This window comes from Diadema antillarum, unplaced genomic scaffold (assembly GCF_040938485.1).
Source record: "Diadema antillarum isolate AM-2024a unplaced genomic scaffold, OU_Dant_1.0 seq00000009_RagTag, whole genome shotgun sequence".
NCBI lineage: Eukaryota > Metazoa > Echinodermata > Echinoidea > Diadematoida > Diadematidae > Diadema > Diadema antillarum.
Window position 1 is genome coordinate 621412 of NW_027271131.1, and position 72089 is coordinate 693500.

General features: G+C 39.0%; 4 protein-coding genes across 4 annotated transcripts; 3 read left to right on the forward strand and 1 right to left on the reverse strand.

Annotated features, from left to right (window-relative positions):
• Nucleotides 1–3723: 3723 nt before the first annotated feature.
• On the forward strand, nucleotides 3724–12209 carry LOC139725001 (uncharacterized). The gene is made up of 7 exons (XM_071636092.1): nucleotides 3724–3747; nucleotides 4988–5221; nucleotides 5635–5819; nucleotides 7823–8049; nucleotides 9567–9662; nucleotides 11155–11211; nucleotides 12093–12209. Exons 1-7 carry the CDS (start codon nucleotides 3724–3726, stop codon nucleotides 12140–12142), a joined length of 873 nt encoding a protein of 290 aa, XP_071492193.1. The 3' UTR covers nucleotides 12143–12209.
• Nucleotides 12210–38881: 26672 nt separating this feature from the next.
• On the forward strand, nucleotides 38882–40093 carry LOC139725002 (neuromedin-U receptor 2-like). Its single transcript, XM_071636093.1, has one exon. The coding sequence runs from the start codon at nucleotides 38882–38884 to the stop codon at nucleotides 40091–40093; it is 1212 nt and encodes a 403-aa protein (XP_071492194.1).
• Nucleotides 40094–48159: 8066 nt separating this feature from the next.
• On the forward strand, nucleotides 48160–59710 carry LOC139725003 (acid-sensing ion channel 1C-like). The gene is made up of 9 exons (XM_071636094.1): nucleotides 48160–48542; nucleotides 49741–49908; nucleotides 50386–50547; nucleotides 51282–51406; nucleotides 54415–54594; nucleotides 55117–55173; nucleotides 55847–56009; nucleotides 56659–56753; nucleotides 59589–59710. The coding sequence occupies exons 1-9, from the start codon at nucleotides 48160–48162 to the stop codon at nucleotides 59708–59710; spliced, it is 1455 nt and encodes a 484-aa protein (XP_071492195.1).
• Nucleotides 59711–63411: 3701 nt separating this feature from the next.
• LOC139725004 (uncharacterized) lies at nucleotides 63412–69079 on the reverse strand. Its single transcript, XM_071636095.1, has 5 exons — nucleotides 68944–69079; nucleotides 67734–67844; nucleotides 65441–66978; nucleotides 64382–64565; nucleotides 63412–63818 (listed from the first exon to the last, which is right to left on the reverse strand). Exons 1-5 carry the CDS (start codon nucleotides 69068–69070, stop codon nucleotides 63412–63414), a joined length of 2367 nt encoding a protein of 788 aa, XP_071492196.1. The 5' UTR covers nucleotides 69071–69079.
• Between the last annotated feature and the right edge of the window lie 3010 nt (nucleotides 69080–72089).

A 72089-nucleotide genomic window follows, 5' to 3' on the forward strand; every position in this document is an offset into this window, starting at 1 on the left:
CTCATAAGTCAAATTTTCTCTTTAAGTCGAACCTATTTCTTCAGTCCAAATAGATTCCACTCAGGCAAGGTTGACTGTACAATACTCTAGACACGTGTGTAGGCTTATACTTGTAATTTCCTATTTCGCTACGCATGTACAGTATATGCACATGATCATGTCATTTGTTAGGTAGAAATTCGACTTCATTTTGTACCATGTAAAATTTCTGATTTTTTTTTTCTTGTTTTGATTCCTACCTCTTGAACTAAGACAATTTGACAGGTAAAGCAACTCTCCAAAACAAAATGGAAACCCTCACACAACAGCTAGAAAGAGTATGAACACTTAGCATACCTGCAGGCAGACTGTTTTTGTTTTGCAGTAGTAATGAATTTGATCTTTTTTTAATTCTTTTTTTTTTTTGGTAGGAAGTTTTTTTCTTTTATCAATGTATTCCTATTTCTCAGAACTCATCATATCAAACAAGTAAAAGAAGAAAAAGAAGAAGATCGAAGAAGAGAGAGAGAGAGAGAGAAAAAAAAAGAGGCCTTCACGTTTTCCTGCCAATTCTCTCACCATGTTAGCTGACAACAACAACAAATTCTTTTAACAATTATGGCTGTCAGGTCTCTCCCCAAATCGAACTGACAAGCTAAGACCAAACAAAACAAAACAAACCAAAACTTTTAACAAAAGGAAAACTTTCGGAGTATCTTGGTGACACTCGGAAAGCCATATTATGTCTACGCTGCGAGCTGACGCGTCAAAAAAATATGCCAAAAACTCATAGCAATGTTCCAACACCAGACTATTTCATCGAGTTTCTAGTACACTACTGTTTGTAAATTGTACAGATAACATATTAGAGGTGGGGGAATACCCTAGACACTAATGTCGATGATGACGTCATATACTGCCGTAGTGGTCTCGTGACAAATCAAGGAGTCGAGTGACGTGTTCAATATTAAATCACCGTGGCAGCAATCGAAAGCGTCGCTCCTGTGACCCGTCTAGCTTTTGGTTTCATTCGGTGAGGTTCCTCTTACCTAATACTACTCTGGATTTCGTTTACAACAACACGTAGATTACGTGTACATTTTCATTACATCTCCTGTTTCTTGTCAGTTTCTTGCCATAGAAAAGGAGTGATTTTGCTGGATGAACTAGCGCTAGCACGTACGTGTCACAACTAATGTTGCACCACAGCGTGTGTCATTGCGCAATGACAATGTTATTATACAGCGTATACACACGGGCAGCTTTACTTGCACTTGCAGTCATAGTAAATATACCGTATTTTAAACACGTTTTTTTAACCTTTAAATAATGGCGTGTGAAGATTATGTTCTGGCTTAATATATAGACGTACACAACAATGTCAATGAATCAATGACAAAGTAATTTTGCTTCAAGAAAGGTTACGTTTACTTCAACTTGTCTCCATAGTTTATGATCTAGATTTAGGTCTAGAAACCAGACAAGTATTGTAAAGTTTAGTAGAAATAGAATTAGCTAGAACTTGCTAGCTACACATTCTGACATTAACTAGACAGAAAAATCTGTATACATAGTTATGGTCAGGGGATTCTTATGAAGTCTCCGCAGAACATATCCCCAATGTCAAGATACTGACTGATCTTTCGGTCAAGATACTGACTGATCTTTCGGTCAAGATATACTGACTGATCTTTCGGTCAAGAGACTATTAAACAAGGCAAGGTTATTGAATGAATACATCTCACCAAAGTAAATTGTTAGCCATCTTCGATCTGATCGTTTACAAATCCATCAAGTCAACAACAACAACAACAAAATGTTTGTGGTTAATTGATGGTGAATCTTCATGGAATATGATATTTATGAATTATTGCTACTATGAATCTGGGGTAGAATAAAAAGAATAGTGTGATAAGGTGTGTCTTTATTAGAGTCCCCTTTTCATTTCTTAATAGCCTTGTACACACTCCTCACTCTCAACTCTAATAACCTTTGAAAGGATGATGCTACTGCTTTGGAAGTTGGCATTAATTATGGGCAGAATGTGTTGATAAAGGCATGCTTAATTTCTGTTTAGTCTGATAATCCCTTCATTGCTGTTACTCCGGTGATTTACATCCTGTTTTTGTCCCATTCATCACACAGCCAGCACGGTTTGGTAAAGATTTAGCGCTTGAATAGACACTGTACTTCAGAGCCTCTTTTCTCAGTTCACACTTTTCCTGAGTGCAGGGATGCCAAGTTCAAAAAAATTTTATGAGTGAGATTTTCATGACTCGGCATCTCGGCATGCGAATGTGCGCACGAGCGAGGGTGTGGGAGGGGTTTTTCCCCCCTGTGGCCTCCCACGGTAGGGAGCTTTTTCAATTATTTTTAGCACTTAATGGTGCGATCAGGTGCATACTTAAGTGACTATTTTTTACTTATTTTGAAAGACAAAGGGGAAATATACCTTCATCTGCAACTATCACTTTAATCTTTTGAGCTATACTCATTATTATAGGCCCAAGTTGCAGACTTGGCCCGATGCGTGAGAAAAATGGGTGTCATGCGTGAGATCGTGAGATATCCATGCCCCTAAATGCTTGAGTCTCACGCAGAATGCGTGAGACTTGGTAGCTCTGCGAGTGTGTGCTTTCTTTCCTATATTTAGATAGGTTAGAAGAGTCCATTTGATTTGAGTTATACACCATTTTAAAGCTTAAAATCTGCTCTTTCAGAATATGCTCTTAACTAAAATTTGATGTGTGGCGACTTTCTGTTCGTTTTGTGATGCAGGGTCACGTATACAGAAAGCTCAAAATTAGTACCAATTGATAGATCACTCCTCATATGTGCATTGTATGAGTGCATGTAATCGGAGATGCCAATTAGTTTCCCAACTGGCTGAGAGTGAGTAGGTATGGCTTATCTTTCACTGAAAGTATAGCTGTCTGAATTTATGTATACAGTGTAGTGGCTTTGTGATAATGATATTGAGTGATGGATGAATGTAATAGTTTTGCCATACATTTTCCTTTTTTTTTTTGGGGGGGGGGGGCTATACTTTACTCAGATGGAGAAATGTGGGAACAATCCAGTTCTATTTCTCTTCTTGATTAGATCCGAAATGTTGAAAACAGGGGGAAAATGCAAACTCCTGCATTTATCGGAAATAAGGAGGATAGTGTTAAACCGGCTTTCCATGAGGGTAAAATTTCAAACACTGTCACAAAATACAGCTCAGATTTACACTTTTGCACATATTTTCGAACGGAATTGACTTTTGTTTTTTATGCTTTGTCATTAGGTGAAATTTCAGTGCATTTGATATATAAACGAGTATATACCCGATATTATGTTAGCGTTAAAAATGAATCTTCAGATTGCTCAGAAAGATGGCGGCTTCAAGCATCGAACATCAAAGGCACAAATGCACCTGTGGTATTCTTTTGTCCATCCATAGAAAACTGACAGCTGATTGAATAATCATAGTCAGTTGTAACTCCATCTCTCGAACCTCCTTGGTCAAACCATCCTCAACGGGTATATCTGCGGTAATGTGCACATCATATCCATTGGTATGGCTTTGGGCATTCGGTTCCTCCACAATTAACATGACAGCTAGTGCATCGATCAATCATAGTTTTTCATGTCGTATCACCAACTTATCCTGATTCATATATCGACAAACATATTTAATATTTCTCTCTTTTTTTTTTTCAAAACATTCAGCAGTCTGATGACAGCCATTTCATGACCAAGATGACTCGCCTCTTCGGCCTCATGGTTTGCATAGTGATGTCAGTTTTTGGAAGTGAAAATCAGCCAGCAAATCACTTAGTAAATGTGAGTTAACTTCCACTTTTGTGCAATGAAATCCATTCCAATTTATCAAACCAGTGGTAGAATATTATTATTGATTTTGCCTAGTGCATGTTTTTTTGAATTGTTAATCGATCATTTTGAGAATATCTTCAACATTGCACTGACTGTTCATATTGTTTGTAAGCTGCATACACTAATAATTTTCATAACTCTAGATACATATGGCAGCTCATGCTTTGGCACAGACTGCTCCCCTTACGACTAAGAATGATTTGTGCTTGCAAATTAATTGATTATCTCACAGAGATGCCAAGGCTAGAGAAGAGATATAACATAGGAGTTAGGTTTTTGCAGTGCCTCTAAGGGATAGTGCTCAAAGAGAGCAGGTGGGGAGGGTGTGTCTCTATCTCCCCCTACCCCCCCCCCCCCACACACACACACACTTCGCATCCCTACAAATAACTTCAATGAATGTATCAGTGTATTTGAGCATCATTCGTGGGGAGTGTTTCATAAAGCTGTTCGTTAAGTTACGAACAACTTACGAGCAACTGGTGATCAGTTCTTGTGCTGAATTATGGACATTCTGATAAGTATAGCACATCAGAACTGATCACCAGTCGCTCGTAAGTTGTTCGTAACTTTACGAACAGCTTTATGAAACAGGGCCCTGCGTACACTTCTTTTTGCACACAGATATTTCTGCGAATGACGAGGTCAATGGTCATAGACATTTTTGTGAGATGTTGTTTTCGCGAATCGACACCAACGCTTACATTAATGCTCTAGTAAGAAAACACAAGGAGGCATTTTCGCGTGTTGTTAAATTCGTGATCCAACTGTGATTCATGAAATTGGCGAAAATTAAACCCTCGCCAAAATCAGCTTATACAGTATATCATGCAACTCATTATATTTAAGCAAAGTTGGACATTGAAATTTTCTAAATTGACTCACAGTAGTGTCTAACAATTTTTTTTAGCAATGTCTGCCATCATTTATATAATTCTATACTCTGCAAGTGCTAGCTAGTGGAAAGAGGAACACAGAACTTCAAGAGAGCTCAACATTTCTATTTTCAACTGCCCCATGCATGTAGTCGACATTAGGTCTCCTTTTTCACCAGTTCAACTGACCCATGCATGTATAGACATTAGGTCTAATTTTTCACCGGTCTGTACAATCTTTTTAATGCCAACAGACCAACGATTTTCCAGTAGCGTTGGTTCTGCAAGAGCCTCTTCTGGAATCAGAGAATGTGCTTGAGGTTGATGACAACCATGTTGTGAAGCGTGATGCTCTGAGGGAGCCAAGAGCAGGGCCCACTCCCCGCTGCCTTGCAGATGAATTCTTTGACTGGAACAGACACACATGCCATTACTGCACCCGCTGCATGAAAGGATTTCAACATCGGGTCTCGGATCCCGAAAGAGAGGTAAACAAAAACAAAAACACTATAATTGTTGTTGTGCAGGTGTCTCTTTTCATCAATGATGAGTCGACCGCTGCTCATCATCGAGAAGCATAACTATGTAGAATGAGCGCATTTCATTCGAGATTAATTATTGCAAAGGCGTTCTGTTTTAAAATGCTGCATTTTGATTATAGAGTGTCCCAACAAAATGGAAGGCTGTGAATGTACATGGGAAGTGTCCCCTGGGGACCATTTCATGAAGGAACTTGTCGGATAAAAAATCTGACAAGTCTCTTTTATCCGACAAGTTTTGAGAAATTCTGTAGTCTGATTGGCTGATTTCTCTGAACTTGTCGGATATACTTGACTTGTCGGACATTTTATCCGACAAGTTCCTTCATGAAATGCCCCCCTGGTGCTATGTTTCCATACAGGCCTGTGGCTTTGGTCATGGCACCAGTCTCCACTGTGATCCGTGCCCCGATGGCTTCTACCAGGACCGGGCTGACTACCACATCCTTCGGTGCAAGCCGTGTTCTTCATGCGCCCCCGGTGCTGAAGTTGTGCAAGGTTGCACGAAGCAGAGGAACACCATATGTGGCCAAAGCTGCCCGCCAGGGTATGATCTCTACTTTAATTCAATTCAATTCAGTTTTATGTAGCCATTCAGTAAAAACATACGTATTCACATGCAAGCAAAAATATATGCATGTAATTATATCGGAAAGTGTACATATGTAGAAGACATTGAAAGGTCATGGATCCCTGTGAAGCAGGGCTTGTATCGATGGGGCCCCAGTAACAAAATCTGACACAAATCAAACTTTATGTTATACAAATATTTTAAAAGTTTTTACACAGACATACCTACCTACTCACACGCAAGCACTTTTTGACAGTTTACAACTAGCCAAAAATCATACATAAACAGATTATATTTGAAAATGTAGTAAAACTTTGTCTTATATTTCTTTTTCTTTTTCTTTTCAGATTTTGCACTATAGTTGCTTAAGTATTATTCTAAAACAGGCAAAAATGTCTTCATTATTTTCGATACACATTCTAAACAGGTTGAATCATTAGTTTTCAAATGCTTACTACTGGTATGGGTGTGTGTATGCTTTTAACATTCTATATAGTGGATGGTTTCAGTGTACTCTGCTATCAAATGTGTGTAGGGACCTACTAGTATAATTAAAGGATGATGTGTGTACATCATTATGCATGTTATGCAGTTAAGTATTAAATGCCTATCAACTTTCATGTGTGGGAATGTCAAAACAATTTTTTTTTTCTGTAAATGGAAAAGACTCCAGACTCGTAGTCAGGATATCTTGATATATAAACTTGCTCATGAAGTGTGAACAGCCCTTGGACCATAAGTGATTAAAGGACAAGTCCACCTTCATACACATTAGGATTGAGAGAATGCAGCAATATTAGTAGAACACATCAGTGAAAGTTTGAAGAAAATTGGACAATCCATTCAAAAGTTACGAATATTTTAAGTATCTGCGCAGTCACTGCTGGAAGAGAAGACTACTACAGTGTATGATGTCACATGCGTACAACTATATAAGGAAAATAAAAAGAGAATTTCACAAAACTTTACTTTTTGAATAAAGTGCACATTTCTTCGACTTGCTACTGACGTATGTTAAGGGTAATATTATTTCCCATGCCTTCTGAAAGAGAGAAGTCGAGTGTTCTTTTGTTATGCGAGAAAAAATGGAAATATGTTGAATTTTCTTTATTCCTTCTTTATATCGTTGTACTCATGTGACATCACAAGCTATGGTAGTCTTTTCATCCAGCCGTGACTGAGCAGAAACTTCAAAAATTCGTAACTTTTTAACGGATTGTCCGATTTTGCTCAAACTCTCACTGATGTGTCCTACTAATATTGCTGCATTCACTCAACCCTCATGTCTATGAAGGTGAACTTGTCCTTTAATCGTCAATTTCCATCTCAATTCAGAGGGGTGGAGGGATGACAACAAGTCGGCAGTTGATTTCCTCCTCCAATGAGGTTATATTTTTTGTTGGTGTTCTTTTTTTGTCTGTCCGTTTGTCTATTTGTTTGTCTGTTTGAAAAAAAAAAAGTATTGAATGGATTCGGATGAAAATTTGATGAAAAATATTGAAAAGAGTGTGTATATACTATGTACGTATTAATGTGATGATTTTTTTTTTTATTTACTTGATTTCACACAGAACCAGTTGTAATATATGTTGCTATTGCAAAGTTGTATTTTCATGTGTAGGCAACCTAACACAAGCACAAGATGCTTTCAAGGCTGCCTGGCTCTCATTGTAAACGCCATTATTAGATGTTATTGTGTTTTATTTTGCCGAATAAATGACCTAAATTGGCCTTAATCAAAATGGCCCGGGGAATAGATTATTAAATTTTGGTGGTGATCCGGATTACTGTTTTTCTTTTTCTTTTTTTTGTCAGGATTCTTTATCAATGGGATATAGGGCCATTTTTAGCATAATATTGCTCTATTATGCACTTGTACTTTGTTCTGCTCAAATAAGAGGGTTTTTTTCAGTAATGTTACTGCCAACAAGTATGCTGATCATGGTTAAACCCATGCGATGATGCATTGAACTTTACAGGTGGTTTCCCCATGACATCGGCTGCATCAAGTGCACGCATAGGACTGACCACCAGAACTGCCGTCAGGTGACACTTACACCGGGAGGAACTGTCGTCATGAAAACAACCCTACCTCCTATTGTCAGGACAACTACCCAGTCTCCATCTCAGGGCCTGCAGCATTTTTCTCCCTCTCCAACTCAGGAAGCACCCTCAGAAGTGCCTGCAACAGGCAAGAGTAAACTTGGTAGGTTTTTGTTTTCAATGCATACAGACCTGTCCTTTGTACAAAACTCTTCGAGTGCAAATGAATCAATTCTAATTCATCAAATTGATATATAACAAGTGTCACCTCCTGAATGATGAGTTACATGTGAGATGTGTAAGGGCTGTGACTTTAAGGTATTGCACCCATTGAGTTATCACATTTTATCAGTGCTATTTCATTATGAACTAAATTGTTGAAAACACTAATTATCATCAAATTTCTGTGAATGAGATGTTTACTCTTGGACATTTTTAGTAATTTTTTACCACTTTCTTTCCTTCCTGTCTCTGTTATTACATTCACTCCATGTCAAACAGTATTTTCACTCGCCATACTTTACAATTTTACATCCTAAGTAAGTTTCCTTTTATGTAGTTTCTGTGTTGTTTACCTTGCATTGGCACGCTTCATTTCCATGTGATATTCATTCGGTGTTCAGGGTTGTGTGATTATTGTTATGTGTTTACTCTCTCGTTTGCATGTATTGTCATAATTCTATGCTTGTATTGTGTTAATACCTCTAAGAAAAATGAGAATCATTTGGTAGAAATGGAAATTGATATGTCATTTACGTGCATGAACCAGACTGTTCGTGCTTGTTGATCAATTTCAGAGCTTACCATAACCCCCCCCCCCCCCCTCTGCATTATACATTGTATGCCATTAATACACTGATATCAAGCTACTGCATATGCTGGATATTTTGTGAGATTTTTATATTTGCAAAGTTCTTGAATCAGGTGCATGCAAAAATATTGATTCTGATCCTGTCATGAATGTGACATGCATGCGTAAAATTCTCCATTCAGTACAGTACACCACGATCGCGAATTTGACCACTTGCAAAGTCGTTGGGAAGTCCCGATTCATGAAAAATTATACTTGCTAAATGTATGGCGTATACAGTAGCTATTATCATCAGTCGGTCATTTTATAGATCACAACATTTAAGTCTATTCTCTACCATCAGAAAAGAATGGGAAACATAGTCACATGTCTTTCTTTTATCTCGGTGTCATTAACATGCGTTTAGTTTTAGCAGGTGTTTGTTCATTTGTTTGAAAAATAACTCAAAAAGTTGTGGACAGATTCAGATAAAACTTACAGGAAAAGTTGATAATGACTCAAGGAACAGATGATTGAATTTGATTAGTAATCTAGGAATTTTTATGAATTTTTTGAAAGATTTTGTGTGTGTGTGTGTGTGTCTTTTGGCAAATAGGGTCAATAAACTTGGGAGTTCAAGCTGCGGGTATTTGAGGTTTGCATATGCATACTAAAGTGCAAGCTCTGCTTGGGCGAGATGCCACACTGATGGAAACTGAAGACATAAATAAACAAAAGGCTTCTATTTTGGGATACTTGGTGATATTCAGCATGCATGTAGGCCTACACTGTGAGTGGAAATGAACTGCTTGGCAGAGGTCTGCACTCTCCACATGCTTTTCTAGCTTTGTCTTAATTCTTCTTTTTCTTTTCTTTTTTCTTCTCTCTAGCATGGAGCAATCTTGGGACAATTCTTCTTATTGTGGGTGGCATAATAGCTGTGATTGTTTTCCTCTGCATATGGTATTATCGCAGAAATCACACTAGTAAGTATCATGGTTCAAGCTGTTACTCCATTTTACTATCATTATAACTACATCGAATTATAATGTTTAATTTGTCTGTGATTAAGTAAGGTATGGTGGAACAAACAGAATGAAAAATGATATTGAGGTATAGATGTGCAAGACATGATTTTTGTGTTTGTCGGACAATGCGTTGCCATGATAACCATAATTTTATCTAAACCTTGTGGATTGAATAACTTCCATAGTATTTTAGCAATCAATTTCAAAATTGGTATCTATGATGATCTAAAAGTTTAGTTATGCAATACACTCTTTGTGTACTTGACAAAGTGTTGCCATGGTAACTGCTTGTTAATCTTGTGCAGTGAACAACTTCCACAGATTTGAAGCAATTGAAATCAAATTTTGTAGGCATTATGGCCTTGAGGCATAGATGTGGAACACATAATTTTTGTGTTTGTCGGACCAAGCGTTACCATGGTAACCATAATTTTACCAAAACCGTGTCGATTGAATAGCTTCCACATTATTCAAGCAATTAAGGTCAAATTTAGTATGATGATCGGGAGGTGTAGTTATGCAAGGCACCAATGTGTTAATATAAGAAAAATATGTTGTCATGGTAACCACCCATTTTTGTATCAAATTGAACCATTTAATATATGAAGGTGAAATTTGGTGTGTATGATGCTCTTTAAGTGTAGTTTTTGCAAAATGTCCTTTGTATTTGTATCGGACAATGCGTTGCAATGGTAACCACATGTTTTTTTTTTAAATCCTGTGGAGTGAACTTCTTCCACAGTTTTCAAGCAATTGAAATCAAATTTGGTAGGCATTATAGCCCTGAGGTATAGATGTGGAACACATAATTTTTGTGTTTGTCACACAAACCATGCATTGCCATGGTAACCACAATTTTACCAAAATTTTGCAGATCGAATATCTTTTCCATCATTCAAGCAATTAAAGTCAAATTTAGTATGTATCATGATCTAGAAGTGTAGTTTTGCAAGACACCAATGTGTTTATTTAAGGAAAATGCGTTGCCATGGTAACCACTCATTTTTGTATCAAAATAAACCATTCAAGATATGAAGGTCAAATTTGGTGTGTATGATGGTCTTTAAGTGTAGTTATGCAAAATGTCCCTTGTGTTTGTATCAGACAATGCATTGCCATGGTAACCACAGTTTTTACCCAAACTTTGTGGAACTCAGTCTCAACTCTGTAATTGTACAGTAAACTAAAATTATTCTGTTTCCAATTTGACAAGTGCACAAACTTGGTATTAACGTCATTGCCCTCACGACATCACGTACTATAAAGCAACACTAAGGGCGGGGGTATTAATCGCCTTCACTGATAATACTAGTTATTATAAAACATATGGCACATATTTAGATACTCTAATTGTCTCAAAAATTGTGATCAGGGTATTTTGAATCAATACGAGTCAACATGCATTTGCATTGCTTAATTCCTTTAACTGTACATTACCTATTTCTTTTAGATCGATGTCGCAGGATCTCTGCTCAAGACAAGTCTGTAGATGGCCACATCAGTACCGGTGAGTTGGGTTAGTCATCAGCATTTTTCATTTCTGCCCAATATGCCATGCAGGTTCTCCCTGCTATTATGTCTGATCTCTATTATGTTTTACTACTGTAAAACATGATATTTTCGCAGCATGATATTTTCGCAGCATTAAATTTTCACAAATTGGAGCTAACTGCCTTTTTCATGGCATGAAATTTTCACAAGTTGCTTCTAACACTCAATGTAAATAGTGTAGACACAACTTTCGTGTGCATTTTAATTTCGTGAATCTTGGTTCTCGCAAAATTAAGCCATTAAGAAAATTGCTGGGCCACCAACTCTTCCAAATATGTTATCTTTTGGTGTCCCAGGGCCAGTAGAAATGATGTTGGGCCATCAAATTTCCCCCCCCCCCCCAAAAAAAAAAGTTATCTTTTCAAGGCCCATTCAGGCAACTATATGTTTCATAGATTGTTATGTTTCAAAAATTCATCCGTTTTACAAAACTTCTTTCCATATAAATAAATTACAAGGAAGCCTAAAATATGTTAAAAGGAGATATATCAGTATTTTTTTCAATAAACCATAACTGTAGACGATTTTAGTCTAGAAACATGTTTATTATAACTATTGTTCACATTATGTATATTTAATCATACTTAACATTGATTACACGTATTCAAATTCTTACATTGGATTTTTCTATCCCTAACTCACATTTTGGAACTATTTTGAACCACTAATGCTGTGTTTTTATTTCACCTGCAAATAGTAAATTTTGCCTTTACCTATACTCTTGTAAATTTGTGAGAGGAGGAATACTCTTTGCATGCAGACACTGCATCTTTATTTTCGAAGTATTGCAAAACTTTTTTCATACTTCTGTGACTTCTATGTCCCTTTCTCTACCAGGTGATGTCTGGACTGGAGTTCCTACAAGCCCTTCTGAGACATCCAGGTGAGAGCCACTTATTACCTCTGCCAAGGGAGGAGGTTATGTTTTCTTTACCGTTGGTTTGTTTGTCAGTGTGCAAAATAACTCAAAAATAAGTTAACAGATGTGGATGAAACTTACAGGAAAGGTTGAGAATGACACAAGTAACAAATGATTAAATTTTGGTAGTGATGTGAGAATTTTTGGGAATTTATGAAGGATTTTTGATATTTTGACAGGTAGGGTCAATGAACTTGGGAGTTCAAGCTGTGCATTTTCAAGGTTTTTAAACGCGCACTAAAGTGCATGCTCTAGTTTCTGCTAGGGCGAGGCACGCCACACAGCTTAGGGTTTATGATGTAACAAAGGCTTCTATATTGGGAAATCTGGCAATTTTTCAGCCTGTATACCTATGGGTGGAAATCACTGATCTCTATGGAAGAGGCCAAAGAACTTTTCCCCTGTGGTGAAGAGGAGAAAAATCTCTTTGGGAAGAGCAAGATCATCGGTGGAAAGTAGCTGCTTGGCGGAGGTCTACACTCTCAGAGTGCTTTTCTAGTTACCTCCGCCAAGGGAGGAGGTTATGTTTTCATTTACGTTGGTTTGTTCATTCTTTCGTTCGTTTGTTTGTTCGTTCATTCGTTTGTTTGTCCGTGTTCAAAATAACTCAAAAAGTAGTGAATGGATTGGGATGAAACTTGCAGGAAAAGTTGAGAATGACACAAATAACAAACGATTAACTTTTGGTGGTGATCCGAAAATTTTTGGGGAATTTATGAAGGATTTTTGATATTTGGCAGGTAGGGTCAATGAACCTGGGAGTTCAGGCTGAGCGTATTTAAGGTTTGCATGCGCGCACTAAAGTGCGTGCTCTAGTTTCTGCTAGGGCGAGGCGCGCCGTGCAGCTGAGGGTCTATGACGTAACAAAGGCTTCTATATTGGGAAATCGGGTGACTTTCAGCACACTATAAACACTTCAGCATGCTAAAAGTATGTATGGGTGGAAATCAGATATCTCTATGGAAGAACAAGATCAGTGATGGAAATGAGCTGCATGCTTGGCAGAGGTCTGCGCTCTCAGAGTGCTTCTCTAGTTAGCATTAAGTTCTGGCAAGAAAATATTGATTGCAACTGACTGACAAATTACCCTACATCTATGTAAATAATCGCTGAATTGATCAGTGTCTATCAACAACACTGATCAATTCAGTGCTTATTTACATTGATGTAGGGCAATTTGTCAATCAGTTGCAGTGAAAACATCTTGACAGAAGAATTTCATGAATTAGAATAAGAAATTATTGGTACACCAATTGTACAATAGGAGCATCATCTCTTGTAGAATCAGTGCTGTAATGCTCTGAGCCACACTAGTGTGCATCTGAAAACAAAGCAGTCAACATTTTGTATGAATACAAGACTGAGTCACACTGCCCATACTTTATGTTTTGTAATATCTCGGAGGTAGTTTTCTGATATGCAGTATATTACAGTTTTATTGATAATGGGAAATGTGATTGACACATCATAGTCATTAGAGGTGATGAAAACAGAGCAAACATATATACATTCAGAGTCAGGAGGGAATAGTAAGATTTAGTATTACCTATAGGATGACATAAAACTTGTTGCACATCTCAATTACCATGGTAGATTAATCATAAAGTGTATTGATCACATGATATGTTGATCTACATCTTTCTACTTACAGTGGTATGGTAGTCTTCAGTGGTGATAGCAGTGCTCGCTATGTTGCTATTCCAATTAACGAGGATGACACCGGTCCATCAGCTGTAACACCACCCCACATCCCCGCCGATCCACCAGGGAGTATCACCCACTCACCACCAGGCATCAATGAGCCTCGTGTACCCGAGCATGGAACCCCACCTTGCAGCCGTGGCAGCAGCTGTAGTAACGTCCAACCTAGCACACACAGCAGCACAGCCACACCGACTGACGGATCTGGGACCCCGACAGAGGCTAATGGAAACACCCTGGAGCCTTCGTCGTTGTGTTCTGCCCCGGGGATGCTGATGTCTGGTCCAGAGGGTGGGTATGTCGGACGAACCCCATCGATGGCCACCCAGGAGGATCAGGAAGACTGTGATTGTGATCCTTCTGACCATCAGTCAGGAGTGGACGAGATCCGCCCCCTCAGAAGTTTTCCAGAGTGATTAATTTATATGGAGGGCTTTCGGCTCTGCTAGCAATAGTGGTGAGGTTTCCTGATAATTTTCTTTTTTATTCATAGAATGCCAAGGTTTTTTTTTGTTGCTTGTTTGTTTGTTTGGGGGTTGTTGTTTTTTGATATGATGCTTTTATTGGTACCATGGGGTAGCAGCTAATATTTTGTCATTTTGTTGAATTATTAATCTGTCTTTTGCTCTGTTTGCTGAATTACCAAATATGGGCGAAGAATGTTTTTAGCTCTTCATAAAAAAAAAAAAAAAATTTAGTTGCATTAGTAATCTTATCTATGCAATAAATAGGTGCTGTATGATACATCAAATTAATACCATAATTTAATTATTTCTTATTTCTCTTTTTGATTACAGTACCAAACAGAATGACACAAATGTCATGCTGTGCTAGAGAGGTGGTATAGGCAATGCATGTATATGCAGCTCAGCAACAGAAACGCAAGAACAACTACATTATGCGTTAGGAGTAATAGGATTATAAGTAAAATAATAATAAATAATTATAAGTAATAAGGATTATAGGTAATTAGGAGTAAAAAAGTAATTATAGGCTGCGTATGTGGATTTTTATGAAGAGTTATCTATATTTCATTGATATCATTGCATTGTGACAGGGATGACTGGGCATTAATATTATTATCACCGACTGCTAAAGGTTTGCTGCCATGGTGGCTGTGTCTGAATATACGTTTTAAGGAAGTCATGACCCAGGGTATGACAGTACACCAGGTCCTGGTCCGTGGACTCATTTAGAAATTAGAGGATATATAGTGAATTCTGAAAAGATTGGCGAGGAAAATGATGCTGATGAGAATAATGTTGATTTTAAGAATAGTCATAATCCAGAATAATGATAAATACTATTACAATTGGGGGAAAATCATAAGCATGATTATTTAATAGTGATTTTGATAATAATTTAAATTGTGATGAAGGTACTGATTCTTTTGATTATTATTACTGTCAGCATCATTAATGACAACAACAACAACATTCCTTACCAATTCTTATGGCCTTATGGCAATTATGTTGATGGAAATGTATTTAAACTCGTTTTTCAAAGGATTCTCCCTCTTGCTAAAACAGTATTTATTTTTCTAACGTATTCTAATTATCATTTGGGTATTATGTATTCCAAGGTCATTTGTATTTTTCTACATATTTGTGTAGTAATGGACCCTAGCATTCAGCTTCAAACCAAATTATGCAATGGTCTTTCAACTTTGGGTAACATTAGCTTATATTTCAGGAATACATTCTTATGGGACCATTTAGCTACTGCCTAGATGTCAACATGTTAATGTATTGTAGCATTGTTAGCATATTTCATTTGTTCAGGCAGGCCCACTTATGAAAATGGCAGCTAGTTAAGTGAGAATAAAGCTAGGTGGTGTAGGGAGGCATATGCATGTTTAAGATGGTCCAATTCCACCAGAAATGCAGAGAGATAAAATGCAAGAGGACCTACTGTGCAGGAACACAACTGCTCTGAGTTTTTCTGATATGATAGCCCCAGAGGATTATAATTAACATAATTTACATAAACTGAATATTCATTATACCAAGTGTAGACAGAGTATCATGCCTATGTAGAACTGAACAAGGTATGATTATAGTTTTTAAGTTGGTGTGTTCAAGAGACTTTGCGGACATATAAGGAGTAATGAATGCAGCATGCAGACGGAAAGTAATGCATATTAGGCTGACTACAGTAACAAGGCAATATACAAGCATGTTCAAAATATATCCCTATAGGGGGAGAGGATATGTTACTGTGTGCCAAAGCAAGAGTTGTGAATGACCATCAGTATAGGGTCAAATATGGGTTCTATAATAGCCACTTCGATTGTCATGAGTATGTTATGCAAAGGGAAATGGGTGACAATCATAGTGATAATTCAGACAGCATGCAAAATCTGAATAATGCTTCACAGGAGCCTTTTATATAGCAGAGGCAAAATATATAGCAGTATTCAGTCGGCTAATGTATGTACTTTCTATAGAAGTACTAGTAAGTCCCGTGGACTGACGGATGATGTGTGTTCCACTAGATCTTTTAACAGTAGTGTGAATGTGTGGACTGCATCGCACGTCATTATTGTGTGGGGTTGCTTCCAATGTAAGGACAACATCTCACACTAAACCAGTACTTCTCAATCAGTTGCCAACCCAACCTTCCTTGGCCATGTGTAAGTGGCTTCCGTTCTAATTAGCCATTGCCAACTTAGCTTTTCATGCTGGGGAAGGCATCGTCCCCAGCTCTGTGCTTTTGTTTGTGTGTTTCTTTGTTTGTTTGTTTGTTTCTTTGATTGTGCTGACTTATTGCTGATATAGTTATCTTTGCTATGAGTGTTTCATTTCGATACCTTGCAATCAACAGGAACAGTAAAATGCTGCAATTGCGTAAAGCTGAAATCGCACATATACAATTGTTACTGAATTCCTAGATTATTAATGATCTCATGTGTTTATTTCTTGCCTTTTTATGCCTCCGCCACGAAGTGGTGCCGGAGGCATTATGTTTTCGGGTTGTCCGTCCGTCCGTCCGTCCGTCCGTCCGTCCGTCCGTCCGTCCGTCCGTCCGTCCTTCCGTCCGTCCGTCCGTCTTTCCGTCCGTCCATCTTTCCGTCCGTCCGTAATGAATTTTGTGGACAAGGTAACTATCAAAACCTGTTGAGGTATCCTAATGAAACTTGGCATGTATGTGTATTAGGGGGTGAAGTTGTGCCTATCAACTTTTGGGTGCACGTGCTCAAGGTCAAAGGTCAAAAGGTCAAGGTCAAATACATAAAATTTCACTATTTCCACCATATCTATGCAATGCCTGAAGAAATTTTCTTGAAACTTAGTGTATACATGTATTACCCAATTTAAATTCTCTGGTGAAAGTTTGGGTCATGAGGTCAAAGGTCAAAGGTCAAAAAGTCAAGTAAAAGTATTAAAACTTCTTTTTTTCTCTGTAAATTGGAAAATTGGAAAATTGTTCAAGGTATCTTCATGGACCATAGTATATACATGTACTGACTGGCAGTGATTATCTAGAGAATGTAGGGTTCATGGGGTCAAAGGTCAAGGGTCAATGGTCAAGTGCAACACTTCAAAATTTTACTATTTCCCTCATGTTCATGCAATGCCAGCAGGATTATTTTTTTTTTTACACTTGGTGTATGCATGTGTAACCTAATAGAAATTCTCTGGAGAGTTTTTTTTTTTCTTTTTCTTTCTTTTTTGCCTCAAAAGTCGAAAGGTCAAAGATCAAGTGAAAGTGCTGAACTAACTTTTTCCTTCATATCTCGGAAGTGGCTCAATTTATCGTGAAACTTACTGCATATTTATGCATGTTCTACCTGAAAGTGATTATCTTATGAATTTTAGGGTCAAAGGCCAGATAACATGGTAACAATTTACTATTCAGTACAGAAATTGCACTTTTTCTCCATACTGGTACCATGAAAATTACTCAATGCATAAATGTATGAATAGGTCAAAGTCAAGTTAAAGTCCTTAAATCCCCAAATACATGCTCTCCTATTCATCCAATTAAATCAAGGTCAAGGAAGGTGAACATTCAACACATTTGTGACAAACTTGTCATTTCAATATTTTGCCAGTTTTGTGAAAATGTAATCACACATTGTCCACATGTACTATCTAGACCTATTAGGAGAATCATGCATTATGGCGGAGGCATACCAGTCGCCATAGCGACATTTCTAGTTTGTTTTTTGTGTTAAGCTTGCCCTACAGGACTTTTTTTAACAGAAGAAAAAAGAAGCACAGCAAAACATAAAAGCAAAGCCCAAAATAATTTGTATTTATTGCAAACTTAGGATGTACTTTTGCTTACAAACAGTACTGCCAACCCATGCATTTCTTTCTTTCTTTCTTTTTCAGAAACAGCTGTGTAGTTTTTTAGGGACTGATTTAGGCTTATGTTATGTCATCTTTTACTCCCTGTCTGCCATCACTTTTATAGCGACCATTAATGTATCTCACATTGGCAGACCATATGAGAGACTGTGATTAGGTGATAAAATGCTTGTTTCTCGATAAAAGTGTAACTCTTTTGAAGAGATGTAGAGACATCACGGTCTAGTGGTTGGTGCATTTAGGGTTTCCACGTGAAGGTCTAGGATTCAAGCTTAGCTACATCACTTTTGTCCTTAGGCAAGGCACATTTGAAAAGCGTATTAAAATTCTGTGGAATCAAATGATGAAAGAGTATTACATATAACAAGGAAAAAATTTCATGAAATTTTGTTTTCGCACAAGTTTTCATGCTGCACGGAATGCATGAAAATTGGAACTCTTACAATGTCTGTAATGTTCCTTTCTACCCTGGTGTATTAATGGTTTCTTAGGAGGATGCTCAAAAGTCAGAATGGTTTGATTTATAGCATAATATGATTTGTGAAGTAAAATGGTGGCCTGGTGTCTGTAATGCTCCCCAGAGGGTGGAATGAGGGCATTGTAGATGTTCAGATGTGATTTAGTTACCACAGTGAAGGTATATGTTGTAAAAACACCTGTTAGCTCCAAAGCGTATTTTAAAATCAAAAAAGCTCCAAGAAATGCAAAATGAAAAGAAGAACAAAAAAGGAAAAAAATGCAAATAAAAAAAAAAAAAAAAAATGCAAATAAAAAACAAAAAAAAAATACAAAGAGAAAAAAAATAGTATGGGTCGATCTTTTATGAACATGATTCGGAACGACAGATTGGAATGTTCTACACTTTAGTCCTTTCCTCTTATCTCTTGTTATCCGTACAGAAATATTTATTCTTTCCTTTGTCTTTTTTACTGTGTAATATTTGCAATGCATTTATGCATGTAGTATTCCATAATTTGTTCAGAAGTGTTTGTACTACATTCGAAGTGAGTTTGTGTGAACTTTGTTCGATGTTATGTTTTAAAAAACTTCTTGGACTTAAGGCCACATGACTTAGAACTTCCCTTTGTAAAGATAGTATGCATGAAAGTATGACAATTAGATGAAAATATGGTTGCAAAGATGCACTTTAATTAAAAGTTGATGAAGTCAAGAATGAGGTTAAAATGTGTCGAAGAAATCAGTGGAAAAAATCAAAACTAAGCAATATAGCAAGTTTTTGGTGATAGTTTGCACAAATGAAGTAAAGGGAAATTGCTCACAGATATAATGCAATGTGTCTTCTGTTGAGAACCTGGAGACTTTTTAATGGATGATAAATGTGCCAAATTGAAAAACATCATTGCCTTCTCCTTTAATATGTGCCTTAGTGTACCACAGAAGCATGAGTCTTTCCTAACCTAATCTTCTTCCTCGCTGAGGGGATGTTTCTATGCACTTTTTGTACAGATCTTGGTGTGTGAAGGAATTTCTCACGCTTGAAATCAAGAGGCTATGGTGGTGTTACAGAAGGCAGATGCAGAGAGACTTTTTTTTTTGGGGGGGGGGGGAGAGACACATTGTGGCCTTCAGGTAAATGCTGAGGCATGGTTTAGTGTTTGGTGAACTAAGTGTTGCCATGGTAACCTCAAGTTCTAAAAAAAAAGGTGAAGTGACCTGTTTCTGCAGTTGTGAGGAGTTGTAGTAGAATCTGTTATGTGTATGGACCTTCGGATGTTTTTGTTGCAGACATGTTGTTCGAGTGCCATAATATTGTTGTAGAACAAGTGATCTTTAAATGTTAGTTGATCATGAATGTACTTAGAAACTTGTGTCATAACATTCCTTTCCAATTTTTTTGTGGGTTATGTTTTTACAGCTTTTGTTTGTGTATCAAATTTGAAGCCTTGAAATTTGAAGTTTAAGGTATGAAAGAGAATGGGAAACAACCAGACGTTCTTTTCTTTGAAAACTTGGAGTTCTATATCGTATGTTTAATGAAAAGTCTGAGTGAGATAATCCCACTTTGTTTTATTGTTTGGAACATTTCAAGCTGAAATATGCTGATACATGTTGTGTTATAGTGGTGCTTGAAATTGACAGAACTGGATGATAGCAAATACAGCAAGATTTTTGCACATATATACATATGTGTCTCATATTGAAGTTCTCATGATTTGGAGACAGGACAGGAATGGACATGACAGGACCTGAGTCTTAGTGACTCGTCGACTCGATTGTGTTTTGGTGGGTTCCATTACATTTGCTCCTGCGACTATTGCTTCCATGAAATATCTGCACAATACTTCTGTCATAGCAACTGATTGACAAATTGCCCTACATCGACGTAAATAAGCACTGAATTGATCAGTGTTTTAGTAGTAGCCATGATAAAAAAATCATGGGCATACATACTCGAGCAGGATTTGAACCTACGACCTCCTGATCACCGGACAGGCGTCATCTCCACTAGACCACCGAGCTTTCGCCCGAAAGCAAGTGTTGGTTCTAATCCTTATAGCATGCAGCGGGTACTGCTTTGTTATTCAAATTCATGATTTTCTTCCGTCGAGATGTTTTCATTGCAACTGATTGACAAATTGCCCTACATCGACGTAAATAAGCACTGAATTGATCAGTGTTTTAGTAGTAGCCATGATAAAAAATCATGGGCGTTCATACTCGAGCAGGATTTGAACCTACGACCTCCTGATCACCGGACAGGCGTCATCTCCACTAGACCACCGAGCTTTCGCCCGAAAGCAAGTGTTGGTTCTAATCCTTATAGCATGCAGCGGGTACTGCTTTGTTATTCAAATTCATGATTTTCTTCCGTCGAGATGTTTTCATTGCAACTGATTGACAAATTGCCCTACATCGACGTAAATAAGCACTGAATTGATCAGTGTTTTAGTAGTAGCCATGATAAAAAATCATGGGCGTACATACTCGAGCAGGATTTGAACCTACGACCTCCTGATCACCGGACAGGCGTCATCTCCACTAGACCACCGAGCTTTCGCCCGAAAGCAAGTGTTGGTTCTAATCCTTATAGCATGCAGCGGGTACTGCTTTGTTATTCAAATTCACGATTTTTATGACTTCTGTCATAACATTCCAATCTGCACAAGTATGAATTCTGCCCACAAACATGATAATAATCCTAATCCTAATCCTCACATCCCTATCACAACCCTAACCCTAATCTTCATATCAAACTCAAAGCTACAACCCTATCCTAACCCTATCCCTAAATCCTTGGAGAAAATAAGACAAGAGCAACTGTCGCAGGAGCAAATGTTGTGTTACCGCTTAACATGCGTTGTACGCTCCCTGTTAACAGTGCCTTCCTCCCTCGTCTTTTTGACTGTCTCTTGAGCTGATATTTGCATATTTATGTGCATCATGTCGTTTTTGACGCTCAAAATAGATGAGACGAGGGAAATTAACAGCAGAATACAGGAGGGGATTGTGTCATCGTATTAATATTGCCTAAGTTGGTAATTGTCATCGAGCTTCGGTTATTAACATGCTTTTTGTATGTTTTAGTTTGTTTGCTATTTTCTGTATTTCAGTAGCTGACAATTGCAAAGAACATTGCATTTTGTCCTGAGACTAAGGTATTGCTACAATTATCATGAATTCCTCTGTCGTAATATGACAACATGTGTTGTGGGATTTTGAACGAAAAGTACTTCATCTCAACTTTGGTGGGCCCTAATTTGCATATCTTTAATCCCATGTTCCACCATGTGTCATTGGCACATGACACCTTATATCAAGAGAGTGAATTGTAGCTGAATTATGATGTTTGAGTAGAACAAAAAAAAAAAAATCTTTCTTTAAAACCCATCTAGGCATTCAGCCTAATCAGTCATTATGTGTTGATGATAATGATAATAATTGCATATTTATATTGTGCAGTTTCCATATAAATATACTCAACTTTGCATAAAAGACATAATTCAAGCAAGGGAGAAACCAGTTGATTATTAGATAAATAATATGAATTGAATATATGCTGGAAATCTCACTGTACAGCATTTTGAGGATACAGATTGAAATGAACTGATGGTAATATGAATAAAATCATAACTAATAGAAGATATTTGAATTCCTAAAGAAATGTATAACAGCAAACAGAAAAACATTCCTGGAAAAATTAAACTTTCATCATATTTTATGAGGAAAGAATTAGTTCTATTGTATTGAGTGTTATAATCATCGGTCACATGCAACCCCCTCTTCCCTTGGTACCATCTGAAATTATGCAAATTACTGTGGGACGTGAAAGCAAACAACATAGGCCTGTAGAATTATGATATTAAAAATGACTTTTGGATACTTGAATTATGAGAAATGGCCAATGCATTTCAATGATGAATCCATGGCAACAAGTTGAGAACAACAATGATAGGTACATGTGTGTAGATAATTGAAAAATCTGTATATACATTCAGTATTCTTGCATGTTTGTAAGACGTATTGTGTTTTTGTATATAAGAACGGTGCTGTGCGCCAAATAAAATATTTTGTGTGCCGTGATGTCATGTTTTCAAGTGTTTGTTAATTTCTATAGTTTTTGTTTCAGAGTGTGAAAGATCAACAAAGAGCCAAGGAGTGGGAGAATGAGAGATACTGCGAATTGATATTTGATAATTATAACATCTGTAGTCGAAGTAGAAGTAGTAATAATAGTGATGATATCAATAATGGTGATATTGATAAACGAAAATGATAATGCTGCTGCTGCTACTACTACAACTTACAGTGATCATGAAAGTTGAAATGACAATGATGATAATAGTAATAATAATCTTGTTTTTGTTATTATCATAATTCTTCATTGTTATTATTATTATTATTATTATTATTTTCATTGTTATTATTATTGTTATTATCAATATTATTGTTATTGTTATCATTATCATCATCATAATCATTTTTATGATCATATTCATCATTTCCTCATGATTCAGTCATTGTAAAAGTGCAGTTTTATAGTTGAAAATGGAGGAGAGCAAAGATCTAGTACTCTTATCAAGTGAACATTTCCATATTTATCCGTAAAGTCTTGGCAGACTTCTGCATAAGGTTGATCTATTCATTTATTCAGTCATATATTGATTGATTGATTGATTGTTTCATTCATTCATTCAATTATTCATTCATTCATTCATTCATTCTGCAACCCCCACACCCCTTTTCGTCTCAAGGGGCCGACCAATGTTGTACAGAGGCGGATAAATTTTGGTCTGGTCTGTTAGCTTCTCTCTGTACTGGTCGGGGGTTAGCTAATCACATAGACATCAATCATTAAAAAAAAATCCAAAAATCGGAAAAGGCATCAATATTGCTTCACAACAACAGTGAATATAAAATGCGGGAGAAGGATAAAATTTACAGGGATAACGTCAATGCTGCTCACAGCATATTTATTCACCGACCTGCCTTCTCGTAGGTCTGAAACATAGATACTTGATTACAAATAAATTTCTTTTCTTACAATACAATTGAACACATCACATCGCTTAACTCTTCTACACCTGTGGAGACCTTTACTTCTTTAACACTTCTTAAGGGAAGGAAGGGGAGGGGTTTCGTTAGTAGGGATATAATGATGTTAATGGGTGTGGCCACTTATCTCGACGTCGGCATGGTCGCGGGATGAGGTTCTCGCCTGCATGTCGATCGAGCTCGTCCAAGGGCTGGGGCGTCTGTTAACCGGTCTGCTTTCACTGCTTCCTTAAACAGTTCGTCACCATTGCCGTCCACGTTGTGGCAACCTGACAGGACGCTTCGACATCTCTGATGACACGTACCAGTCGACTATTTGGAGTTCATTACACCCAGATTGGTGTAAACCAAAGTTCCGTTTTGTCGTGGCGTATAGTTTCTCAACTTGTTGTTCACCGTTTAACTTATTGACTCTTGGGCAGTCCAACCATGATCCTCGTCTCATTCACAGCGTCGATAGAGTTTAGTTGATTAATATGGAGGGGAGCATGATGTACAAGGAAAGGGGATCTCTTGACTCTATCTCAGATGTGGTCTCCAACTATTCATGGCCCTTCTCTATCTGCCGGTCTCTCTAATCACGCAGCTCCTCTGTTGTGTCCCCTCTCTTCTATCAATCTCTGCTCGAACATAGTCTTTTATAACAAATTTACTATTGGCATCCTTTCCCTAAAAGTATTTCATTGGCTAAATATTATTTTGGGGTGTGATCTTCAATGGAAATTAATTTCTTATTGGTCAGATCTTCCATTAGCTCCTCCCATTCGTTTCTGTGGAACTCCGTTTTCTTGGATTCATCTCAATTTCTGATTAACTCGCCCACTGTCTTTTGGTTTCTTTATTTCCTTCTTCTCTGTAACTACTGGTCAAGACTTATTGTTTCTTCGATAATAAAATCATAAAACAAATGAATGCTAGTGTCCTTGTGACATCCAACGTCATCGTCATCATTTTTCTGGGTTGTTGTCCCTGAATTTGTCTTTGGAATTCCTGTCTGACCTACTGCACTAAAGTACATCAAAATAAAGGAGAAGTTCTGGCTGGAGAACGACCATCCAGCTCAGAGGGTCATTCATGTTTAGGGATCAGAGGGCAAAAACACGTCATTCCCGTAATTTGGATTGGGGCTTTGGAGATGGAGAGTGCGGGGGAACTGACCACTAGCTGGAGAAAGTAGCCAATGTCAAACTCATAAATTCCTACGACCAATAACTTTTCCTGGGAGAGGAGAATTGACAAAAAAAAAGGAAGTCTAGCTGGGAGCAAAATAAAGGGTTTCATAAACTCCAAGAAGGGGAAAAGACTGATTCATATTGACGTCACAGGGTGACTTGGAAAACAACTGTAATGCTTCTGTTTTCTTTAACTTTCTATCCTCTTCTAGTCTATTCTTTATTATATGTGCTAGTAGCCACCTGGGCTACATCTACCCCACCTCCGAAAAATTTCGTCCTCGAAATTGGGTTGAACGTGTATCATTATTTACAAACTATTTACAAGCAAGCATATCAAATCACTTTGTCAACCTGGCTTTGACCGATCTTAATACTAACTGGTTTTCATACTCATCAAAGTACGGATACAATCCTCCCATTGGTAAATATCAAGATATACGTGTCACTTCCATAGTTAGACATGAATAACATAATCACAATCATAACAAAGTATCTAGCTTCCAATAAATGATAAGTCTGCACCTCTCAAACCTGAGACTTCGTAAACTTCGAGAACTGATGATAAACTCGTAAAACATCAACGCAGATTTAAATGCAGGGCTTGCTTAATCTGCACTCCCGACATCAAGACAATCGTCGTCGACAGAATCAAATTGTAATAATACTCTTTCGCAAATTCTTAAACTTAATGTAATGCCATTAGCATCACACTAAACAATTCAAACATAATTATATCACAATACTCGTCCTTGGGTATAGCTCTTCCCCATAACAGAAACACATCATATACGAATTAATGATAACATCAGAGTGTCCATCATTACATGACACTACTCAAGAAATACGCAAGATGGGTGGTTATTCCTCATCTGTAAAGTATACGGCAGGTTCGGAGAGACTAACAATCTCCTAAACTCTATAATCCTTATTCCTCTCATAAGCCTCTGTATGCTGCTTTTTCTTTCTTTGGCAATAGCCCTTCACCATGGCCTTGCTGCCATGAAACATACAACACAAAATAATCAGGCTGTTGAATACATCCTATCCAGACTATTCAACTCTAGTAAATCAAAGCACATACACAACAATTCAAATCGAGATGGTCATGGTTAGATGACGCAAAACTGATAAAGTAACAATATCAAAATTCAACAAGTTATGGACACTCTCTTTCTAATGCCCTAATTCACAGATCGTTTGATCCGCATTCATGCACGTCAACTGTACATAAACGTCTCATCAACTATTGAGATACACATTTAAAATTCCTGACCTTTCTTTGTCAGTCATACACAAATCGCTATGTGATACATACTACACAACTTAGAATATAATTTTATCTAGCATACGTTCCTCAGCTAGAATTGCATAACAATACAGTTTCACAACGATACTTTATATACAAGCGTATAAGTAACAAACAATATGGCAAATTCAATGGCGACTGCCTGCACTATAATAAGAAAAAAAGTAGCGAGGGGGGCAAATTGAAAACAACGCGCTGACCAAGTAAGTTCATGCAAAAAAAAAATGACATCTTCCTTGATTTGGAAGGGAGGTACAACGTCAAGTGCCTGCCTGAATTGGACCATAATCCAAACAGAAAATAATCCTCAAAATGAACAGACGCGCTTCAATACTTCACGCAACACAATTATACTACCATCACTTCTGGGGTTTGTAGAGTATTTCTACCTACAAATGCATTCCAAAGAAAGTTTCCAATTTCAAACAATGAATTGTTACACGTTGAATCAGCAGGCAAATCATTCTCCCCGTTAGGGTAATTAGCACTCAGTGAATGAGAATATCCCAGCCTGTCTGGGGGCTTAGAGGTTCTATGAGATCGTCGAACTTGAATATCCTCTTCAGAAACTTCTTGGGGAGCTGGAATAGGGTCCTGAACTTCAGGTTCAACATTAACTTCTTCAGCCTCAATATCAACTTCTACATCATCCCTCTCCTGAACATTGTTTGCTTCATTTTCGGGAATGACAGGTTCATTATCCTCGACATTTCTAGTCACATCATTTTTATTGTCTTCGCGATCTACCACAGCATCATTGTTCCCTAGGGGCGTGGCCTCATCTACTACGACAGGGCGTGGCGTCGCCCACAGAGATACTTCTCCATTATCACTAACGTCTTCGTCATTAATGTCTCCTACTTCTACCTGAGGCACCTGTCTTTGGGGACGTTCAGGTTGTTGCTTGGGTTTTGGCACACTGGGGGCGGGGTCCTCAACTTTGGGGAGGAAATTACAGGGAAGGAGAAGGTTACGATGGAGTGTTTTGACTCTCCCTACTCCATTTTCAGGGCGGACTCTGTACACGGGGATCTCGGGGTTCGGTTGTGAGACTACTACATAGGGGTACTTTCCCCACTTGTCTCCAAGTTTATGTTTCCCAATGATACCCACGTTTCTTACCAAAACTCTGTCACCTGGCTCGACTGTGTTCTCACGTAGTCTAGTGTCATACTTCGCTTTGTTCCTAGCGCCTAGCTTACTAGTCCTCTCAGATACTAGCTTATACGCATAACCCATGCGTTTCCTTAGGTCCTCTACATATTTGCCAGCATCAGCTCTTCCTTCATCTCTGGGATCTAGCCCTAGGTAAACATCCACGGGTAGGCGGGGGTGGCGTCCATACATGAGGTAGTACGGTGAATACCCCGTAGCATCATTCCGGGTACAGTTATACGCATGGACGAGAGGGGCTAGATGCGACTTCCAGTCGGCTTTGTGATCATCTCCTAGGGTGCCTAGCATACCGAGAATGGTCCTGTTCATACGCTCACACATGCCATTCCCTTGGGGGTGGTATGGGGTAGTGCGGGATTTCTCAATACCAGCTAGCTTACACAGGTGTCTGATTACTTCCGATTCAAAGTTTCTGCCCTGATCGGAGTGAAGGCGGGAGGGGAAACCGTAGTGCACGAGAAAATGGTCAAACAGCACCTTGGCAGTAGTGTGTGCGGTTTGATTTCGGGTCGGGACAGCTACTGTGTAGTGTGTGAAATGGTCAGTTATCACCAAAATATTGGAGTACCCTCCTTTGGATTCTTCCAAAGTGAGATAATCCATACACACTAGTTCCAGGGGCCGGGTAGTCCTAATGTTTACTAGTGGGGCAGTCACGTGGGACTCAGGGACTCCTTTTCTTCTCACACATCTCCCACACGTCTTCACATACTGAGTGACGTCATTGGCCATGTGGGGCCAATAAAACCGCTCTCTCACCAAGTCAATGGTACGCTCTATCCCCAGGTGCCCTGTGTCGTCATGGAGACTCTTAAGCACTTCTCTCTTGTACTTTTCAGGGAGGACAAGTTGCCTTGTCTTCCCTCCTTCCATACACTCTCTCACTCTGTATAACACACCGTCATGCACCACTAACTTCTTCCACTCTCGCAAGAGCACTCTCACTCTCTCACTCTCCGCATTCCGCTGGTCAGCAGACGGGGGAAGTCCCTTTTCTACGTAGTGGAGCACACGTTTGATTACATCATCATCCCGCTGCTCCTTTGCCCAGTCAGGGGGGTTCACCTGGGAGTTAGGATCCGGGAATGGTGGGGACTGGAGTTCGGGGGGCACTACATTACCTGCATGAGCTACTACCTCAGCATACGGGTCCTCGTCAACATTAACATGCATGGCATAATTACAAATAGCCTCAAATGAATCAGACTGAATGTGGCCACACTCGTTCACATCATTCTCACTTTCACCATTTCGTCCATCATGCAAACGGGAGAGTAGGTCAGCATCTGTGTTGGACTTTCCTGATCGATATTTAATGGAGATATCATAATTCGCCAGCGCAGCTAACCACCTGTGTTGGGTTGCGTCTAGCTTTGCTGTCGAATTCACGTAGGTCAGAGGGTTGTTGTCGGTCAGTACTTGTACTTTGTTGCCGTACAAGTAGTCGTGAAATTTGTCAGTTACGGCCCACTTCAGTGCTAGAAACTCGAGCTTATGCGCTGGAGCATGGCTCTCACTCTTGCTGAGGGACCTACTTGCATACGCTATGACTCTTTCTTTTCCGAAATCATCTAGTTGGTACAGTGCCGCGCCAAGGCCTGAAGTGCTGGCATCTGTGTGGAGGATGAATGGTTTCTCAAAATCGGCATAGGCCAGAACAGGGGGACTCATTAACTTTTCTTTGATTGTTTGAAATGCCGATTCACATTCGGGGGTCCATTTGAAGGTAGGGGGCTTGTGTTGGGGGGTCTTACCTTTTCTCTTACGGGGGCCACCGAGGAGCTCATTTAGGGGCTTCGCAATTTGTGAGAAATTACGGATGAATTTCCGGTAATAACTCGCAAATCCGAGGAACGATCGCACATCGCGCGTGCGCGCTGGTCTGGGCCACGTCCTGACAGTTTCGATCTTGTCTGGGTCAGTCTCGATACCGTCTTCCGATAGGCCTACCACATGTCCTAGGTACTTAATTCTACTCTGGAGGAGTTTACACTTGCTGGGTTTAAGTTTGAATCCATGCATGGTCAGTCGGTCAAGTACTTGTTGTAGTCTGTCCTTATGTTCTTCAATTGTCTTGGAAAAGATAATTATGTCATCTAAGTAAACGACACATATCTTGTGATTCAGGTCGCCAAGGCAACGCTCCATCGCTCGTTGGAACGTACCGGGGGCATTGCACAATCCAAAGGGGAGACGGTTGCACTCCCATAGTCCGAGGGGAGGGGGCAAGACGAAGGCGGTTTTATGCTTGTCTTTCTCTGCAACTCCTATTTGCCAGTAGCCAGAGCGCAGATCCAGGGAGCTAAACCACTTCGCACCATTGAGAGCCTGCAAAGTCTCGTCAATGCGGGGGAGGGCATAGGAGTCACGAATTGTCTTTGAATTAAGCTTACGAAAATCTACACAAAATCTTAGAGAACCATCTTTCTTTCGCACTAAGACTATGGGGCTGGCATAGGGGGAAAAGGATTCTCTGATCACTCCTGAATGCTTCGTCGTGTCTAAATGGGCCCTAACTTCGTCATACAGGGAAGGCGGTATCGGGCGGTATCGTTCACGGAAGGGTCGGTCATCAGTCAGTTCAATGTTATGTTCGACTATGGTACTATGTCCTAGGTCAAACTCATCCGTACTGAATGCAGAGGGGTATTCTCTCAAAACATGTCTCACATCATCAATCTCATCACTTGAGGCTGGGGACTGGGAGAAATCTAGGGAACCTAGCACTTCATCCGCACTGGGAGGGGATTTCCCGTTCCCATGGTTACTACCACTGGAGGTCTGGCTATTGCACATTACGGGACCTTGGACGGAGCACAAATATGCATCCCCCACAGCTGTCTTCCTAGGGATCCAAACTGGGTATGGGGCATGATTCTTCAGTGCTATTGCTACATTACGTCCCTCTCTCTTACCTACTGTCACCACGGCAGACTCTACTAGTATCTCCCTAGCAAGTTGTCGCTTAGATGTAGTTTCTACAAGTACATTGCACTCAAAATGAATTGGGGCAGACACCAATTCACACTGTACAACAATCATCTCATTTGCAGGCACACACACAGCTTTGCCACTACACAGTCTGAACGTGCCTACTTTCCCACTCCGGTCAGGCGTGACATGTACGCTATGTGATAGACTGCGATATGCAGCCTGCCAGGTTGGGTTCACACTGCCACTGTTTACGCTCCTACCTTGAGTTGCTCTACCTTCTTCCATACAAACTAGGATTACATTAGTGCCAACGGTTAGGGGTACGCGTTTGTTGTAAGGAGTATCTCTTACAATCAAAATAGGGGCAGTCATTCTAGCATCACCAGGTAGAGAGCCGGGGAGTTCAATGTCAGCTTCAATGTATCCTGCGTAAGGGACTGGCTGACCATTTGCAGCCTCAATTCTCAAATTCTCATCCAAATCCTGTAACTTGATATGTCGAAGGCGTGATCTGTAGTACGACAAGGGGAGGGTGGTCACTTGGGAGCCGGTATCAATCAAACATCTACATGGTCTACCGTTAACAACTGCATTAGTCTCCATTGGATTTCCGACAAGCTTAGGCATTTTATGGGCATTTGTTCTGGGCCCTTGCGGCTTCTGACCCTGACTTTGACCTACTGTCCGCCCCGCGACAGAGGTCCTATTCCGTTTAAATACGGATCTACTGGCTGGGACATGAGTGGGGAAATGTGTTGGGACTGAGATGAGGGAAAGGGAGCCGGGGCATTGACTGGGCCATGGGGGTACCTGGGGAAGGAATGGGCATGTGACTGCACTGGATTGATAGGGGGACGAGTGGGGCAATTTCGTTTATAATGTCCTACATTTCCACAGCTATAGCACCTATTCTGCCAGGAAATTTGAGGGGGACTTGTGGGGACATGGGTGGGGCAGTTACGTTTCAAGTGCCCCGCTTTGCCGCATGTGTGGCACCTATTGTGCCATGGGTTTTGTGGGGGCGCGTGGGGGTTACCTGTGTTAATTGGAGTTTGGGTCAAGAACTGGACCTGTGGTTGGGGTATCTTACGAGCTCCCTTTTCCAAACTGGCTACCTTTTCAGTCAGCTCCCCAATTTTCGTTAACAGTTCAGACTCTTTGTTGGACACATTTGTGGCAGAAAATGAGCTAGCTACCCGGGTGTTCTGAGTGGGGCGGGATTTTGTTACAGGACTTGGGGCTGTGGCATGAAAACTAGCAAAATCTATGGCCTCTTGTTCAGCCGCACGCGCCGCTCTAATCAACTCATCGAATGCATTAACGACTTCGAACTTGTGCTGAATTGCCTGCTTCACCTTTTGGTTCGACAGTCCCCTCCAGAACACAACTTTCAGGGTTTGATCTCGTGCCTGCGCGGGAATTCCCCCTCTCTTTTCTGCCTTATCAAATGAGAGTTGCAAGCGGGCACAAAAGCTTGCAATGCTCTCATCTTCCCTTTGTTTCGAATCATACAACTTCTGCAAGAGGACCGCACCGGACTCGACTGTCCCGTAGAGCCCCTCTAGTTTTGCTATGATTTCATCCAGTGAGGCATCCGGCCCCATGTGGAGGACGATCTGGCCTGCTTCCCCACGCAGTGACTTTCTAACAATCAACCCTAGGGACATATCATCATGGTCTTTCTGGAGGCACTCAACCTCATACCTCCACATCTCAAATGTGACGTCAGATCCTCCCCTTTTTGTATCTCCCGAAAAATTTGGTAGCCGTGCACTGTTTTGGAGAATTACGGGGGCAGTGCTAGGACTAGGGGACGGGGCATTTTGGGGGGTTGGTGGGGATGTTGCTCTTAAGAAAAGAGCGGAACGGGGTATCTCACATACTTCTATTTTTCTTCCTTTGAATTCTTTGCCGTTTTGGGCGAGTGCCTGGGTTGCATCCTGTGCAGTTTTAAAGCTGCAGTATGCAGACCCAGTCATCTCACCCGTCAACGAATCTTTCCCAAAGGAAATGTCAACTACGTCCAAATTAAAGAAATCATTCAAATCTTTATCACTGCATTTCTCCGGGAGATTTTTAACGTACACAGTACAGTCACCCTTCATGTTTGCCATATTGCCACAATGAATAAAAACTAAATCAAAATATCTGGATAAAACAACAATGATTTAAGAACTTAACATACACTGTACCAATTCAGAGGTGCACTCTACGTATATTTCTTACACTTAAAACAAAGTACTAAAGAGCATCGTGCTGATAAACGGGAAAGAAGGTCGGTGAGTTCCGTGCAACCCCCACACCCCTTTTCGTCTCAAGGGGCCGACCAATGTTGTACAGAGGCGGATAAATTTTGGTCTGGTCTGTTAGCTTCTCTCTGTACTGGTCGGGGGTTAGCTAATCACATAGACATCAATCATTAAAAAAAAATCCAAAAATCGGAAAAGGCATCAATATTGCTTCACAACAACAGTGAATATAAAATGCGGGAGAAGGATAAAATTTACAGGGATAACGTCAATGCTGCTCACAGCATATTTATTCACCGACCTGCCTTCTCGTAGGTCTGAAACATAGATACTTGATTACAAATAAATTTCTTTTCTTACAATACAATTGAACACATCACATCGCTTAACTCTTCTACACCTGTGGAGACCTTTACTTCTTTAACACTTCTTAAGGGAAGGAAGGGGAGGGGTTTCGTTAGTAGGGATATAATGATGTTAATGGGTGTGGCCACTTATCTCGACGTCGGCATGGTCGCGGGATGAGGTTCTCGCCTGCATGTCGATCGAGCTCGTCCAAGGGCTGGGGCGTCTGTTAACCGGTCTGCTTTCACTGCTTCCTTAAACAGTTCGTCACCATTGCCGTCCACGTTGTGGCAACCTGACAGGACGCTTCGACATCTCTGATGACACGTACCAGTCGACTATTTGGAGTTCATTACACCCAGATTGGTGTAAACCAAAGTTCCGTTTTGTCGTGGCGTATAGTTTCTCAACTTGTTGTTCACCGTTTAACTTATTGACTCTTGGGCAGTCCAACCATGATCCTCGTCTCATTCACAGCGTCGATAGAGTTTAGTTGATTAATATGGAGGGGAGCATGATGTACAAGGAAAGGGGATCTCTTGACTCTATCTCAGATGTGGTCTCCAACTATTCATGGCCCTTCTCTATCTGCCGGTCTCTCTAATCACGCAGCTCCTCTGTTGTGTCCCCTCTCTTCTATCAATCTCTGCTCGAACATAGTCTTTTATAACAAATTTACTATTGGCATCCTTTCCCTAAAAGTATTTCATTGGCTAAATATTATTTTGGGGTGTGATCTTCAATGGAAATTAATTTCTTATTGGTCAGATCTTCCATTAGCTCCTCCCATTCGTTTCTGTGGAACTCCGTTTTCTTGGATTCATCTCAATTTCTGATTAACTCGCCCACTGTCTTTTGGTTTCTTTATTTCCTTCTTCTCTGTAACTACTGGTCAAGACTTATTGTTTCTTCGATAATAAAATCATAAAACAAATGAATGCTAGTGTCCTTGTGACATCCAACGTCATCGTCATCATTTTTCTGGGTTGTTGTCCCTGAATTTGTCTTTGGAATTCCTGTCTGACCTACTGCACTAAAGTACATCAAAATAAAGGAGAAGTTCTGGCTGGAGAACGACCATCCAGCTCAGAGGGTCATTCATGTTTAGGGATCAGAGGGCAAAAACACGTCATTCCCGTAATTTGGATTGGGGCTTTGGAGATGGAGAGTGCGGGGGAACTGACCACTAGCTGGAGAAAGTAGCCAATGTCAAACTCATAAATTCCTACGACCAATAACTTTTCCTGGGAGAGGAGAATTGACAAAAAAAAAGGAAGTCTAGCTGGGAGCAAAATAAAGGGTTTCATAAACTCCAAGAAGGGGAAAAGACTGATTCATATTGACGTCACAGGGTGACTTGGAAAACAACTGTAATGCTTCTGTTTTCTTTAACTTTCTATCCTCTTCTAGTCTATTCTTTATTATATGTGCTAGTAGCCACCTGGGCTACAATTCATTCATTCATTCATTCATTCATTCAATTATTCATTCATTCATTCATTCAATTATTCATTCATTCATTCATTCATTCATTCATTCATTCATTCATTCATTCATTCATTCATTTATTCATTCATTCATTCACTCACTCACTCACTCACTCACTCATTCATTCACACTGTATTCATGTCTTATTCAACTTTCAGCGTGCACATACAGTTTGATAACTGCTCACAATGGCGCCTGTATACGTGTACGTTCAGATAAAATGTTAAGGTTCCTTCATTCTCTTACCGAAAAGTGGTTCATGACATTCCATATTCTCACAACACTGGAATTAGGGGCAATAAGGGACATTTACCACTTGGTCTACTCCCACTTTGTCTAATAGCCATTTAGTCTTAAAGGTAGGGAATCCCAATTGCATGCCTTAAATGAAGAGTTGTATAAATACAGTGGTATGTTGAAGAGAGTATCATTTTAGAAACTCCCATAAAGTATTGAAAGTGGAAGGTAACATTTAGTACACTTTTTTGACCGTTAGATTTTGAATTGAATTTTTTTCGGGGCTCACCGTAAATTCCAGTACATTACTAGGCTACCTTTGCAGACCCATGCACTGCATGTGTGTCCATCATGTATATTTTGTGAAGAAAGTTCATCAAAACTTACAAACATTTCTATATACATTCTTGCCACACACTCTATATGTTATTACATCAGCTCTTATACTTTTAGATTTGTGTTTATAGATAAAAAATACAGAAGACTGCAACAAAAGGGCTTCAGTGTGGCTGACACACAGAACTACTGAGTAGTTGAGTTTTGTGCATTATTAAAATTGTAGATAACTGTTGACTTCCAAATTTCTCAGCAGTGGCCTAAACAAGTCCCCTGAGGTTCATATTTCATGTTTTGCTGCATTTTGGGAGGTCTGTAAAAGGTATCCCCTATACCTTTAACCCACATGGTTTAATCCTGTTTCACATACAACCAGTTCGTCTAATGACCATTTAGTCCAATTGCAACTCAACCTCATTACCAGTTGGTCTACTTCCAGATGGGCTAGTAATGCCCACTTTGTCTAATAGAATACCCACAGTTCATTAGACAATGGGAAAAAGTCTAAGGAGACAAAACTGCAATTAGACCATCTGTATTATACAATGTAATTTATCTTATTTTTGTTATGCTGAATCAAATGTGTTTTGTGTTTACCCATGTACATGTGCAATGTCTGAAATGCCGAATAAAATAATGATAATAATAATAACTAGGCAAAACGATAGCCAAACTGGGCATTAGACCATGTGAGAAGTAGACCAAACGGGCATTTAATTAGACGAAATTCATAGTAGACCAAATGAGTTAAGCCGAAGTGTTGATGGACGAACTGGGAAGTAGACCATCTGATAGTAGACCACAAGTTGCAATAAACCGCACTAAATACTAGTACATTGAAGTTGGACTGGCAGCTGATCTCCGAAGAATTTAGTTGCTATGGCGACCTACGGCCGTCTGCCTCCGTCCGTGCCTCCGCCTTTTGTCCATGAAGCAATTATTTTATCTTCATGTCAGGCCGGATGAAGAGAGCGGAACAGGTGATGAGTCTATCGTATGCCAATCAAGGACTCAACCCAATCAAAGATAGATGAAGACGCGTTTTGATGATACTCCTGTCTACAAATACATAGGCCTGATGGAGTGATAATGGACAAGGCGTTGGCATACTGTCTCGGCTCGCCAATATTTCGTGCGTCATCGATTCAGTATACCTATATACACCAAATATTAATGACGTATAAAAACTGCAATATATCACCAACATTTTGGCAAGTACGGCAAATACATATTTATGTAGAATGAATATAATATGAAAAGATTTGAGTAAGTATGAGTAAGTAATGCTGTTACGTTAAAGGATCATTTCACGAAATATATATAAATGTTTCTTTTACAGAAATATCGCCGGATGATGAGCAGCACTCGCTCATTGTTATCTGCGTGGCTTCCTTTTTCATTGATGGGGATGATGTCTGATCTTGTAAACGTGGATGTATTCGATTCCTGTTTTATGTCTCAATAAGGGACATATTTTTATGTCACCGTTGATCCGTCTGTTATCAAAATCATACTAGTAACTGAGTTAATTTTATTCCGTAGTGCCTTAGAATCTTTGTGTTGATCTAGGATTTCACAGACTCCTCCGTTTCGACATGATACATACGGACAAGGTCACCTTTATTAGACATGGTGGAATATATCATTCTCCTTTGATATGTAGATATGTTGCGAACTTTGATGGCGCTCTAATGGCTTGGCTAAACATCACGTGGCAGAAATGTCGAAGTCAAGGAAGTGGAATTTTAAAGGGAAAGTCCACTTCATGCTGACGAAAACTTTCTTAGCACAGACAAAAAGAAAGGGGGTGCCTTCATGATAGATTTAGACATGAGATAATTACAAAAAAAAATGTTTGAGCGAATTTAGCAACAAAGAGGTCTCCGTTGCTTTAAGAAGACAAGTTTCCACCTTTTCCTAATTCCTTCACTTAGTGCCAAAGGGGAAATATAGTGGAGATCGTGTGAAAGCTGGCTGGAATTCATTAAGCTTTGAAGTTGGTATGTCATTTGAATTACATGTGTGAGTGTGCCTGATATCCTAAAAAACATAAGAAACTTGTACAAGAAATTGGGAAACATGATGATATTCCTGTCCTTTTTATATGTTCTGTTTCTCAAATTTTGCTTTGATGTATCGGTACTTACGTCGATTATATATACACCGAAAATTGTTCTACTTTGATGAATATTTTGCCGTTGTATTTGTTCCATTTCTTTCTACTTATGTATGGTACTGTGGTACAGGGGATAAAAAGCTCTGGATTTGTAAACAAAAGATCGTCGTTTCGAATCCAGCCTAATGCATCATGATCGACAATGCATTTATGTTTTCCCCACAATGGTAATTCTCTTGACCCAGATAATGAGGTGTCTGGTAATGTTTCAATGGGGAGACCACTGAACGGCACTTGGGGAGAGCGGTGTTAAAGGTTCTGTTTACCTTTGGGACCAGTGATTTTAAGAATTTTCAAGATATTGCATTTCGTGTGTTGGTCAGTTGTACCACAAAACATCCTACCATATAACATTTTCGTGAAAAAGCCGAAAATATAAGGAGATATCTGTATTTTTATCAATACACCGTAACTGTAGATGGATTAGTCGGGAAACATTTTTATTATAACTAATGTTCACATTTTGTATATTTAACAATACTTAACATCAATTTTACCCATTAAAATTTTTACAGTGGCTGTTTCTATTCCTCACTCACATTTTAGAACTACTGAGTATTCTAAAGCACTAATGCTGGGGTTTTGTTTCATCTGCAAATGGGTCTTTAACACTGAAGGGGGTAGGGCCTGGGTAAACAATTTGATCATATGCATTGGCAATCAAAGAGATATTTTTCCTTTAATATCTCGCCATGCGCCACCCGTGGCGCACATCTAATCGCTTGTTCCTTGAACGGATGGAATCTCCAGGGCATTCAATGGAAAGAAAAGAAGGTATCAAGGGTTGAGACCTTCTCATTCATCACTCCAGTCACACGCGACACCAACGTCAACAGAACGCCCTCTCTCTGGATTTATTTAACAGTGCATTTATTTTTCCTCGATAAAACTTCGCAACATAAGTGATGAGGAGTCACTTTAGTGTTTGTATGCTTGTGTTATTTTATTTCTGCAATTAGTGATCTACAGTAAACCTATCTGACTGCCGATTGGCTGATTTATAGGGAATGGTCGTATTAGTCTACTGGTTTCTCCCCGTCGATGAGTCGTGGCGGTGCTGAGAGCGTCGGCAAGTAACCCAGTCTTTGCAATATATCGCGACTGACGGAAATGTCTCCATGTATTTGCTGTGATAGAGTACGTAATATTTTGTTTCCAGAGGACCAAAGGTAATGTTAAATCTTGTCCATAATGAATAGCGAGAAGCGCAAACTTGCATAATACTTTGAGCTCTGCATCTGCTGATCAGATATGACATAATTTTGACCTGCAAGTCGTGGTACCCTCAACTTCACGACGCGTGTCATTGATGCTGCCAGTGGAAGCATATTATTGTGATTAGGGAAATACCCTCGTCTTTTCAACGAGTATTAACGTTTCAAATTGACCCCTACTTGGCCCGTTGTTTGTTTCCAGTCTTCGTCCCCATCATTACTTGCAAATGAGATACAGTAGAAGGACCACCGACAAAACGTGGAAGCAAATTGGACCCGGCTGGATCTACTTTTCTCAAATCTGACCGAAATGTACAACGTTGAATGATGAGAAACGGATTTCATTACACCCCCCCCCCCTTCCCGGCCTGAAAACACCGACTTTTGGATTGATAAAACAAGGAAAGTGTCGACTCCGTAATCTGCAACTGACCTGTATCAGGTGCTATCGTACAGCACTAAAAAACAAAGGCCTAACGTGTCTGCTGTAGCCACATTAATATTTCCGCGCCAGGAGTACTTTTGTTGTTCAATAGATTCGAGATGGCGGCGGTCGAAAATGCGTACGATAACGATTTGCCGACTGTCAGTTCGATCAAGGACACCATATCAGTTGATTCGTTTTGGAGTGATGATTCCATTTCCTATGTGATAGACAACTGTCCAGAGCAGAACATCAGTGAAGCGAGGCAAATGCTGGAGAATGTGGCGCCGATTTACACTTCCGGGGATAGGGTATACATGGGTGTGATTTTGCCCCTCTTGTTGAGCGTTGGTGTCGTCTGCAACGTGGTCTTTCTCTTTGTGGTATGCACCATGCAATCTATGCGCACGGCTACGAACTGGTGCCTGGCGAATTTAGCCCTGGCCGATTTGATGTTTCTGTCTTTTGCAATCGGCGAAAAGATTTGGATTTACCACAAGTCTCCATTCGTCAACGATCGTCTGTCACTAGGGGAGTTTGGATGTCCCATTATATTCGCGTTTATAGACGCCTCTTACTTTGCCGGAATCTTCATGATAACGCTTGTAGCCGTGGAACGTTACTACGCGGTTTGTCGTATTCACAGCGCGCGCGTCAATACGCGCAAACATGTGTTCATCGCTCTGGTCGTGTCAGCGTGGGTAGCAAGCTTCGCACTGGCAGCAGTTTTTGTGCCCGCTTCCAGCTACATGTACGTCGGCTGCGTCGTCTGGCCAAACATCGAACCCTACAAGGATCTCCCGTCCACCATGGGAACTTGCACGGCACCCTCACACTTGGAGACGTACCCAGTTTACGTCAACATTTTTAAGACGCTCCCGTATTTTTCATTACTTCCTTTGAACGTCTGGCTGTCGTTTCGTATCATCAAAGGATTGACGCGCGCAGTGCGAGAAACGCGTATCCTGGGTCGCGCGGATAACAACGTCGCTCAGCGTGACCAGGTGGCTCGTATGCTAATCGTTAACGGAATAGTCTTCTTTGTATGTCTCTTCCCTTTTGAGCTTTTCTGTCTGTTGCAAGTAATCAGTTTCCGTGATAGACAAGCTTTCTCCCCGCGCAATGTCTCCACTCTGCGATTTGTTTCTCAATTTCTCTCCTATGTCAACAGCGTCGTCAACCCGTTCATCTACATCGGTCTGAGCACGAGATACCGCGAAACTTTCAAGGACGCCCTCACCTGTCGACCCAATGCGGGTGCTGTGAAAAAGCAGTCTTCGTCAACAGACTCGGCTTCGAACGTGCCAGAGACAACCACGAATTTTGTCTGATCTTTATAGTTTAGGGACCTATAATTCGTAATACTTTTACAACTTATAGATTCACAGGGATACGCTGGTGATGTGTATCTCTGACAGTAACTATATGTGTACACATTGTTGTACGATGCAAATAAACGTTTGTCAAATATTATTATGTGAGGTTTAGAGGGAAAGTCAGTTAAGCCAAATTACATAAAACAAAGGGAGAATGTAGGGAGATTAGGAACAGTCTAGAATTAAGGTGGCACGTGCGTTTGGAAAACCGCAGTGAGCAATCTTAATCATGTAACTATTCAATCTGACCAGGTTATACCTATACTTTCCATGTTGATAAGTTACTCTTAATTTGTGGACTTACTTAAATTCGGCCACTTCTACCTTTTGTACACGGGTCCTATGCTGTAGATTGTTTAGTTGAATTGAGTGTTAATGAAAAGAGACGCATCACTAGAAGAAAGTTACGTACCAAACAAGTAGGATATTAGACAGTGTAGGAAAATAAATTGTGCGCGTGTGCATCTATACGTAATGGAAATTCAAGATACAGGACAAAATGCAGCTCTTAATTCTAATGTATGCAAATCAACACTAACTGCACAAATCTGGGCATGCACGTATATCTGTCCAAAGATATTTAAAATAATAAGATAGATACAGGGTGGACAACGTATTAATCGTGCACTGTGCCAGTTGCCGACATGGGGCATTGACGCATTGTCCTCTAAGAAGTAAAAAGCGCAGGGTGCAGACAGATCAAAGGACTTTTTTGGGGATTGGAACTATAGGTGAAAACAACGATGAACGGTTCTTTCAGACGTTTCTTTACCTTGCTCTTGTCATAATTTTGTGGATTTTAGGACAATGTAACATCGAATAGAAATGCTGGAATGGCGAGGAATTAATTGTGCTGAATAATTTTTTGATTAGCATATTTTCTTTCACGCTTGTCCTTTATAATATGATTTCGCGGGCAATTGGCTAAACTAATGAAAAGTATACTGTATATAGATAATCTGGTGATGTAAATGATTAACACATGCTCTACACAAATTATATCGTCTGTTCTATGTCGTACTGCAAGTAATCTACGTGGTCTTTATCGTCATTTGCGCTTTGCTTATATGCTTTTATTTTGTTAAAGGGAGAAATGAATGAAAATTTATTGGCTTTTATGGTCCAAAGATATACTTGTCGCAGAGAGAAAAGTTACTAAAATTATATTTCTCTATATGCATTTGTGCTCGTTTGATGCATTTTTTCTTCCTGTTGCATACATATTATATTCTACAGACTATATTTCTCTCTTTATCTTCCTGACGTAGTCTACGTCTTCTGATTTATTTATGTATCTTTTATGGTCTATATATGTATTTTATTACTATATCGATCCATTTATTTATCTATTCATTTATATATCTTTGGGTGGTATGGTGACCACTTTTACCATTGTTATAGAAAAAGAAGTAATACATTATAATGTATTGTTTCCACTGATGTGCATCAACTTAGGTTTTTATTAAGGCTAATGCACTATAAAACAAAATCTTTTGTGCCTCGAAATTGAAGAGAATTATATTTCGTAAATCTTGAAAATACGTGAAATAATCTACTAATTAATACTTACATATAATTTCCAAAGATTTATATCTTATGTTGGGATAATGTCATATTCACATGTCTGTGCTTATTATTTGTAGCAACTATTGTCTCTTGGTATTGTATCAGATAACATTATTTAAATATCAATGTCAATAAAAATCTGTTAATTCAAAATCATCTCTAGATAAAGACTGCCAGTGCAAATTTGTATGGAAAGAGTGATTTTTTTTTCTCTTTTGAGGGGTGGGGGTGGGGAGGGTGCCATGAGAGCCTACTTTCAAAACTTTCAAAAACTAGGATAGATACCAGACACAACAGTGATAATAAGGGTGGTTTAGTGAACGACTGGGAGTCCATTAGATACCTACTCGCTCTTATTGTTTTAAAAAAAAAAAATCTGGATTTGTTTCAGTCGTTATTTGCTGTTGTTTTCTTTCTTTCGGTAATGTCAACAATTTTCAGATATTCGCTCGACTCCGACACAAATACGTTCAGGTATGAATACAAGCAACTAAAGAAAACAAAAACAAAACAAAGCAAAAAAAAAAAAAAGAAACACCATGAGGTGAATTTACGACATTTGGGTATATGTTTTTCTCAAGTACCACAGCTAGAATCTACCAGACAATCCGTCCTCTCTTTCGGAGCCTGTTCTGGAGGGAGAAAGGTAAATACTCAAGGAACTCTTGTTACATTCCAGTAGATGTTGACTTAACTCTCATAATCTCACCTTGCATAACGCCGTCTCAAAAAGACGCCACGTTCACGCCACTAGTACCAACCTTTTCTCCGTTGATTTGCGACAAAAGACAAGTCGAGAGGGTGCCTGTGTGTTCAGCTCACTCGTAAACACAGAAGAATCGATATCTTGCTTTGAGCAGTCACCGATCATTTTGTTGCCTCCATAATAGCGCCTTCTTGTTCCCTCTTCAAATTGACAATGGACTGGACATGTTTCACGAACAATAACTATACGGAATGGTGAACCATATACAGCTTTGCAGACGAAACTCCTTACTCGTTTATAGAAGATGCAGCGAATTAAGTATAATGATGTGTTGAATATTTTTTTGTCATCATATTCACTTGCATTTATTTTCTCGTGTAAATCTAAGGCTATTTTTTTTTTCAAAAACAAAATGTCTTCATTACTATTGGATGGAAGAGACAAACTTGAGTATTTAACACAGGGTTGACAAATTGTGATTTGAATAGAGTTGAAATTCGTTGCTTTTAGAGACGAGGTAAAATGCAGAGAAGGTGCCTCTGTATTCGGGAGTACATACATGCGTATAAAGCAATACCAACTTCTGAACTATGGTATTTCTCATCTATTCGAAGGCGAGATGATGAGTGTTCCATCTGCAAACAGTTGCTTGATTGAACTTTGATGGGGGAAATCCTTTAGGAAGAATTACAGGCTAGTGATGATTTCATCAGTACACAGGTTTAAGGGGTGAACTTTCTTCACAGAGATAGCATGGCATACTTGCAGTGGAAATGACGTAAAATATACGCGTACATACATGTACCAGCAGAGAAAACCGAATTTGGGCGGTTAGTTCACTGTGCATTAATTGTTTGTATAGGGATCTGAAACGAGGTAAATCAACAGTCGGAATACCTGCAATTTACATGGTGCGAGACGAAGGTGAAAGACTGTATGCGTTTGCAATCCATAATGCACAAATCAATGCGAGATTCCTTGTTTACCGTTCCGTGTTATCCTAGAAAACTCACTGTCAACCAACACGACCAATAGCGGATCTATAATAGCGCATACCTGTATACTTCCAAATGAGCATATAATGTAGACGAATGTACTTTTCAGTGCATGATCACGTTTATAGAGAGAATGGGAAAAGGAACACTGATTATCTAGGAAGACACACGAACAACTGACCTGAAATACCACGCTGATCTATTTCACATTCCATCGATCAACATCAGAGAACCAGACAACAGGAGAGTAATCACTTCAGTAGTGCTATATTTGGATGGTGGTGGCAGGATGGAGGTGGATAGTGGTAGTAGTGGTGGTGGTGGTGGTGAGATGCGGTGGTGGTGTTGATACGTGGTACGGTCGGTTGTGGTTGAGTAAGAGGATAAATTCAATGGAGATGGTGGACGAGTTTTTAAGTTAAAGGATCAGACACTGCTTTTGTACTATAAATGTTACAAAAGACATTTCCCAGTACTTTTGATGCTTAATATATAGCTCGAATACTATACATCAGATAAAACTGTCATTGATATGAGTAATAGCTGTATAGTGTGCAATTTAGTTGGAGGTGATTTGAATATGAAAACTTATATCAGTTTCACGAAATCCATGATTAATTTCAAAGTTAAGTTCCATACTTTTGGTCAAATTTTAACCCTCTGTACAAAACCTGAACTTTACACAGGAATTGTGTATGTGAGTGTGTACTTACAATGACCCTGAACAAGGGACCTGGATATCACCTGTTCAGAGCTCTGCTCCAAGGCAAATGAATGCTTTTATTCATGATGGATTGCCCTGGGCACTGCTAGTCTGAATTCCTAGCAAAGGGTGAAATGCACGCACATGAACAAAGTAAGCACATATTTCCATGTGCTTGCATACATCACATTTCAGAATGAATAAAGACTAGCTGTGATAGCGGAATTCCTTATGAATGAATAATAGAGCATTCAAATCCCGGCCTTTGTCCAGGACCATTGTTTGGGTGTCAACTACACATTCCCACACACACCAATTGACTTCTGTGCAAAGTTAAAGTTTTGTACAGAGGGTTGAAAATAGGGCAAAATCTGAAATCTAACTGAAAAACTAATGTTTGATTTGCTGTCCTTTTAAAATTGCCTCCAACTATAAATTGTACACTATTCAGCTATTGCTCACATCGATGTCAGTGTTATCAGATATATAGTTTTGGAACTATTAAGGATCAAAAGTGGGAAATGTTTTTTGTAACACCTAGTATCTCATGGGTTTGAAAAGAAAGGGGTTATCATGAGCTTGATCATGACTTATGAGGAATATTCTGTTCAGTCTGACAGGAGATCTGTTTGATGTCATTTTGAAATTGACTATAAGATGATCAAGATACACCGCTTTGTGGGTGTCGGGACCATTGAAATATATAGGTATAGGCCTATACGCCTTCAAACGACTCAATTGGGAAAAATTGCTTTTCACACGCACACACACATACACACATACGCACACATACAAAGTGGTATTAATAGGCACACAAGCACATTCAATAGACACAAAATACATACGCAGGTATGAGGTATTATTTACATTAGACAATGTGAGAATGTCATTTCCTTTCAGTGCCCCCTCTTTATCATTTTTATTCAAAAAAATAAAAATAAAAAGCATAAATGGGGTATTCGTGCCCCCCTTTAATTTTGTAAAGGCGCCTCCCCCTACTCTCTAAAAAAAATCTAGTGAAAATATTCACTCTAAAAAGAGTGAATACAAAAAAAGAGTGAATTTCGAGTGAAATTGGAGTGAATTTTGAGTGAAAATGTTCATTTTCACTCATTTTGGAGTGACGTCAGGGATCACTCCAAAATCTTCGAGTGATCCCTGACGTCACTCCAAAATGAGTGAAAATGAGCATTTTCACTCAAAATTCACTCCAATTTCACTCGAAATTCACTCTTTTTTGTATTCACTCTTTTTAGAGTGAAAATTTTCACTCGATTTTTTTTTAGAGAGTACGAAATTTCTGGATCCGCCCCTGAAGGGTATCTTCTGGAGGTCATATAGAAATTATATTTGGTGAAGATTTGTGTGTGTGTGTGTGTGTGAGAGTAAGCGAAAGAGACACTTGTGATGGCAATGACGTTGCCGTCATTATCTCAATTAACTCACATAATTAGGTGAATCTGACTGACATCTCCGATCGGGGGGAATAGTAAATGAAGCTGTAAAATTCGGCAGTTTTTTTCCTCTATATATCATTTGATAAAACATTAATTCGCTGTTCAGTTTGTTTAAAAGTCAACTTAAACACTTTATAGAGTTCTTATTTTTATTTCAAGGTCCACTGTACAATGATGGATAACTACAGAGAGACTGTGATATAGTTTACAAGCCAGTCTCCTGCTGTCATCGATCTGAACATGCGCAGACTGATAATTTCTTAGGGTCATTCTATATGCAGGGTTTCAGGACAACAACTCGTAGCTAACAACAGCTAGACAATAACCACAGATAATCACTGCCTACGGCACATTGCGGTTTGGGAAAACCGCAATCACAAGGAAAAAAAAATAACCCCTTTAATTAAAATTTCTTGGACGAGTAAGTCTATCGGGCAGTAATCACCGAGAAAGTTACGATTTTAGAGAACATATCAAAGGCTATATAATTTAAGGATTTCCAGATATAAGTCGAGTTAACACATGGCAGGTTCTGCCTGTTTAGATGAGACGAATATATTCATAGTAGTTTTGTCTTTGTAAGCCATTGTATTTAACACCAAAAATGTCAATCGATTCGTCAATACGTTCTAATGACATTCCCGGGCGTCGAGGGGGCAGGTGAAGATATTGAAAAGCCGTTGTCAGACAATAATATCCGATGTCGATTGGTTCCCTGCTCTCTTTACACCTAGCCCCCAACCTCCCTTTTTACCCCCTTTACTTTCCTTGAGGGGTAAAAGTGCTTGCGGCAGATACACTCTCCCAAACATATCGAGCGTGTACAGATCGAGTATCTACGGGAAACAGGTCATAGCATAGTAAATCGTGAGATCCCGTTTCTGGCACCTTTGTTCGCTTGCTTTTGCTGGAATTTGACGGCAAACTACACATGTGACGTCATACCGATTTGGAACGAGCTGCTATTTGCCGAAGACTGCAGTGTAATCACGTTGAGGGAGTACCTCATTTCTAGCAGTCAGCAAATGTTCCGTTTTTCAGTTTCAAGGTCGTAAACTACGTGGAAAGTCTACTCCCTATAGATGCGTGGTAAGTCTATCCTTATATTTCTGGGGGGGGGGGGGGGGGGGGGTTCTCTTTCTTTCTTTCCCGGAGCTAAGCCATTATATTTGTCTCACCTGTAAAGGGAAGAAGAAAAATCCATAACAATCTCTTTTCTCAGCCAGCGTCAAAGAACTTTACATGTCAAACTTTGCCATTGATACTAATTTGTTACCGTCCGAGGATTTCTTGTGAGGTATACAACTTTTACCCGAAGAGTAATGCTGTATACAATGTTGCTGTTTGTTAAAGGATTTTGTTCCTGTGTAATTCAGCCTAAAGCTACATTGATATTTCATCAGCCAATATCTACATCCAAAGATTTTACGCCAGGGTGGGGTCTACAGTGACATTTTCATGATCACAGTTTCTTGAGCAAGTGGCACAATGGCATGCTAATGTCCAGGAGGTGTATGAGGGGAGGGTAGTATAAGCGCCGCGCCTATAGGCCTACCTTCTTTGATAAAAGCTCTTCAAAGGGTCGATTACCTTCAACTTGTAATAAGCATTGCAGTGAAGATAACCCATCCTTGGTTAACGCATGAGATGCATAACGTAAATCTGAAGGATATAATCTTTAGATCTAATCTAAAGGAGGGAATTCATTTAGATCTATTCTAAAGGATCTAATCTTTAAATGTAGTTAAAAGAAGGGAATTCATTCAAACTCGCTTAGGTATTCATGAATGCCATTACTCATTTATTTACTCATTCATTCACTCGCTCATTCATCCATTCATTAATTCGTTTACTAATGCATTCATTCATTTATTAACATCTTCGTTCATTGAATGCAGATGCTCATTTCACCCATTATAGCTTTAGCTTTATCAAAATGTATAAATGATTTTCCTTTTCTGTTAATTCTATTTTGTATTTACGCGTTGTAATAATTGCAATTGATATTTTAGTCCGAGGTGTCGTGGAGGTAACTTTATTTTAGCTATTTATCAATACTTGCCACCGCTGGTCCATATAAAACTTGTCTGTTTTTTTCTAAAGGAATGATGTACTATTCATAAGAATATGTTAATCATTTACCTCATTCATTAATCATTTCAGGAATGATCATACCCACTCTTCCGTTGATTCATAAAATCTTCCCACTTTAACTATTTCTTCCCTCTATCTATTTCTTCAAATATGTGCATGTTGTACCTTTGTATACCATTGCAAGTAAGTTAATAAAAATCTAGATGTATTTGAGACAAGAACGCACATATTCCTATCATTTTCGACAAGGTTGCCATAGATCTTTGAACATAATTCATTTTGATGCAAAGTATTTGTGAGCTCACATTCGATGGAACCAATATTTACTTAATCAATTGAATGTGAATCTATGATGTTTGCTTCCAGTATATAGGTACACTATTTACTAGAGAAAGCTTATGATTCCCTGAAAACATTTAGACAGATTCTGAGTCATGCAATTATTTGTTCCATTTTAACACTTCCTTTACACAGACTGACTCCCACCCTAGAATACGATCATGCCTACCCACAAAGTGAGCGTCAAGCCCGCAGAGAACGAGGCGGACGGGGCGCCTAAACCCGGCGCCAAGAAACCGCCATTGGTGACGAGAAAAAGCAAAGTTTTCGCCGTCTCCGACCCCGCGCCGAGCATAACGCGGGACAACGCTCCTAAAACTGGTAAATCAAAGCTTACTGACGACATCATCGCCCAGATCAACGCCCAGGTCAATGACATCAGCTATAAGACGAAACCCCAAGACAGTGTTTCCATACCAATGCCACCGCCGGTGTACAAAGACCGCGTGTCATGGATGGCCATCTTCTACAAGTCCATACCCGACTCCATCGGCGTGGCTGGAGTGAAGTACGCACTCAACGTCGGAGAAAATAGGATGAGAAGGTACCTATAGCAACTTTATGATTATGTTTATTATCAACGCATAATACAAACGGGGTGTAAACATCTTACCTCCACATAATCACACAACAAGCATTCGTTGGCAGTTATTTAAGTACCTTCCAACCTCACCAATAGGCCTATAATGAGACTTGCCGGAGGAAAGATAACAATGACGACAACGACGATGATAGCGACGATGATCATCATCACATTCAAAGCTTCTCATTGTTCAAGGAGGTTTAACGGTGCGTCACGTTCTACCGCCCTGGAAGCCTTCAAAAATCTTATCTCATTGTTAATGAATGCAATTTAGGCGTTAAACTGCTATTACTGTTTTCAGACCTCCATGATTCCCAAAGTTTAGTTTTTACTATATTTGCCAATTGCAAAATGTGGTAATACCTTGGAAATTGGGTCAAGGGTCGTCTTTTATTTACTTCAAAACAATTAGAAGTTGTAAAATTATTTGCTTTATCTTCGGATTAAAAAAAATGTTGTGATCCATGATCATTCTGGAAGCATGAAAGCAAAGTGTATACAGTCCACGATTGCACTTACCAGTATGTACCATCCAACCAAGTCCAAAATGGTAAGTTCCCATAATCTTAAAAGTCTTAAAGGGATTGTATAGTTGTGGTTGAGAACTATTCAGGTTTTTAACATTTTGGTGAGATAATGAGAAACCTCTTATGAAATGGGAAAGAGCATGCAATTCCATGAGGAATTCAACGTTTATTTGATGAAAATTAGTTTTGAAATTGCTGAGATATCCAAAACAGAACGATTCTAATAAAGTGAGGGACCCACATTTTATTACGATCGCTTTATTTTACTTTGTTTTTGGATGTTTCAGTCATTTCAAACCTGATTTTCATCAAATAAACTTTGAATTCCTCACAAAATAGTATGTTCTGTTACTATTTCATAAGTGTTTTCTTGGTTTCTAGCAAAAAAGTTAAAAGCCATATTCTCATCTCCACCAATACTGTAATATCCCTTTAACTTTTGAACGGACAGTCCGACTTTGTTTCAATTCAACACAAACTTATTGTTTCACTAGTCTTTCTGTAGTTACTGAATAAACATGCTGTAAGCTTGGGGAAAGTATTCCATTTAACTGCTCTCTTTGGTTCCTAGCCTCTTTTGTGGTCATCTTCCCCCATGACCTTTTTCCATCTTCCTTCCTCCTGCTTTTTAGGTTATTTTGGATTTTACTGATCTTATCGGGTGTTGGTCTGACCAGCTACCAGATCGTCGATCGCATCAAGTACTACGCCTCGTATCCAAAAAGTGTCGACGTCGCCTTCAACTACACCAAGGAGGTTCCGTTTCCCGCCGTTGCTATCTGTAACTACAACCAGTACAAGTAAATATCTCGTCCTCGTTTTCATCATCATCTTCTTCTTCTTCTCCTCCTTCTTAATTCTCGATCCTTCTTCTTCTACTACTATCTCTTCTTCTCCTATTTCCTCTTCTTCGTCATCAACGCCTTTTTGTTTTTCTTCTTCGTCCTTCCTCTTTACTTTTCTGTAATGTGTCGAATTCCTACATTAATTCAACTTTCTGTTTCGGACTGATCATACAACATGTCAAATACAGTTTTGTCCCATTACCATAGATTTGTATTTCAATCTTAACCTTCATTATGATATTTGTGTAATGTTACATCGTCTGATTTACTATAATAATCGTCATATCGATGAGGAAGTTGTTCATTCTCTGTGATGATCACAGGGCGGCACTTCTTAAGTATTGTCAAAAGAGAGATGATATTTCTCGTCGAATCCCCGTCTCTCCTCCCACATGAGTTTGATGTAATTTTCTCTAATTTTCATTTTCGCAGATACGATCGCATAGCTGGCACCCCCTACGGCGACCTGGTCTCGCATTTTTCGTTTGACCCCTCATCAATAAACTACACACTATACGAACCGTCTTTGACCGGTGTGAACATGACGGAACTCCTTTTCGATCTTAGCCCCGATATAGAGGATACCTTTTACCAGTGAGTACCTGTAGGGCTCGCATATACCAAATAACACTGTGTAAACCACTACGGCAAATTGATATACACCCAATACCGCAGAGAGATATAGTGTATTATCGGAGTTAATTATTGATCGATTAAATTTGATGAAGTTAGACTTCACATGATTTATTATCTATGTTTTACAATAAAATAAAACACGATTGAATAAAAAAAATCAGGTCTTTCTCCTTGCCTCAATAACAAAGTTTATAGATACGTCGGGTATTGCAAAATATGATATGTTATTGGCATTATGACAAATTGTTATGGTTATGATAATGACTATGTTATGGTTATGGTTATGGTTATGGTTATGGTTAAGGTTAAGGTTATGTCATGGCCGTGATCATGGTTATGGTAATGGTGGTTATGTTTATGGTTATGATTACGGTTATGGTTATGGCCATGGTGATGGTTATGGTAATGGTGGTTATAATGGTATGGTTATGATTACGGTTATGGTTATGGTTATGGTTATGGTTATGGTTATGGTTATGGTTATGGTTATGGTTATGGTTATGGTTATGGTTATAGTTATGGTCATGATTATGGTGATGGTTACTGGTTATAATGCTCATGATTATGACAATGATAAGTAGTAGTAGAGTACTTTGATAATAGTAGGAACCCTAATAGCACAAGTAATTAGTACTGGTAAATATCGTGGAATCATCATTATTAGAGCATTATTGTTATCATTTCCCTCGCAGGATAACTTTTGGAACAACCATTTTGTCGCCCGCAAACTTCACAAAGAAGTTGACAAACTTTGGGGTCTGCTTCGCGTTCAACACAGGCGAAGATGGGTCACCGCCTATCACGGTGAAAGCCTCAGGTGGGTAAAGCTTAAGGAAGAAAGGAGTGCATGGGTTTGAGAGAGGGGGGGGGGATTTCACCCCTCTGTCCTCTCCCCGATGCACTTCCCTTTCTTCACCTCTTACATTCTTCTAGTTCAATTTTTTTGTAGGTCATCATCCTGTTATCATGGTTATTCCTCTTGTGATTATTTATTTCACTGTTTTTTACGATGGTTTTTCAATTTCTTCCTTTCCAGATTTTTTTCTTCTTCACCTTCACACTCAACATCCAAAGTATAGGTCCTACTTTCCACTCTCTAACTAAATTGAATTGGATTGAATTGAATTGAATTGAACTGAGTTAGCTAAACTGAATTTATTTTTCATGTTTTACAAGACGCTATGCAATACATACTGCTGGACAAAAAAAAAAAATTATTGATTAAAGTCGTCGAAATACAATTCAAAACAATTGTCATATAGAAACTAATGACGAAGGTAGATGTAAAGATAATATGAGCAGGCAAACAACACGGAGGCTATATCTGTGAAGGAACCAAAGTTTTTAAGCCCACAACGAATAAACATGTGGATAATAGCAGAACCAACTACAATGAGCGATGCTTGTAGGCCTGTATAGATATACTAATCGATTCCTTCGGTTCAGTTCGCTTTTCAATTATATAAAGGCCATATACTCGCCAAGTAGACAAATATAACGAGCAGCATATATATATATATAATCATATATATATATATATTAAATAGAATAGATATAGATATATATATATAATATCATAATTTTCCCCACTAATTCACAAGGGCAATGCACGAAATGTCATATAATGAAAATCTACTAGTATTTCTCTGAGACACAAGAAAAAAAAATCATTAGAAATGCTCGAGGGGTTAGTGTAAGTACATTTTGCTTATGTTTTGAAATTCGCCTTTCAAAATTTTGACATTCGAAGTCACTTTCATTTTTTTTTTCAGGACAGACATTTGGGTTGTCCATCATCATGAACACGGAGCAAAGTGATTACTTCTTCGCGATCACAGGTCGCTCTCGATGTCGTCGAGGTACTCGTCTGAAGTAAAATATTTTCGATCCTCAACGACAAGAGCTAGTGGTAGCACCATGTTGTTTAATCCTCTGCGTGCAACACCAATGCTCTGTCCATGCATAGGTATAATGCGTGTGGAATTTACATGAAGACACACTGTTACGGAAAGGGTTTATGACTTTATGAGCAAAATGTGCGTGACAACACAACTGCCTGAAAAAAAAAGAAATTAACCGTAGTTATAAAGCCGCATTGTCATCTTTCAATGAACAAAAGTTCAAGAACATCAAACAACTGGTATAGAAGTATATAGATAAAACATCTGCCGCAGATTGTAATCGAGCCGAAAGTTTTGTACTTGACCTCATTTTTTCGTAATTCAGAGGCCCTCATTAGTGCTTTGATATTGTTTCGCGATATGATTTGTGAAAAACATTGTCAGTAAAAACATGCCATGTTATTTGTTTTTGCTTTATCCTGTTGGGTTTTCTTTTTGTCGATTTTTTAGGGGGTGGGATAATAGGACGGGATTACATGCCGATTAGGAGTTCATCATGTTTCTATTCTATAGTATCTACAGACTGTGACAATGACTTATTAGGTTGGGAACATTATTCAAAGTGAAGTTGGAATAATCTGAGTGTCACTCTCTTTAGTGTGTCTATTTAACAATTTTCTTTCTTTGTTTCTCATGTCACACAACAAAATCTCACACCAAATTACTGTCGCATCTCTTCACAAGATGTCGCACACAGAGAAACATACGAAACTGATGAAAGATGAAGACATTCCATTTTCTTTTTTTTTTTTCTTAATCAAACCACCAACGTTCTACCTCTATATCGACCATTTCTATGTTGCGGTACTGCGTCTCGATTCTACTGTCCATATTGTTTTTGTTTTGTTTTTTTTTTTGTTTCTCATGTCACACAACAAAATCTCACCAAATTACTGTTGCATCTCCCCACATGATGTGGCACTAAGGGAAACATACGGAACTGATGAAAGATGAAGACATTCAATAATATTTTCCTTTTTTTTTCACTTTAACCCAACCACCAACGTTCTACCTCTATATCGACCATTTCTACAGTACGGTCCCAAAAAAAATTACAACGGGACCCCCCGCAATAATATCTTTAAAAATAGTGAATCAGTCTAAATACAAATTCAGGGTATGAAACTATAACTCATTGCCTACATCTTACAGAAAACCCCATTCGATTTGCTTCAGTGGTCAAAGAGAAATGAGGAATTTTGTAGAGGATGTCGGGAATCTCTTTTGTCCAAGTTCTGTCTATTATTCACGCGCAAGAGCATTGAATTGCTAAAATTGGAAAAATTAGACTCATGACATGCTTGACAACAATCTTTATTTCTCTGTGACCGCTAAACCAAATTGAATGAGGTTTTCTGCAAAATAGAGCTAAGATGTTATGTTTTAAGGCCCCGAAGTAGCACTTAGACAGGTCGATCACTTTGGATGTTATCAATTCGAAAATTTGATTGCAATTTTTGAGGGACATACTGCAGTATGTCCGACAAAAATTACAATCAGATTTTCGCATTGATAACATCCAATATAATTTTTTTTTCAATGCTACTTCAGGGTCTTAAAATATGATATCTTAGCTCTATTTTGTAGAAATCCCCATTCGATTTGGTTAAGCGGTCACAGAGAAATGGGGATTGTAGTAAAGCATGTCATGAGTCTAATTCTTCCAAGTTTAGCACTTCGATGATTTTGTGTGTGAACAATAGACAGAACTTGGACAAAAGAGATTCCCGACATCCTCTACAAAATTCCTCATATCTCTTTGACCACTGAAGCGAATCGAATGGGGTTTTCTGTTAGACGTGGGCAATGAGTTATAGTTTCACACCCTGAATTTATATTTAGATTGATGCAATATTTTTAAAGATATCATTGCGTAGGGCCCCGTTGTAATTTTTTTTGGGACATACGGTATGTTGCCGTACAGCGTCTCAATTTCACTGTCCATTGTGTTTTGCGAAGGTGAGTAACTTGCCCGCCCCCCACGGCGAGTGTCAGGACAAGGAGCTTGATTTCTACGACCGCTACGGCTTGCAGGAGTGCCAGCTGGAATGCATGACGAAATACATCGTATCGCAGTGCGACTGCAGGGCAGCTTTCATGCCAGGTAGATTAACCATAATGACGGGAAATTAAGATTTAAATAATATCGATTACTACGTAGTAATATTGTTTGCTTAATTTGATTTCATCAATTATGTGATGCTCATTTGTGTTGATTTTGGTATAATTATGTAGTTTAATTTTTAATGAATTCGTATTTATGGAATCAATAAAAGACTATGGACAAATAGAATAATGGTGATTATGATAGTTGTAATCATCATTATGAATCTGACAATAACAATACTTATATAATAGACTATGATATTGACACTATATACTAGTTATGAAAATGATAATAGCAAGTATTGTTATAATGACATAATATTAATCAGCGTTATTATTATTATTATTATTATTATTATTATCATTATCACCATTATCATCATCATAACTATTATTGTTATTATTACATGTTTACCAATCATATTACATCAGTATGTATCCCTAACATCGGTCATTGCTCAAATTGATTCTATTATATACATTAAATTTTTTTCTCTTCTTCTTCTTTTTTTTTTTGCAGGCAACGCATCAGTATGTGATCCAATAGAGTACTTTAGATGCGGTGCTCCTGCCTACGGTAAGTTCAAAGCTCTCGGAAGTGGCTATAGTTTGCAGAAGATGGAACTAATCAGGTTCTTTTTATATGAAATAAAAAAAACAGCAAGTGACATTGACAGAGACAATAAAAAAAATCAGTGCGTCAGAGCGATGATCATCTAATGCAGCTTAAATTCAAAGCAAAAATGATTATAGGTCAAGATGTAATATGATGGTTAATTTTGGTAAATGATTTACTAGTAACAGGCTGCTGATGAGGGATATACTTACTTAATAAATCGACTGATTGAATTATTTTTCTATAAATGAAATGTATGTACATAAAAAGAGATCAATATATACATAATAGATAGATAGATAGATAGATAGATAGATAGATAATAGATGTAGATAGACAGATAAAGAATAGAGATATAGATACAGATATGAAAAAATACGTATGTTATAATTTATATTCAACTTGCTCAGAGCAGGGAGGTGAGACGAGTCATCTCCCTGGTCAGAGGAATGAATTTTCTGTTCGTTGCATGTGACTGTCTGTGAATACACATACATAAGTGTGGTTTCATGCTTCTCTGCACAGCTGTGTCATCATCCAAACAACAAAAATGCTATTTAACGATCCCATATACCATAAGTCTTAAATCTACCTGATCACCATTAACTGATATTGTAATTCCTCCAACTTGCAGCGGGATACCTGGAGTCCCTCGGAGACTGCGACTGTCCGGTACCCTGCTTCAGTCGCTCCTATGTAGCCACCACCTCGTTCACTTCCTTTCCCTCCCTCTTCTGGGCGAATACGCTCACATACACACTCTTCGCTGGCCAGAATCTCACCTCATCTTACTTCACGTGAGCTTTTAAAATGATATATCCCCCTATCCTACATTGATTGTCTTGCTTTTCCTCAGATGAAAGAGAGAAAACGTAAATACATGATAGATAACAGTATAATTTGTATCTACTATACTTTTTGTAATTTATTGTAATGTTTTATATCATTTGTAGTACATGTATGTTGTGACAATAATGTCATCAAAATGGTTATTGGGGGAACATCATCTATGAATCTCGGAAATGCTACCAGACTTTTAAGTCAAAGACAAATTATTGTAATAGCGCATAGAGACTTTATTGTACCACGCGCTATATAAGGAAAATTTGTTATTGTTATTGTCGTAATTACAAGCTCGTTTGCACATCGTATAATTGTTCAACAACTTCAGCTGCGCATGCGCTTATAACCAGTCTTCTTGGTTTAAAGATGATGTCAGTGTAGTGGAGAAATTCGCCAACTTTGGAACGCATGCCATACAATAATTTGAAGTGTGATAGCGAAGAATATATCAAGAATCTGATTTACTACACATTCGAATGCGAGATGCCTTTAACAAAATTTGACGATCTTTGCAAATGCAAGATATTTACGTCTGCGTACATCCCTCGACATTGTTTTATTTGTTTGTTTGTTTGATTTTTTTCTGCTCTGGTTTGTTTACAGCGACAACATGATTTATCTTATCATCTACTTCAAGGCGCCTCTGAGCATTGAACAAATTTCACAGCAGAAGGCTTACACGTTCTTCAGTTTACTATGTAAGTTTGCTCGATGAATATTTCTATTACATTTATGACATCATCCTGGTCAATACGGGGTCATCCCACGAGCCCGACACCCACGAGTCATCGCATGCGGCCCACAAGTTCGACACTGAAAAAAAAAAAGGTCCTGTGTGATGAGTCGTGCAGTCCACTATTCATATCCAAACAGCCCATTGGTTCGACATGAGGAAAACAAGGTTAATGAGTCCGACGCAAGGCATGCTAGACAAACAAGGTCCACGAGTCCAACACTATGGCCCGAATTCTCGCTATCGCCAATGACGTAAAAAGTACCCGGATGTGGCTTTTTCGTCAAGATTTAGTGCACTTGGTAGCAAAGGTACTTCCGGCGCAAGACGGCACAGATTGGGGCATGGCGCGTGTTAAACCTATGGGAAAAACGTTGGGTTAGGGTTTTTGGTTATGGTTAGGGTTAGGGTTAGGGTTGGGGTTAGGGTTAGGGTTAGGGTTAGGGTTTGATGGTTAGGGTTAGGATTAGGATTAGGGTTAGGTTTAGGGATAGGGTCCCCGATAGATTTTTAGTTTCCCCAATCTGTGCCGTCTAAAAAAAAACACGCGGCGCGTTTTTTTTAAGACGGCACAGATTGGGGCATGGCGCGTGTTAAACCTATGGGAAAAACGTTGGGTTAGGGTTTTTGGTTATGGTTATGGTTAGGGTTAGGGTTAGGGTTAGGGTTAGGGTTGGGGTTAGGGTTAGGGTTAGGGTTAGGGTTTGATGGTTAGGGTTAGGATTAGGATTAGGGTTAGGTTTAGGGATAGGGTCCCCGATAGATTTTTAGTTTCTCCAATCTGTGCCGTCTAAAAAAAACACGCCGGAGCGGGTCATAATTTGCACAACGCTAGCGTGCGCGTACGTGTACCCTACCTATAGCGCAGCGCCGACCACGGATAATAGTACAGTAGGCCCGAGCCAGCGAGTTGCCAGGCCTGTCATATTCGTACACTGTAGTCCCCGCCGCCGGCGGCCGGCCTTGCATTAGCATCCCATGCACCAGTAATGCACGCTGCGCATAAGCTACTCTTAACACATACCGATACGGCGTACATCACAGATTAGTCAGCTCTGCATACGCTGAAAATATGCTGGAAAATATTCACCCACCTGGATATACAGTATATCGTCATGGAATGCCCATCTTTTTTTTTCCTCTCTCTCTGTCGAAATGTCGCGAACACAATCGGGAACGAACAGTGATGACTGATCTCGAACTTATCCTGTCTCCGAAGCAATTTCTTCCAAGTAAGTACGTACAATGTACGTAGGCACTAGGCGTGGGCCTACTACCTAGTGCTACTATAATACTACCACTATTGTACTTGTAGTAAGTCGCGCGTGCACGTACTGCGCTGTGGAGTCACCCGCAAACTTCACCCACGCGGCCACGTCACGTCTCGCATGCCAGTAAGGGTCCTATTTCTGCAGATTTTTTTCATTTATTGTCTTGCGAACAACACATGGCAGCTTCGCAGCAACAACCGATAGTCGTATTAACAGCAATTTCTTAAGAATGGAGAAATTTCAAATCATATTAAAGCTGTAATTCAAGTCGAGAAAACCGGAAGTACACGTAGAATACAGTCGGTTGTGTGTGTAAATAGCATTAGTCACGTATCACGCGCGTACGAACGGAAGTGACTTTGCTACCGGACTATCCCATAATGCACCGTAAATGACGCTTAAATCAACATCCGGGAACTTTTTACGTCATTGGCGATAGCGAGAATTCACGAAGGTGGTACAAATAAAACCATGGTTTAAACCATGGACAAAAACCATGGAGCGCCAAGTGTTGCGCGGAATATTTCGTCGACAAAATGACCGTTTCGTTAACGAAATTATCATTTCGTGGACGAAATGTTCATTTAGTTACAAAATGTTGTTATTTCGTTACAAAATAATCATTTCATAGACGAAATGACTGATTTCGTAACGAAATATTCCATGCGACACTTGGCGCTCCATGGTTTTTGTCCATGGTTTAAACCATGGACATTAAATTTTGTACCATATTCGTGAATTCGGGCCTATAGGTCCAAACGACATTACATCACGGGTATTAGTGTGGGCCTTGTTTACCTATAGTGTCGAACTCATGTATGGAATGTATGACTCTTGGGCGGTATAACTCGTGGGCTGTTGACTCTTGGGATGTAAGACTAGTGGGTGGTATGATTCGTGGGTGTTGAACTCGTGACGTGCATTCGTTAGATAATGATCCCGAAAAGCTTTAATGCTCACAGGCAAGGAAAAACTGTACATAGAAGCCTGCACTTATAAACACGACAACCTTTATTCATTAAAGCCAAGTTTGCTAATACCCTCTGGACTGATAATTTTTGGCATATTTTTGCACTCCTTAATACGGTATATCATCTGATTGATTTTGTGATAGCTGATGCAGGAGTGATTCTTTGCTAAAATAAGTCTTATAACTCTAGTTAATGTAATAAATGTCTTCTGTTATGATTCTGTTATAATTGCCAATATCGTTATCGTTTGTACGATATGATTATTGATATCATGATTATCAATATTACCTTGAACGAATATGTATCTGATAAATATGATGATACAAATTCTATTGTGATTACAGAACATGTATCATTATTAAAATCGTCTTCATCGCTGTAATTATTATCACTGCTAATCATAAATGATATGTAATTGTGCAGCATGTGACAACAATTTGGAATAGGCACAAAGTTGTAGTTCTAGCAGAAAGGACTGTGGCCACAGTGTGTATTATCAATGTTACTTTGTAACCTTCAGAATAATAACTTATCCCCACTGCATGCTTGTTGACCCAGGTGATATCGGCGGTTCGTTGGGTCTCTGGCTTGGTGGCAGCATTCTCACCATCTTCGAATTCTTTGATCTCTTCGGCAACTCCGTCTACGTCTACACCAAGCGAATACCTCATCTCCGATAGATCGATCGATCGATCACACACGAAACAAGGTGCTCGTAAGCTGGAGCTGTTCCGATTGGATGTATGCTGTTATATCGCACCATTGAAGCGGACGTGCAATCGGTCATGACGATATCGGATGCGAATGTCACTGCGATCGGCGTTGATCGGACATGTGGCGTGCGGATATGTTTTATGACGTCCGTGACGTAAGGGAGATTCCACGAGTGCCTTTTGAAGTCTTCATGAACAACGCAGCTCTTCATAGAGCTCATGAAATATACTCCCTGTGTATTTCACATACACATGATATGAAGACCCTAAGATAACGAAGATGTGCCTTGAAGTATACACTGTACTAATACTGACATATTCATAACTAAATTTCAATGCGCATTTGATGCCTACGACAAGAAGAAGATATCAGTGTTCCTAGATTTGCCACAACACGTGTTGTTCTGGAGTATTATCGTGTACACGTATGATGCTTTCGGGTACATTAAAAGTAATTTTACATTGATGCCTAATCTTGGTAATGATTTAAAGCGTAAGATGTTAAAATCATTTAGGCATAGGAAATTGAAATATATTTTTATACTTATACTAATCATTTGTGAAAAAAAAAACACGATTCATTTTTAGAGATTAGTTTTATATGGAATTCTGACAGTATTTGCAAACGTACTCCTCATATTTGATGCGATAGATGGGGGGGGGGGCTGGGAATAATATTCATCTGCACAATCGAAACATTACATTTTGATTAACAGGTGTCCAAATTATATGGCACGACGTTGCATCACTATTGGTATAAACAGCTGCTGAACATATCGAAAGTAATGGCTATGACATCTATGATACGATACTTTTTTGTTTTGTTTTTTGTTGCCATCACCATCGTCATGATATAATTGATAATCAACAGCCGGTGTTTTTCCTTGTATGGTTGGTATCATAATGATCACCTATCATATACTAAAAGTAGACCTTGCAGAGCTGTAGTTAACTAAAACAAATGAAACTATTTGATGCGTGTTCATGGGTATATCCAGTTTGATAAGAGAGAAAATAATATGTTCTTTTTGTATGTAAATGTATCTAAACTGTATCACTGTTCAACGATGGCATATCACCTTGAAATCAACATTTACCTATCATGGTAGCACTTGACAATCAAAACTGAAAAAAAAATGAGAAGAAGAATTAAAGAACATTCCAAGTAAACATAATCGTTTTGATTTTAGTTTCTGTGATCTGTTGCTGAAATATGCCACGAGTTGGAACCATACATAAACATATTTGCCTCGCTATACTTCTCCACCCCTGATACCAGTCATACTCACACACCCATATTATATTCTTTTTTTTCTGTAAAGGAACAGATTTTCGTCCACACTAGTCTGGGAATATATTATCAAATGCAAGCAGTTGAGATCATTCAGGAATGAGCAAATGCTGTTCTTAATGATCTCATCATACTTGTATCATCATCTATAAATTTCTTATTGATCTCTTCACATACCCTCACTTAGTGTTGTTATTGACATGTATTCAGAAAGAATAAGATAAGAATAAGAATTAGATTAAAACATGAGTTTAAACCAATAGAAGGGGAGTTGTGGGGTGATAATAACTGTATTTCTTCTAGTTTCCCAGTATTCGATTTAAACATAATGAAACTTTAATATTCAATAATTTCTTTATGTTCGACTTGAATCAAATTTCTTTCATTCTAAACTCATTCGATTCCATGCTGTTGAGCTACACTTTAAAAGTTCCAACGCTGACTAGACGCCTCTCCGGTCAAAGCGGACCCTCCGGCAGTGGGGTGTCTTTTTACACCCCGTGAGTGAAACCCGCTCCCTTCGGCCTTGCAGCGGCGTACAGTCCACCACAAAAGTTGTCTTCTTACCCATTAATTCCCCATGTCTGCCTAAAGCTTGCCTGCCAGTTATTGCACGGCAACCCGAGAAGTTTTCAATATCTTTTTTTTTCGTCAAGGTTTGATTACTGTTATGATGGCGAGTATGACCATAACGGATATGCAATTACAAGGATAAGATTTATTAAAGAAAACACCAAACAAAACAGTTAAAATAATGTCAACGCCAAAGTTTGAAAAAATCGAAAACAATTTAATGGTGGGAGCGATTTTTGTGTAGGTGTTCTTAGTCACATCAAGCAAAGTTTGCATAATATGCTATAATAATGTGTTTATCGTAGTGATGTACAAAACACACGACTGTAGTCAAACACGATTAGAGCGTCGGAGAAAGTTCACAGAAAATATGGAAAATTTATTGGTGAACATGATATTGTACACTCTATGATAATGATAAGAATGACATTACAAAATCCCCTATAGGGGAGCTGTTGAATACCTATCGAATCGCCATGCACATTTTCTCGCAATGGAATGATCGAAGCGAGAACTCAGCTTGTTCGAAAATATGACAAAAGTCAACTTTTAATAATAAATCATGTTAACATCTTCTTTCATCTTGCACCAATACTCCACAGCAATACTGGTAGCTCCCGTATTGCAATGTACACTGCTTGCATAAGTGGCTTGTAAAATGTTTTGTTCGTCAACCGCGTTCAAGCAAGAGAGAGAAAAAAAGAATCTTCTAGAATAGATCTCCATTTTAGCATATTAAAAGATCACTTGAAGGAATACTCCTGTAGCTTCGAGAAGAGACACAAATGTAGTCGTTATCTTTCCACTTCTTCATAAGATATGAAACTCCTTCGACATTTTTATACGGAGCGTGAAGCCCTTATGTGAAATAGGATATATTGACGACAGTCCAAAACTATAATACGATTACATTGTGCAGCTTAAAACTACTTCTTTCTGATAAGACAGTAAATTTGATATCCTATGAACGATTATTACAAGTTCAAGGTATACGAAGTGATTGCTAAGATAAGCAACTCCGAAAATACTATGCATGTATCCTAAAAAGATAAACACCCAACATAAGGCAAGACAAGGCATAGTGGTGATCACGTTCAAAGTGCGTAGTGATTACACAAGTAATTCCAATTTAAAATAATCAGAAAATAATTTCTTTAAGACAAACAATATTCTCTATTCACACACTAAGATAAAATTATAAGACACTTGGTTGCGGGGTTAAAGATGTGCGACTTGTCAAAACAAATGATGTGTTAACATCATATTGCCTGCCGTATGAGTGGAATGACGATTCGTTATTGTGTACAATGATGTATCACTACACGTGTATTGACAATGATCGTGTGGGTCAGGATAAGTGATTCTCAGACATATACACAAAACAGACAGTCACACAAGCACGCACAAGTTACATACACTCACACACACGCTCACACACACATACGCACACACACCCACCAACACACACACACACACACACACACACACACACACATTCTGTCATGGCCTTACCCACATAAATTTCTTCCGTCTTATCTTTTGTCCTCGGGACGTCAAATTCGATCACAATAGAACTAACTATTCGACCATCGAAGACTCGCAAAATGCTTTCTGAGGTCATTATTTTATCCTCGGAAAGGTTCTTTGGCTCCTTTGGCTCCAAAACACGTGGTAATGAAACTCACGCACACCGCATGAATATAAACACTCGTAAACAAATATGCTCAAATACATACGGTCTTGTTGATATTTTACGTAGACTTTACTGGTTAGAAGTGAAACTGTGAAATCCTGAAATTAAACGTTAGTGTATCATATAACGTTTCATACGATTAGAGGTACTCGGTTCGATGCCGGGATCGATGTAATCGTAGTCTTCTTCCGGCGTCATCAAAGGGTTGTCGATGCCCATCATCGACGCACCGACGTCCGAGCTGCCTTTGGTCAAGGTGTTCGTGTCACCGGACGAATCGGTCATCTCCGAGCTGGCATCGCAGCTCGTGCGCGACTGCAGCGTGCCGCTGAGCAGTGTCGGCGTGGGCAAGGGCGGCGGCGGAGGAGGCGGGGGAGCTGGCGGCGAGAAGACGGGTCGGTTGTTGAGGGTCGAGATTGAGTTGGATGGGGGCCGAAATGTCCCCGATGAGCAGGACGGTGGGCTGGAACGGCGAGAGTCGACGGACGAGATGAGATCTGGACTCACACTGCTATTAGCTGGGACTGCACCTGTTTTGTAGATTTGACATTGGGGATGAAACAATCATAACACAACGGTTTGTATATGAAAGTATGTATATTCCAATATGTAACTTGGAAAAAAGTTACATATATATATATATATATATATATATTATATAATATTGATAGAATATAACCGTTGCATGTTACTTGGATAAGAAAGATCTAGCTATCCTTGGTACATGTATGTATATTGATGGATAAGATATCACAAAATATATCAAAATAATACAATAGAAGAAAAATAATGATATAAAGAATACATGCAACAAAATGAATTCTACGAAATGGACGATAGAATATTTAGAATAGAATAGAATAGAATTGATTGGAATTGAATACAAAATAATATGCTTATGTATTATATAAAACAGGTGTCATAACATAAGTTATTATAGAGAAATATAAAGAGATGTCGTTTATCATGTTATATATGAATATATAGAGACGTCTTATGCTATTCATAATTATACAAAAAATGTTGCCAACAGCAAAAACTGTGACCCAAGCAGCTGTGATTGTAATCAAGCTGCTCTCACCGTCTATAAGTGGAAGATTCCAGTCTGGTAGACCACTGCGCCCAAAGTCACGATTATCTGGCGTGTCCGGGGTCACCGAGCCATGACCTGCAGGGTCAATGACCTCGTGGTAATGCTCCTTGATCTCCTCCGAGTTTGCGTACATGAACGATGAGGTCGGGCTTGCTGGCGGGTGGCCTCCTCGCTTTAAAGTTAAATTAAACAAAGAAGAAGAACAGCAACACACAGATGGAATTACGAAAAGATTCATTGCAAAAACGTGAAAAAAGGACTCTCGTGTTAAAGCTGAAGTTTAGAGTTTGTCGACTTTCCAGTATAGAAAAATGTATTACGCCGAAGCAAGAGTATAACTGACTTGTGGGGGAAATGATTTCACAAAAACGTCGTTTGCTATTACTCCAATAATAGCTGCTATTTTTATTTTTGTCAGATATAGTGGCATGTGCAATAGAAGAGAAAATTAATGGAAGAAAACTAAAATTGCAATCGAGAAAATAAAACTGTTGAAATGAAATAAACGACAATGATTCATGTATTTTAATTGTATAATTTCGTCAGTACTGTGATTTACCATTCACTGCTTTGCAAAGTGCTTTCTTCTTTTTTAATGTGTCCTACTGACAAGCCTTCATGCTGTTTTGTTTGCAGTCATTCACATCATTCCGTTTTACGAATATAAGTGTTCAATTATAATTCCAATCAAATAACTTCATCCCCTACAAGTGTCCTAATATTTCGTATCTTTGTAACTTTATACAGGTGTACTGCACAATGATCGGTTGAGAACCTTTTTTTTATTTAAAAAATATCAAATACTTTATCGGGAAGTTCTTGTACGACTTGTTGAAATCAAAATCAACGAGAAGAACAAGAACTAATTACCTTTTTAAAAACAAGTTCTATATTTTGAAATGACACCCGGACGTATTTATGTAACACCACAATATTATTGATGAGCACCGGAAAATTTAACACCAGTTCGGTGTGTCATATTTAACACCCAACTTTTTGCAGTGTACAAAAGAAATAAAGAAACTAAAATCCAACCAAGCAGTGTACCTCCTTGTCATCGTAGCGATAAAACTTGCCGTCTGCCCCGATGGAGCTGTAGATGCTGCGAGGGCGCGGGATACAAGTGTGCGCCATGTTGAAGTCGGTGAGTTTGATACAGGGCTCGTCTCGGATGTCGAACGACCGCGTGCTCTTCTTGCACATTTTCCTCATCGCGTGGTGGACGACGACGATCAGCGCCAGGAGGACCACGAAGCCAACCACGACTCCGATGACGATGTAGATGAGTCGCTGTTGATGTTCGAAAGGTAATCCGCTCCCGTCATCGTCGGTAACCGGTGGGGCGCCCGAGCTAGGCGGGACATCCGCGTACGGCTCGCTGTGAAATACAACGGACTCGGCGGTAAACACTTGTCCGTTGATATCTAGTCTGAAGGCCCGGTAATTATCTCTAAGTCTGTTGCGAGCCTCCACCACGTCAGACTCGGGCATATCAAATACAAATAGAGTGAAATTGACTTCCATGGGATCACATGACACCTCTGTGACTGTAATTCTAGATAAGTTCATACTAATATTAGAAGATATTGATGTCTTAAAGCGCTCTATAAAGTCTGATTTGTTGACAATAATCACGGAGCAATTGCCCGATAAAACCATGGTGCCTTGGATGGCCATACCAACGCCTACACTTGCAGTAGACCACCCGTCCACTGGTTCGTTTGAACTCGTTTCCGGCTGAGATGTGCTTAGAGGATCAGTGACGAGGGCAGTGAAGCCGGGCTCGTATACCGTCGAAGAAATTAGCATAAGTTTAGGCGTGCTTTCTGTGATGTTGCCGGGAACATCGGACGAGGATACAGTCGATAAAATTTGTGTTTGATAGGTTGCGTCCATTGCAGTTGTGAACGTTGCGGATGGCGACGGGGTAAATTCTACAGACGTCCCGATAAACTCCGGTGTCCCACCGGCAAGGGGTGTAGGCGACAGCGCAAGGGGAGTAATTGGAGACGACATGGACGTGGCGTAATCATACGCGCGCGTCTTGCTGCTGTAGATGGAGATGGTGTTCATTGAAGACTGTATGGGCGTGACATACGGTTGTGTATAAGACGGACTAGTATAATCAGGAATGGGCGTGTCTTGCAAAGAAGGTGACAACATCGCAGAACTCGTAATTGTGGACAGTTTTGAAAATGCAATTGAACTCAACACTGATGCTGAATTAGTAGACGACATGCTTGGTGTCAGCGTTCCTATCAATAGATTCTCACTGGAAAAAGTAATTGGCTCTGAAGATAATTTGTCGCTGTAGGCTAGGGGTGTCGGGGTTGCTAAAAATAGCGATGGTTTGTGAAGATGCTGTGGAATCAGTGATGATGGAATAGATTCAGTCTCCAGCGAATGAAAAGGGCTTTCTGTCGGCAGTGGCGGAATTGGGGAGGCAGAAAGTCTGCCAGCGTTAGAGCTGTAACTAGCGGCATGTGACTGAACCGGCGTCGACAGAATTATGCTCGCGGTTGACGATGGTGGCGCTCTCAATGTTGTCTCTTCCAAGGATACCATTGGCGTCGTGATGTAAATCTCTGTTGTTTGTGCAAAGAAAGAGGAAGAGGAAAGTGGGGGAAGATAACTTATTGATTTTTTATGATTATTTTTGTAGTACACTCTACAAGCCAGAGAGGTCTGTTTGGAGCTGAAAATCACAAACATTGTAAATTTGTTAGTCTCAACCTTCTTGCTCGTCCTACGTTCTATATCAACATTATTTCATTCGATTTGTTTCTCATGAAGTGACCGATTCTTAATTTGTGTATCCTGGCAGTAACTCAAATGCCTCAATGCTTCCAACGATGATTGAAAGCAAGGAATGAGACAGGAAAGTAATCTAAAGATAATGGAAAGCATTTGCTAGGTAGATGAAACGTTTTATACGAGATAATACTATTATCTCATCACATACCACAACGTAGTTCTGGGCCTGTATTGTGTAGAACTATTATCGAGTTACTGCCGTTTTTAATCTTGAATTGAACGGCAACAATCGGAGGAGAATAGCAATCCACATCTTAGCTATATTCCCTTTGCATGTGACCCAGACACTTTTATAAGACCGCTAGTAATTTAGCTAAGAAAAGTAGTTCACCTTATTTTTAGTTCTTGAGCGATGTCTCTATCACTGCCAATAAATCAAATGGATTAAAAAAATAGCGGACGGTTCACTCTAAAGGACTGGTCACTACAGTTAGCCATGTGAATCAAAGAAGTCATGTTGTTGTTGTTGTTGTTGGTTTTTTTTTCTATCTAAAGGTCTCCCAAACTAGAGGAATTTGAAACTTACCAGTGATTTCATCCGTCACAATCAAACTATCGGTAGTCACTAACACCGAGTCTGGCGGGACGCTAGAGGCTGTGATTGATGCCGAGACAAAACCTTGACTGCCCGTAGAATCTGCAAGATGACAAACCAAAGACAAAACGAAGTAACTACATAAACAAAACTTTAAAGGGGATAGCTAGTAACTGATCAGTGGGAATCAGTGGGAATGCTGGGGGATGATTGTTCCAATCCTTGTGGCATTCATTTAAGAGTACATTATATATCTATTGTGGTGTGAAATTTATTTGCTTCAGAATGGTCTCATAATCAAGTAATGTGCAGTTTAATGTCAACGATCGACCCGTCACTTACAGGCATGCTAACCTGGAAACAGTAAACTGCACATTACTTGAATATGAGGCCATTCTGAAGCAAATAATTTTCACACAACAATATATATAATGTACTCTTAAATGAATCTCACAAGGATTGGAACAATCATCCCCCAGCATTCCCACTGATTCTCACTGATCAGTTACTAGCCATCCCCTTTAAACTTGGATATGAATACTATAATTGCTTGAAATATTTCCATGCTGTTAAATCATGGGTGGGCTGTTGTTGCGATCTTCCAATACTTTCTTTGGCATCGATCCGTGAAAATGACAGAATAAAACATTCTCACAAAAAACTATGTAAAGTATTACAAATTCAGCTTGGGTGATCGAAAGCGCTGATGGAAACACCGGTCAATCTTACACAAATTTACAAACGATCGTCTACCAGTTTTGTCCATTGTCACATCCAATCTTAGATATGTTTGTAAGGCACTCACAAAATTTGCAGCTTGTGCCGTCCGGAGTAAATAATCACGCCTCTTGGACATTAGAGTTTTCAGTGATTATGATAAATATTCAGCTTCTGTTTGCAAAATGAAAAGCGTCATTCAAGCGCCAAATCCATTCGAAATGATTCCAGCGCTCCTTGGAATTTGCTCAGCGAGAATATTGCGTTTCATAAAATTTTAATCCGTAAAGGGAAGGTACACTGATAATGGAATGAAACACAAAACTGCCACTCTGTAAGAATATCACCTACGATTTCACACTCCTGTATGTACATAGCCCATTATTTTATGAGAAGCAACGGACCTTGATATTACCTATAGACGACTTATAAAGGCATTTCTTTTTATCAATAGAAAGCGAAGTGGTGACACTGATACTCTTACTGTTATTCATCTGTGCAACTGGAAGAGTCGCCGTTGGAGATATTTGTATTGACGTCGGCAAAGATGAATACGATGGCGACGATGATAACGGATTCGATATCGACGACGTCGTGTTGTCATCCGTCATCGACGAGGAACTGGATATAATCGTAGAGGTGGGCGATGCAGACATCAAAGATGACACCGTTGGTGTAGCCGTCGGTAGCAAACTAGATTCTGACGAACTTATTCTTAAGTCTCCGCTGGGTAGTTGCGTTGACACTTCTACGAGTCAAATGCAATTATGAAAAATAAAGTTTATATCATTTATAATGTATATCACCGTATAAGCCCTTTGCTGTAAACCCTACAACACTTGATGGAATATCTTACATGAATGTAGCATATGATGAATTAATACATCGCATATCAATCTATTGAAATATTTATCGGCTGTGACAAAATAAGCAAATCTCAACAATGAATTTTCTTTTCAATGCATAACGTGCACTTTCAGTATATTATTTACCCAATGGTCTTGCTTATTTTTTTTCTTCACATTTAATTTTCATGCATGCCAACGAATTTATTGCAACGATGTTTTTGATGCTGTACAGCGGACCCGCATCTGTTGAAAATATTTGAAATGTTTCCCCAGATTAGCTTTGAGAAAAAGAAAATAATCAAACTCCCAACTTGGTTTGAAATGCAAGACTTGCATTGAAACACCTGCTTCTATACGTCTACACTTTCCATTTTGCAAATCTCAATAAATCACACAAGTCTATGCAAGCTTATGTGCATTTGGCCATTGGAGTTAACAGGTTGTTATATAGTGAGCAGTGATTAAATATTGAAGAGATGCCTCGAGCTATCAACGAAAATAGGTTTGAAATTCGACCAGGGTTGAATCCATGCAACAAAGCCATGTATCATAACGTACGCTCGTTTATCAACAGCAATGGTTGGGAAATTGCTGACTGTTCTCTCTTCAGCCTTTTTGCCAAAACAAGAACCTAGGAGCAAGACACTCGTACTGTAAATTTGAAAGAATTGTTGATATAGGCAATGTGGTACATTGGGAAGACGGATTTACTTTCAAGCCTGCGCTTCTTTGCAAATATAGCTAACTAAAACACAGAAAAAGAAAATAAATCCGTCGATAAATGCAACTTAGAATAAGCTGTGTGACTTCAACCACTGAGATATAATTAACCTGTTGCTGTACGTTGGAGGCAGACGAGAAAAGCTATTACTGCGAATGCCGTTGCCATGGCGATCGTGTAGAATGAAATCTCGGTCCCCCTGGTGACGTCTCCGGGTAATTTACGTCTTGATTATGCTTTGCAACCCTGCGGGGAGGGGGGGGGGGTATTGGAAGAGGACAGAGAAGAAAAATGCTGAATACTGTATGTATAGATAAAGACGCAGTCGCAATAAACACTATACATCATACATGTATACCCTATCTACAGCGTAACGAAATATCATGGAAGCATACAATACGAATTATCTTTCTGTAGGTCAGGGATATATATTCCACATAGAATAGAACTTGTCCGTTGATAGTGTGGTACATTAGAAGAAAACAGAAAGAGACAGAGAGAAAATCATCTTAGGAGTAAGTAAAGAGGGATAGATGGAGCAATGAACTTGTGGGATACAATAATTTGTGACTTTCAGTGATGGTAGTAATGTCATATATCACATAGGTATCGGTTACGTATACAGATTGCTCCTTTATTAGTGTTCAATTTTTACATGTGACAAGAATCATGATAATAATAATAATAATAAAAAATGATAATAATAATAATGATAATAATAATGATAACAATTAATAATTGTTAATACTGCTTAATACTGACGTTTAAAGCGCATTAATACGAAAAAAAAATATTGAATTAAAATACAGCATTATGTATAACAAGAACAACAAAATTAGGATTGAGTAAATAATATATAAGTTTTCAGCAATTATTTAAACTTATCGACACTTTCAGCATGTATACATGCAAGATGGACAAGATGATAAAAATAGCAACATGAGAACATCCAAAATGAGAAGAAAAGGAATTAGATTCATCCACAGGGAGCGATGTAAACAAAATCAGCCAAGACGGGAAAAAATGCCAAAGACATGCAATCGAGACGGTTGCATACAAATCTCGCTGCATGGTTGCATACATCATAGCAAGGATTATACTCATGTTCGACATGCCAGGTTATCATGTTGACGAACACGAGGAGAAAACAGGGGTATCACATGATACACTGAGAGTTTAAGGTTCAAAGGTTCTCTCTCGACTGCTGCAAAATCACCTTTCACAAGTTCAGTGAGAACTCTCTCACTGAGTTCAGTGTGAACTCTCTCAGTTAGTCAACTGAGAGAGTTCACCGGCTGTCTAACTTTTCAGAACATGCACTTGGTGTTTACACTAAGGACTGCGTTGCTGGGAGTGCACGGCTTGCCTAGGACTTTTGTGGTATGGGATGGAGCTTTGAAATAACAGAGTCAGGGTTCGAATCCTGAAAGAGATACCCCGGTACAGATAGGACCATGGTGCACTCTAGAGATATATTGCCATAAGCCAGATATAATATATATGATAAACACCAGACATAGGGTAATATGCTTCAGAAAAAGAATTATGATATGCTCCACAGACAGGATTTATTGCAACAATATAATCATATACACCAGAGAAATGATTTTATACTCAAGAGATGGGATCATATAGGCCTACTTCAGAGATGAACATACATATTACTACATGAGATTGCCTGATTATATATACTCCAGAAATATGATAATTTACTCAAAAGATATGACTATAATCCAAAGATAGGAGCATATACCCTACTCCAGAAATATTATCATATACCCCAAAGGAAAGGATCATACTCCAGAGATTGAATCATACTTCAGAGATATTAATTATACTCCCGAGATGGGATCACATACCCCAAAAATATTATCATTTACTCCAGAGATAAAATCATATACCAAAGAGAAATAGGAACATACTTAAGAAATAGGGTCATAATACATCAGAGATCAGATCATGTACTACAGAGATTGGCTCATATGCTCCAAAATATTGATAAGATTATACTGCAGAGATAGGCTCACATCCAGAAATGTTATCATAATTCTCCAGAGATGA

Bases quoted from the DNA above. Each gene is read 5' to 3' on its own strand.
- LOC139725001 (XM_071636092.1), top strand. From the start codon at position 3,724: ATGACTCGCCTCTTCGGCCTCATG. The intron at 3,748-4,987 runs GTTTGCATAGTG...TAATGCCAACAG, and splicing joins CTCGCCTCTTCGGCCTCATG to ACCAACGATTTTCCAGTAGC. The intron at 5,222-5,634 runs GTAAACAAAAAC...GTTTCCATACAG, and splicing joins TCTCGGATCCCGAAAGAGAG to GCCTGTGGCTTTGGTCATGG.
- LOC139725004 (XM_071636095.1), bottom strand. From the start codon at position 69,070: ATGACGGATGACAACACGACGTCGTCGATATCGAATCCGTTATCATCG. The intron at 67,845-68,943 runs GTAAGAGTATCA...GTCATCTTGCAG, and splicing joins AGTTGCACAGATGAATAACA to ATTCTACGGGCAGTCAAGGT. The intron at 63,819-64,381 runs GTGAGAGCAGCT...GTGCAGTCCCAG, and splicing joins GAATCTTCCACTTATAGACG to CTAATAGCAGTGTGAGTCCA.
- LOC139725002 (XM_071636093.1), top strand. From the start codon at position 38,882: ATGGCGGCGGTCGAAAATGCGTACGATAACGATTTGCCGACTGTCAGT.
- LOC139725003 (XM_071636094.1), top strand. From the start codon at position 48,160: ATGCCTACCCACAAAGTGAGCGTCAAGCCCGCAGAGAACGAGGCGGAC. The intron at 55,174-55,846 runs GTAAGTTCAAAG...TCCAACTTGCAG, and splicing joins ATGCGGTGCTCCTGCCTACG to CGGGATACCTGGAGTCCCTC. The intron at 56,010-56,658 runs GTGAGCTTTTAA...GTTTGTTTACAG, and splicing joins CTCACCTCATCTTACTTCAC to CGACAACATGATTTATCTTA.